This window comes from Salmo salar, chromosome 11, assembly GCF_965601325.2.
Source record: "Salmo salar chromosome 11, fSalSal1, whole genome shotgun sequence".
In the NCBI taxonomy this organism is placed as follows: Eukaryota; Metazoa; Chordata; class Actinopteri; order Salmoniformes; family Salmonidae; genus Salmo; species Salmo salar.
In genome coordinates, this window is record NC_138301.1 from 46,698,541 (window position 1) to 46,765,000 (window position 66,460).

At 41.7% G+C, this 66,460-nt stretch overlaps 1 protein-coding gene across 1 annotated transcript; it reads right to left on the minus strand.

Moving 5' to 3' along the window:
- Nucleotides 1–28,242: 28,242 nt before the first annotated feature.
- On the minus strand, nucleotides 28,243–58,634 carry LOC106594640 (long-chain fatty acid transport protein 2). Its single transcript, XM_045689646.2, has 10 exons — nucleotides 58,020–58,634; nucleotides 57,509–57,718; nucleotides 56,497–56,655; nucleotides 47,160–47,284; nucleotides 32,711–32,905; nucleotides 32,128–32,218; nucleotides 31,706–31,901; nucleotides 31,306–31,403; nucleotides 29,709–29,839; nucleotides 28,243–28,831 (listed from the first exon to the last, which is right to left on the minus strand). The coding sequence occupies exons 1-10, from the start codon at nucleotides 58,492–58,494 to the stop codon at nucleotides 28,655–28,657; spliced, it is 1,857 nt and encodes a 618-aa protein (XP_045545602.1). The 5' UTR covers nucleotides 58,495–58,634; the 3' UTR covers nucleotides 28,243–28,654.
- Between the last annotated feature and the right edge of the window lie 7,826 nt (nucleotides 58,635–66,460).

Sequence of the window (66,460 nt, forward strand, 5' to 3'; positions counted from 1 at the left end):
CTTCCACCTGTAGGGGTCAATACTACTCAACTAAATATAATATGTTCTCTCCCTTCTACCTGTAGGAGTCAATACAACTCAACTAAATATAATATAATATGTTCTCTCCCTTCTACCTGTAGGAGTCAATACCACTGAACTAAATATAATATGTTCTCTCCCTTCTACCTGTAGGGGTAAATACAACTCAACTAATTATAATATAATATGTTGTCTCCCTTCTACCTGTAGGGTTCAATACAACTCAACTAAATATAATATGTTCTCTACCTTCCACCTGTAGAGGTCAATACAACTCAACTAAACATTATATTTTCTCTCCCTTCCACCTGTAGGGGTCAATACAACTCAACTAAATATAATATGTTCTCTCCCTTCCACCTGTAGGAGTCATTACAACTCAGCTAATATAATATAATATGTTCTCTCCCTTCCACCTGTAGGGGTCAATACAACTTAACTCAATATAATATGATCTCTCCATTCCACCTGTAGGGGTCAATACAACTCAACTAAATATAATATGTTCTCTCCCTTCTACCTGTAGGGGTCAATACAACTCCACTAAATATAATGTTCTCTCCCTTCCACCTGTAGGGGTCAATACAACTCAACTAAATATAATATGTTCTCTCCCTTGTACCTGTAGGGGTCAATACAACTCAACTAAATATAATGATCTCTCCCTTCCACATTTAGGGGTCAATACAATTCAACTAAATATAATATAATATGTTCTCTCCGTTCCACCTGTAGGGGTCAACACAAATCAACTCAATATAATATGTTCTCCCTTCTACCTGTAGGGGTCAATACAACTCAACTAAATATAATATAATATGTTCTCTCCCCTCCACCTGTCGGGGTCAATACAACTCAACTAAATATAATATAATATGTTCTCTCCCCTCCACCTGTCGGGGTCAATACAACTCAACTAAATATAATATGTTCTCTCCCTTCTACCTGTAGGGGTCAACACAACTCAACTACTATAATATAATATGTTCTCTCCCTTCTACCTGCAGGGGTCAATACAACTCAACTCAATATAATATGTTCTCTCCCTTCCACCTGTAGGGGTCAATACAACTCAACTAAATATAATATGTTCTCTCCCTTCTACCTGTAGGGGTCAATACAACTTCACTAAATATAATATGTTCTCTCCCTTGTAACTGTAGGGGTCAATACAACTCAACTAAAGATAATATAAAATGTTCTCTCCCTTCTACCTGTAGGGTCAATACAACTCAACAAATATAATATAATATGTTCTCTCCCTTCCACCTGTAGGGGTCAATACAACTCAACTAATATAATATGATATTTTCTCGCCCTTCCAACTGTAGGGGTCAATACAACTCAAGTAAATATAATATGTTCTCTCCCTTCTACCTGTAGGGGTCAATACAACTCAAGTAAATATAATATGTTCTCTCCCTTCTACCTGTAGGGGTCAATACAACTCAACTAAATATAATATATGTTCTCTCCCTTCCACCTGTAGAGGTCAATACAACTCAACTAAATATAATATAAAATGTTCTCTCCCTTCTACCTGTAGAGTCAATACAACTCAACAAATATAATATAATATGTTCTCTCCCTTCCACCTGTAGGAGTCAATACAACTCAAACTAATATATTATAATATGTTCTCTCCCTTCCACCTGTATGGGTCAATACAACTCAACTAATATAATATGATATTTTCTCGCCCTTCCAACTGTAGGGGTCAATACAACTCAAGTAAATATAATATGTTCTCTCACTTCTACCTGTAGGGGTCAATACAACTCAACTAAATATAATGTGTTCTCTCCCTTCTACCTGTAGGGATCAATACAACTCCACTAAATATAATGTTCTCTCCCTTCCACCTGTAGGGGTCAATACAACTCAACTAAATATAATATGTTCTCTCCCTTCTACCTGTAGAGGTCAATACAACTCAACTAAATATAATATGTTCTCTCCCTTCTACCTGTAGGGGTCAATACAACAAAACTAAATATAATATAATATGTTCTCTCCCTTCCACCTGTAGAGGTCAATACAACTAAATATAATATAATATGTTCTCTCCCTTCCACCTGTAGGGGTCAATACAACTCAGCTAAATATAATATAATATGTTCTCTCCCTTCCACCTGTAGGGGTCAATACTACTCAACTAAATATAATATGTTCTCTCCCTTCTACCTGTAGGAGTCAATACAACTCAACTAAATATAATATAATATGTTCTCTCCCTTCTACCTGTAGGAGTCAATACCACTGAACTAAATATAATATGTTCTCTCCCTTCTACCTGTAGGGGTAAATACAACTCAACTAATTATAATATAATATGTTGTCTCCCTTCTACCTGTAGGGTTCAATACAACTCAACTAAATATAATATGTTCTCTACCTTCCACCTGTAGAGGTCAATACAACTCAACTAAACATTATATTTTCTCTCCCTTCCACCTGTAGGGGTCAATACAACTCAACTAAATATAATATGTTCTCTCCCTTCCACCTGTAGGAGTCAATACAACTCAGCTAATATAATATAATATGTTCTCTCCCTTCCACCTGTAGGGGTCAATACAACTTAACTCAATATAATATGATCTCTCCATTCCACCTGTAGGGGTCAATACAACTCAACTAAATATAATATGTTCTCTCCCTTCTACCTGTAGGGGTCAATACAACTCCACTAAATATAATGTTCTCTCCCTTCCACCTGTAGGGGTCAATACAACTCAACTAATATAATATGATATTTTCTCGCCCTTCCAACTGTAGGGGTCAATACAACTCAAGTAAATATAATATGTTCTCTCCCTTCTACCTGTAGGGGTCAATACAACTCAAGTAAATATAATATGTTCTCTCCCTTCTACCTGTAGGGGTCAATACAACTCAACTAAATATAATATATGTTCTCTCCCTTCCACCTGTAGAGGTCAATACAACTCAACTAAATATAATATAAAATGTTCTCTCCCTTCTACCTGTAGAGTCAATACAACTCAACAAATATAATATAATATGTTCTCTCCCTTCCACCTGTAGGAGTCAATACAACTCAAACTAATATATTATAATATGTTCTCTCCCTTCCACCTGTATGGGTCAATACAACTCAACTAATATAATATGATATTTTCTCGCCCTTCCAACTGTAGGGGTCAATACAACTCAAGTAAATATAATATGTTCTCTCACTTCTACCTGTAGGGGTCAATACAACTCAACTAAATATAATGTGTTCTCTCCCTTCTACCTGTAGGGATCAATACAACTCCACTAAATATAATGTTCTCTCCCTTCCACCTGTAGGGGTCAATACAACTCAACTAAATATAATATGTTCTCTCCCTTCTACCTGTAGAGGTCAATACAACTCAACTAAATATAATATGTTCTCTCCCTTCTACCTGTAGGGGTCAATACAACTTCACTAAATATAATATGTTCTCTCCCTTGTACCTGTAGGGGTCAATACAACTCAACTAAATATAATATAAAATGTTCTCTCCCTTCTACCTGTAGGGGTCAACACAACTCAACTAAATATAATATGTTCTCTCCCTTCCACCTGTAGAGGTCAATACAACTAAATATAATATAATATGTTCTCTCCCTTCCACCTGTAGGGGTCAATACAACTCAGCTAAATATAATATAATATGTTCTCTCCCTTCCACCTGTAGGGGTCAATACTACTCAACTAAATATAATATGTTCTCTCCCTTCCACCTGTAGAGGTCAATACAACTAAATATAATATAATATGTTCTCTCCCTTCCACCTGTAGGAGTCAATACAACTCAACTAAATATAATATAATATGTTCTCTCCCTTCTACCTGTAGGAGTCAATACCAATGAACTAAATATAATATGTTTTCTCCCTTCTACCTGTAGGGGTAAATACAACTCAACTAATTATAATATAATATGTTGTCTCCCTTCTACCTGTAGGGGTCACTACAACTCAACTCAATATAATATGTTCTCTCCCTTCCACCTGTAGAGGTCAATACAACTCAACTAAATATAATATGTTCTCTACCTTCCCCCTGTAGGGGTCAATACAACTCAACTAAACATAATATTTTCTCTCCCTTCCACCTGTAGGGGTCAATACAACTCAACTAAATATAATATAATATGTTCTCTCCCTTCCACCTGTAGGAGTCAATACAACTCAGCTAATATAATATAATATGTTCTCTCCCTTCCACCTGTAGGGGTCAATACAACTCAACTCAATATAATATGATCTCTCCATTCCACCTGTAGGGGTCAATACAACTCAACCAATATAATGTGATATTTTCTCGCCCTTCCAACTGTAGGGGTCAATACAACTCAACTAATTATAATATGTTCTCTCCCTTCTACCTGTAGGGGTCAATACAACTCCACTAAATATAATGTTCTCTCCCTTCCACCTGTAGGGGTCAATACAACTCAACTAAATATAATATGTTCTCTCCCTTGTACCTGTAGGGGTCAATACAACTCAACTAAATATAATGATCTCTCCCTTCCACGTTTAGGGGTCAATACAATTCAACTAAATATAATATAATATGTTCTCTCCGTTCCACCTGTAGGGGTCAACACAACTCAACTCAATATAATATGTTCTCCCTTCTACCTGTAGGGGTCAATACAACTCAACTAAATATAATATAATATGTTCTCTCCCCTCCACCTGTCGGGGTCAATACAACTCAACTAAATATAATATAATATGTTCTCTCCCCTCCACCTGTCGGGGTCAATACAACTCAACTAAATATAATATGTTCTCTCCCTTCTACCTGTAGGGGTCAACACAACTCAACTACTATAATATAATATGTTCTCTCCCTTCTACCTGCAGGGGTCAATACAACTCAACTCAATATAATATGTTCTCTCCCTTCCACCTGTAGGGGTCAATACAACTCAACTAAATATAATATGTTCTCTCCCTTCTACCTGTAGGGGTCAATACAACTTCACTAAATATAATATGTTCTCTCCCTTGTACCTGTAGGGGTCAATACAACTCAACTAAATATAATATAAAATGTTCTCTCCCTTCTACCTGTAGGGTCAATACAACTCAACAAATATAATATAATATGTTCTCTCCCTTCCACCTGTAGGAGTCAATACAACTCAAACTAATATATTATAATATGTTCTCTCCCTTCCACCTGTAGGGGTCAATACAACTCAACTAATATAATATGATATTTTCTCGCCCTTCCAACTGTAGGGGTCAATACAACTCAAGTAAATATAATATGTTCTCTCCCTTCTACCTGTAGGGGTCAATACAACTCAAGTAAATATAATATGTTCTCTCCCTTCTACCTGTAAGGGTCAATACAACTCAACTAAATATAATATATGTTCTCTCCCCTCCACCTGTAGAGGTCAATACAACTCAACTAAATATAATATAAAATGTTCTCTCCCTTCTACCTGTAGGGTCATAACAACTCAACAAATATAATATAATATGTTCTCTCCCTTCCACCTGTAGGAGTCAATACAACTCAAACTAATATATTATAATATGTTCTCTCCCTTCCACCTGTAGGGGTCAATACAACTCAACTAATATAATATGATATTTTCTCGCCCTTCCAACTGTAGGGGTCAATACAACTCAAGTAAATATAATATGTTCTCTCCCTTCTACCTGTAGGGGTCAGTACAACTCAACTAAATATAATGTGTTCTCTCCCTTCTACCTGTAGGGGTCAATACAACTTCACTAAATATAATATGTTCTCTCCCTTGTACCTGTATGGGTCAATACAACTCAACTAAATATAATATAAAATGTTCTCTCCCTTCTACCTGTAGGGGTCAACACAACTCAACTAAATATAATATGTTCTCTCCCTTCCACCTGTAGAGGTCAATACAACTAAATATAATATATTATGTTCTCTCCCTTCCACCTGTAGGGGTCAATACAACTCAGCTAAATATAATATAATATGTTCTCTCCCTTCCACCTGTAGGGGTCAATACTACTCAACTAAATATAATATGTTCTCTCCCTTCTACCTGTAGGAGTCAATACAACTCAACTAAATATAATATAATATGTTCTCTCCCTTCTACCTGTAGGAGTCAATACCAATGAACTAAATATAATATGTTTTCTCCCTTCTACCTGTAGGGGTAAATACAACTCAACTAATTATAATATAATATGTTGTCTCCCTTCTACCTGTAGGGGTCACTACAACTCAACATAATATGTTCTCTCCCTTCCACCTGTAGAGGTCAATACAACTCAACTAAATATAATATGTTCTCTACCTTCCACCTGTAGGGGTCAATACAACTCAACTAAACATAATATTTTCTCTAACTTCCACCTGTATGGGTCAATACAACTCAACTAAATATAATATAATATAATATGTTCTCTCCCTTCCACCTGTAGGAGTCAATACAACTCAGCTAATATAATATAATATGTTCTCTCCCTTCCACCTGTAGGGGTCAATACAACTCAACTCAATATAATATGATCTCTCCATTCCACCTGTAGGGGTCAATACAACTCAACCAATATAATGTGATATTTTCTCGCCCTTCCAACTGTAGGGGTCAATACAACTCAACTAAATATAATATGTTCTCTCCCTTCTACCTGTAGGGGTCAATACAACTCCACTAAATATAATGTTCTCTCCCTTCCACCTGTAGGGGTCAATACAACTCAACTAAATATAATATCTTCTCTCCCTTGTACCTGTAGTGGTCAATACAACTCAACTAAATATAATGATCTCTCCCTTCCACGTTTAGGGGTCAATACAATTCAACTAAATATAATATGATATGTTCTCTCCGTTCCACCTGTAGGGGTCAACACAACTCAACTCAATATAATATGTTCTCCCTTCTACCTGTAGGGGTCAATACAACTCAACTAAATATAATATAATATGTTCTCTCCCCTCCACCTGTCGGGGTCAATACAACTCAACTAAATATAATATAATATGTTCTCTCCCCTCCACCTGTCGGGGTCAATACAACTCAACTAAATATAATATGTTCTCTCCCTTCTACCTGTAGGGGTCAACACAACTCAACTACTATAATATAATATGTTCTCTCCCTTCTACCTGCAGGGGTCAATACAACTCAACTCAATATAATATGTTCTCTCCCTTCCACCTGTAGGGGTCAATACAACTCAACTAAATATAATATGTTCTCTCCCTTCTACCTGTAGGGGTCAATACAACTTCACTAAATATAATATGTTCTCTCCCTTGTACCTGTAGGGGTCAATACAACTCAACTAAATATAATATAAAATGTTCTCTCCCTTCTACCTGTAGGGGTCAACACAACTCAACTAAATATAATATGTTCTCTCCCTTCTACCTGTAGGGGTCAATACAACTCAACTAAATATAATATAATATGTTCTCTCCCTTCTACCTGTAGGGGTCAATAAAACTCAATTAAATATAATATGTTCTCTCCCTTCCACCTGTAGGGGTCAATACAACTCAACTAAATATAATATAATATGTTCTCTCCCTTCCACCTGTAGGGGTCAATACAACTCAACTAAATATAATGTTCTCTCCCTTCCACCTGTAAGGGTCAATACAACTCAACTAAATATAATATAATATGTTCTCTCCCTTCTACCTGTAGGGGTCAATACAACTCAACTAAATATAATATAATATATTCTCTCCCTTCTACCTGTAGGGGTCAACACAACTCAACTACTATAATATAATATGTTCTCTCCCTTCTACCTGTAGGGGTCAACACAACACAACTCAACTAATATAATATAATATGTTCTCTCCCTTCTACTTGTAGGGGTCAGTACAACTCAACTCAATATAATATGTTCTCTCCCTTCTACCTGTAGGGGTTAATACAAGTCAACTAAATATAATATAATCTCTCCCTTCCACCTGTAGGGGTAAACACAACTCAACTAAATATAATATAATATGTTCTCTCCCTTCTACCTGTAGGGGTCAACACAACTCAACTACTATAATATAATATGTTCTCTCCCTTCTACCTGTAGGGGTCAACACAACTCAACTCAATATAATATGTTCTCTCCCTTCTACCTGTAGGGGTTAATACAACTCAACTACTATAATATAATATGTTCTCTCCCTTCTACCTGTAGGGGTCAATACAACTCAACTAAATATAATATGTTCTCTCCCTTCTACCTGTAGGGGTCAACACAACTCAACTAATTATAATATAATATGTTGTCTCCCTTCTACCTGTAGGGGTCACTACAACTCAACTCAATATAATATGTTCTCTCCCTTCCACCTGTAGAGGTCAATACAACTCAATTAAATATAATATGTTCTCTACCTTCCACCTGTAGGGGTCAATACAACTCAACTAAATATTATGTTCTCTCCCTTCCACCTGTAGGGGTCAATACAACTCAACTAAATATAATATGTTCTCTCCCTTGTACCTGTAGGGGTCAATACAACTCAACTAAATATAATGATCTCTCCCTTCCACGTTTAGGGGTCAATACAATTCAACTAAATATAATATAATATGTTCTCTCCGTTCCACCTGTAGGGATCAACACAACTCAACTCAATATAATATGTTCTCCCTTCTACCTGTAGGGGTCAATACAACTCAACTAAATATAATATAATATGTTCTCTCCCCTCCACCTGTCGGGGTCAATACAACTCAACTAAATATAATATAATATGTTCTCTCCCCTCCACCTGTCGGGGTCAATACAACTCAACTAAATATATGTTCTCTCCCTTCTACCTGTAGGGGTCAACACAACTCAACTACTATAATATAATATGTTCTCTCCCTTCTACCTGCAGGGGTCAATACAACTCAACTCAATATAATATGTTCTCTCCCTTCCACCTGTAAGGGTCAATACAACTCAACTAAATATAATATGTTCTCTCCCTTCTACCTGTAGGGGTCAATACAACTTCACTAAATATAATATGTTCTCTCCCTTGTACCTGTAGGGGTCAACACAACTCAACTACTATAATATAATATGTTCTCTCCCTTCTACCTGCAGGGGTCAATACAACTCAACTAAATATATGTTCTCTCCCTTCTACCTGTAGGGGTCAACACAACTCAACTACTATAATATAATATGTTCTCTCCCTTCTACCTGCAGCGGTCAATACAACTCAACTCAATATAATATGTTCTCTCCCTTCCACCTGTAAGGGTCAATACAACTCAACTAAATATAATATAAAATGTTCTCTCCCTTCTACCTGTAGGGTCAATACAACTCAACAAATATAATATAATATGTTCTCTCCCTTCCACCTGTAGGAGTCAATACAACTCAAACTAAAATATTATAATATGTTCTCTCCCTTCCACCTGTAGGGGTCAATACAACTCAACTAATATAATATGATATTTTCTCGCCCTTCCAACTGTAGGGGTCAATACAACTCAAGTAAATATAACATGTTCTCTCCCTTCTACCTGTAAGGGTCAATACAACTCAACTAAATATAATGTGTTCTCTCCCTTCTACCTGTAGGGATCAATACAACTCCACTAAATATAATGTTCTCTCCCTTCCACCTGTAGGGGTCAATACAACTCAACTAAATATAATATGTTCTCTCCCTTCTACCTGTAGAGGTCAATACAACTCAACTAAATATAATATGTTCTCTCCCTTCTACCTGTAGGGGTCAATACAACTTCACTACATATAATATGTTCTCTCCCTTGTACCTGTAGGGGTCAATACAACTCAACTAAATATAATATAAAATGTTCTCTCCCTTCCACCTGTAGGGGTCAACACAACTCAACTAAATATAATATGTTCTCTCCCTTCCACCTGTAGAGGTCAATACAAATAAATATAATATAATATGTTCTCTCCCTTCCACCTGTAGGGATCAATACAACTCAGCTAAATATAATATAATATGTTCTCTCCCTTCCACCTGTAGGGGTCAATACTACTCAACTAAATATAATATGTTCTCTCCCTTCTACCTGTAGGAGTCAATACAACTCAACTAAATATAATATAATATGTTCTCTCCCTTCTACCTGTAGGAGTCAATACCAATGAACTAAATATAATATGTTTTCTCCCTTCTACCTGTAGGGGTAAATACAACTCAACTAATTATAATATAATATGTTGTCTCCCTTCTACCTGTAGGGGTCACTACAACTCAACTCAATATAATATGTTCTCTCCCTTCCACCTGTAGAGGTCAATACAACTCAACTAAATATAATATGTTCTCTATCTTCCACCTGTAGGGGTCAATACAACTCAACTAAACATAATATTTTCTCTCCCTTCCACCTGTAGGGGTCAATACAACTCAACTAAATATAATATAATATGTTCTCTCCCTTCCACCTGTAGGAGTCAATACAACTCAGCTAATATAATATAATATGTTCTCTCCCTTCCACCTGTAGGGGTCAATACAACTCAACTAAATATAATATGTTCTCTACCTTCCACCTGTAGGGGTCAATACAACTCAACTAAACATAATATTTTCTCTCCCTTCCACCTGTAGGGGTCAATACAACTCAACTAAATATAATATAATATGTTCTCTCCCTTCCACCTGTAGGAGTCAATACAACTCAGCTAATATAATATAATATGTTCTCTCCCTTCCACCTGTAGGGGTCAATACAACTCAACTAAATATAATATGTTCTCTCCCTTCTACCTGTAGGGGTCAATACAACTCCACTAAATATAATGTTCTCTCCCTTCCACCTGTAGGGGTCAATACAACTCCACTAAATATAATGATCTCTCCCTTCCATGTTTAGGGGTCAATACAATTCAACTAAATATAATATAATATGTTCTCTCCGTTCCACCTGTAGGGGTCAACACAACTCAACTCAATATAATATGTTCTCCCTTCTACCTGTAGGGGTCAATACAACTCAACTAAATATAATATAATATGTTCTCTCCCCTCCACCTGTCGGGGTCAATACAACTCAACTAAATATAATATAATATGTTCTCTCCCCTCCACCTGTCGGGGTCAATACAACTCAACTAAATATAATATGTTCTCTCCCTTCTACCTGTAGGGGTCAACACAACTCAACTACTATAATATAATATGTTCTCTCCCTTCTACCTGCAGGGGTCAATACAACTCAACTCAATATAATATGTTCTCTCCCTTCCACCTGTAGGGGTCAATACAACTCAACTAAATATAATATGTTCTCTCCCTTCTACCTGTAGGGGTCAATACAACTTCACTAAATATAATATGTTCTCTCCCTTGTACCTGTAGGGGTCAATACAACTCAACTAAATATAATATAAAATGTTCTCTCCCTTCTACCTGTAGGGGTCAACACAACTCAACTAAATATAATATGTTCTCTCCCTTCTACCTGTAGGGGTCAATACAACTCAACTAAATATAATATAATATGTTCTCTCCCTTCTACCTGTAGGGGTCAATAAAACTCAATTAAATATAATATGTTCTCTCCCTTCCACCTGTAGGGGTCAATACAACTCAACTAAATATAATATAATATGTTCTCTCCCTTCCACCTGTAGGGGTCAATACAACTCAACTAAATATAATATGTTCTCTCCCTTCCACCTGTAAGGGTCAATACAACTCAACTAAATATAATATAATATGTTCTCTCCCTTCTACCTGTAGGGGTCAATACAACTCAACTAAATATAATATAATATATTCTCTCCCTTCTACCTGTAGGGGTCAACACAACTCAACTACTATGATATAATATGTTCTCTCCCTTCTACCTGTAGGGGTCAACACAACACAACTCAACTAATATAATATAATATGTTCTCTCCCTTCTACCTGTAGGGGTCAGTACAACTCAACTCAATATAATATGTTCTCTCCCTTCTACCTGTAGGGGTTAATACAAGTCAACTAAATATAATATAATCTCTCCCTTCCACCTGTAGGGGTCAACACAACTCAACTAAATATAATATAATATGTTCTCTCCCTTCTACCTGTAGGGGTCAACACAACTCAACTACTATAATATAATATGTTCTCTCCCTTCTACCTGTAGGGGTCAACACAACTCAACTCAATATAATATGTTCTCTCCCTTCTACCTGTAGGGGTTAATACAACTCAACTACTATAATATAATATGTTCTCTCCCTTCTACCTGTAGGGGTCAACACAACTCAACTCAATATAATATGTTCTCTCCCTTCTACCTGTAGGGGTTAATACAACTCAACTACTATAATATAATATGTTCTCTCCCTTCTACCTGTAGGGGTCAATACAACTCAATTAAATATAATATGTTCTCTACCTTCCACCTGTAGGGGTCAATACAACTCAACTAAATATTATGTTCTCTCCCTTCCACCTGTAGGGGTCAATACAACTCAACTAAATATAATATGTTCTCTCCCTTGTACCTGTAGGGGTCAATACAACTCAACTAAATATAATGATCTCTCCCTTCCACGTTTAGGGGTCAATACAATTCAACTAAATATAATATAATATGTTCTCTCCGTTCCACCTGTAGGGGTCAACACAACTCAACTCAATATAATATGTTCTCCCTTCTACCTGTAGGTGTCAATACAACTCAACTAAATATAATATAATATGTTCTCTCCCCTCCACCTGTCGGGGTCAATACAACTCAACTAAATATAATATAATATGTTCTCTCCCCTCCACCTGTCGGGGTCAATACAACTCAACTAAATATAATATGTTCTCTCCCTTCTACCTGTAGGGGTCAACACAACTCAACTACTATAATATAATATGTTCTCTCCCTTCTACCTGCAGGGGTCAATACAACTCAACTCAATATAATATGTTCTCTCCCTTCCACCTGTAGGGGTCAATACAACTCAACTAAATATAATATGTTCTCTCCCTTCTACCTGTAGGGGTCAATACAACTTCACTAAATATAATATGTTCTCTCCCTTGTACCTGTAGGGGTCAATACAACTCAACTAAATATAATATAAAATGTTCTCTCCCTTCTACCTGTAGGGTCAATACAACTCAACAAATATAATATAATATGTTCTCTCCCTTCCACCTGTAGGAGTCAATACAACTCAAACTAATATATTATAATATGTTCTCTCCCTTCCACCTGTAGGGGTCAATACAACTCAACTAATATAATATGATATTTTCTCGCCCTTCCAACTGTAGGGGTCAATACAACTCAAGTAAATATAATATGTTCTCTCCCTTCTACCTGTAGGGGTCAATACAACTCAACTAAATATAATGTGTTCTCTCCCTTCTACCTGTAGGGATCAATACAACTCCACTAAATATAATGTTCTCTCCCTTCCACCTGTAGGGGTCAATACAACTCAACTAAATATAATATGTTCTCTCCCTTCTACCTGTAGAGGTCAATACAACTCAACTAAATATAATATGTTCTCTCCCTTCTACCTGTAGGGGTCAATACAACTTCACTACATATAATATGTTCTCTCCCTTGTACCTGTAGGGGTCAATACAACTCAACTAAATATAATATAAAATGTTCTCTCCCTTCTACCTGTAGGGTCAATACAACTCAACAAATATAATATAATATGTTCTCTCCCTTCCACCTGTAGGAGTCAATACAACTCAAACTAATATATTATAATATGTTCTCTCCCTTCCACCTGTAGGGGTCAATACAACTCAACTAATATAATATGATATTTTCCCCGCCCTTCCAACTGTAGGGGTCAATACAACTCAAGTAAATATAATATGTTCTCTCCCTTCTACCTGTAGGGGTCAGTACAACTCAACTAAATATAATGTGTTCTCTCCCTTCTACCTGTAGGGGTCAATACAACTTCACTAAATATAATATGTTCTCTCCCTTGTACCTGTAGGGGTCAATACAACTCAACTAAATATAATATAAAATGTTCTCTCCCTTCTACCTGTAGGGGTCAACACAACTCAACTAAATATAATATGTTCTCTCCCTTCCACCTGTAGAGGTCAATACAACTAAATATAATATATTATGTTCTCTCCCTTCCACCTGTAGGGGTCAATACAACTCAGCTAAATATAATATAATATGTTCTCTCCCTTCCACCTGTAGGGGTCAATACTACTCAACTAAATATAATATGTTCTCTCCCTTCTACCTGTAGGAGTCAATACAACTCAACTAAATATAATATAATATGTTCTCTCCCTTCTACCTGTAGGAGTCAATACCAATGAACTGAATATAATATGTTTTCTCCCTTCTACCTGTAGGGGTAAATACAACTCAACTAATTATAATATAATATGTTCTCTCCCTTCTACCTGTAGGGGTCAATACAACTTCACTAAATATAATATGTTCTCTCCCTTGTACCTGTAGGGGTCAATACAAATCAACTAAATATAATATAAAATGTTCTCTCCCTTCTACCTGTAGGGGTCAACACAACTCAACTAAATATAATATGTTCTCTCCCTTCTACCTGTAGGGGTCAATACAACTCAACTAAATATAATATAATATGTTCTCTCCCTTATTCCTGTAGGGGTCAATAAAACTCAATTAAATATAATATGTTCTCTCCCTTCTACCTGTAGGAGTCAATACCAATGAACTGAATATAATATGTTTTCTCCCTTCTACCTGTAGGGGTAAATACAACTCAACTAATTATAATATAATATGTTCTCTCCCTTCTACCTGTAGGGGTCAATACAACTTCACTAAATATAATATGTTCTCTCCCTTGTACCTGTAGGGGTCAATACAACTCAACTAAATATAATATAAAATGTTCTCTCCCTTCTACCTGTAGGGGTCAACACAACTCAACTAAATATAATATGTTCTCTCCCTTCTACCTGTAGGGGTCAATACAACTCAACTAAATATAATATAATATGTTCTCTCCCTTATTCCTGTAGGGGTCAATAAAACTCAATTAAATATAATATGTTCTCTCCCTTCCACCTGTAGGGGTCAATACAACTCAACTAAATATAATATAATATGTTCTCTCCCTTCCACCTGTAGGGGTCAATACAACTCAACTAAATATAATATGTTCTCTCCCTTCCACCTGTAGGGGTAAATACAACTCAACTAATTATAATATAATATGTTGTCTCCCTTCTACCTGTAGGGGTCACTACAACTCAACATAATATGTTCTCTCCCTTCCACCTGTAGATGTCAATACAACTCAACTAAATATAATATGTTCTCTACCTTCCACCTGTAGGGGTCAATACAACTCAACTAAACATAATATTTTCTCTCCCTTCCACCTGTAGGGGTCAATACAACTCAACTAAACATAATATTTTCTCTCCCTTCCACCTGTAGGGGTCAATACAACTCAACTAAATATAATATAATATGTTCTCTCCCTTCCACCTGTAGGAGTCAATACAACTCAGCTAATATAATATAATATGTTCTCTCCCTTCCACCTGTAGGGGTCAATACAACTCAACTCAATATAATATGATCTCTCCATTCCACCTGTAGGGGTCAATACAACTCAACCAATATAATGTGATATTTTCTCGCCCTTCCAACTGTAGGGGTCAATACAACTCAACTAAATATAATATGTTCTCTCCCTTCTACCTGTAGGGGTCAATACAACTCCACTAAATATAATGTTCTCTCCCTTCCACCTGTAGGGGTCAATACAACTCAACTAAATATAATATCTTCTCTCCCTTGTACCTGTAGGGGTCAATACAACTCAACTAAATATGATGATCTCTCCCTTCCACGTTTAGGGGTCAATACAATTCAACTAAATATAATATAATATGTTCTCTCCGTTCCACCTGTAGGGGTCAACACAACTCAACTCAATATAATATGTTCTCCCTTCTACCTGTAGGGGTCAATACAACTCAACTAAATATAATATAATATGTTCTCTCCCCTCCACCTGTCGGGGTCAATACAACTCAACTAAATATAATATAATATGTTCTCTCCCCTCCACCTGTCGGGGTCAATACAACTCAACTAAATATAATATGTTCTCTCCCTTCTACCTGTAGGGGTCAACACAACTCAACTACTATAATATAATATGTTCTCTCCCTTCTACCTGCAGGGGTCAATACAACTCAACTCAATATAATATGTTCTCTCCCTTCCACCTGTAGGGGTCAATACAACTCAACTAAATATAATATGTTCTCTCCCTTCTACCTGTAGGGGTCAATACAACTTCACTAAATATAATATGTTCTCTCCCTTGTACCTGTAGGGGTCAATACAACTCAACTAAATATAATATAAAATGTTCTCTCCCTTCTACCTGTAGGGGTCAACACAACTGAACTAAATATAATATGTTCTCTCCCTTCTACCTGTAGGGGTCAATACAACTCAACTAAATATAATATAATATGTTCTCTCCCTTCTACCTGTAGGGGTCAATAAAACTCAATTAAATATAATATGTTCTCTCCCTTCCACCTGTAGGGGTCAATACAACTCAACTAAATATAATATAATATGTTCTCTCCCTTCCACCTGTAGGGGTCAATACAACTCAACTAAATATAATATGTTCTCTCCCTTCCACCTGTAAGGGTCAATACAACTCAACTAAATATAATATAATATGTTCTCTCCCTTCTACCTGTAGGGGTCAATACAACTCAACAAAATATAATATAATATATTCTCTCCCTTCTACCTGTAGGGGTCAACACAACTCAACTACTATAATATAATATGTTCTCTCCCTTCTACCTGTAGGGGTCAACACAACACAACTCAACTAATATAATATAATATGTTCTCTCCCTTCTACTTGTAGGGGTCAGTACAACTCAACTCAATATAATATGTTCTCTCCCTTCTACCTGTAGGGGTTAATACAAGTCAACTAAATATAATATAATCTCTCCCTTCCACCTGTAGGGGTCAACACAACTCAACTAAATATAATATAATATGTTCTCTCCCTTCTACCTGTAGGGGTCAACACAACTCAACTACTATAATATAATATGTTCTCTCCCTTCTACCTGTAGGGGTCAACACAACTCAACTCAATATAATATGTTCTCTCCCTTCTACCTGTAGGGGTTAATACAACTCAACTACTATAATATAATATGTTCTCTCCCTTCTACCTGTAGGGGTCAATACAACTCAACTAAATATAATATGTTCTCTCCCTTCTACCTGTAGGGGTCAACACAACTCAACTAATTATAATATAATATGTTGTCTCCCTTCTACCTGTAGGGGTCACTACAACTCAACTCAATATAATATGTTCTCTCCCTTCCACCTGTAGAGGTCAATACAACTCAATTAAATATAATATGTTCTCTACCTTCCACCTGTAGGGGTCAATACAACTCAACTAAATATAATATGTTCTCTCCCTTCTACCTGTAGGAGTCAATACAACTCAACTAAATATAATATAATATGTTCTCTCCCTTCTACCTGTAGGAGTCAATACCAATGAACTGAATATAATATGTTTTCTCCCTTCCAACTGTAGGGGTCAATACAACTCAACTAAATATAATATGTTCTCTCCCTTCTACCTGTAGGGGTCAATACAACTCCACTAAATATAATGTTCTCTCCCTTCCACCTGTAGGGGTCAATACAACTCAACTAAATATAATATCTTCTCTCCCTTGTACCTGTAGGGGTCAATACAACTCAACTAAATATGATGATCTCTCCCTTCCACGTTTAGGGGTCAATACAATTCAACTAAATATAATATAATATGTTCTCTCCGTTCCACCTGTAGGGGTCAACACAACTCAACTCAATATAATATGTTCTCCCTTCTACCTGTAGGGGTCAATACAACTCAACTAAATATAATATAATATGTTCTCTCCCCTCCACCTGTCGGGGTCAATACAACTCAACTAAATATAATATAATATGTTCTCTCCCCTCCACCTGTCGGGGTCAATACAACTCAACTAAATATAATATGTTCTCTCCCTTCTACCTGTAGGGGTCAACACAACTCAACTACTATAATATAATATGTTCTCTCCCTTCTACCTGCAGGGGTCAATACAACTCAACTCAATATAATATGTTCTCTCCCTTCCACCTGTAGGGGTCAATACAACTCAACTAAATATAATATGTTCTCTCCCTTCTACCTGTAGGGGTCAATACAACTTCACTAAATATAATATGTTCTCTCCCTTGTACCTGTAGGGGTCAATACAACTCAACTAAATATAATATAAAATGTTCTCTCCCTTCTACCTGTAGGGGTCAACACAACTGAACTAAATATAATATGTTCTCTCCCTTCTACCTGTAGGGGTCAATACAACTCAACTAAATATAATATAATATGTTCTCTCCCTTCTACCTGTAGGGGTCAATAAAACTCAATTAAATATAATATGTTCTCTCCCTTCCACCTGTAGGGGTCAATACAACTCAACTAAATATAATATAATATGTTCTCTCCCTTCCACCTGTAGGGGTCAATACAACTCAACTAAATATAATATGTTCTCTCCCTTCCACCTGTAAGGGTCAATACAACTCAACTAAATATAATATAATATGTTCTCTCCCTTCTACCTGTAGGGGTCAATACAACTCAACAAAATATAATATAATATATTCTCTCCCTTCTACCTGTAGGGGTCAACACAACTCAACTACTATAATATAATATGTTCTCTCCCTTCTACCTGTAGGGGTCAACACAACACAACTCAACTAATATAATATAATATGTTCTCTCCCTTCTACTTGTAGGGGTCAGTACAACTCAACTCAATATAATATGTTCTCTCCCTTCTACCTGTAGGGGTTAATACAAGTCAACTAAATATAATATAATCTCTCCCTTCCACCTGTAGGGGTCAACACAACTCAACTAAATATAATATAATATGTTCTCTCCCTTCTACCTGTAGGGGTCAACACAACTCAACTACTATAATATAATATGTTCTCTCCCTTCTACCTGTAGGGGTCAACACAACTCAACTCAATATAATATGTTCTCTCCCTTCTACCTGTAGGGGTTAATACAACTCAACTACTATAATATAATATGTTCTCTCCCTTCTACCTGTAGGGGTCAATACAACTCAACTAAATATAATATGTTCTCTCCCTTCTACCTGTAGGGGTCAACACAACTCAACTAATTATAATATAATATGTTGTCTCCCTTCTACCTGTAGGGGTCACTACAACTCAACTCAATATAATATGTTCTCTCCCTTCCACCTGTAGAGGTCAATACAACTCAATTAAATATAATATGTTCTCTACCTTCCACCTGTAGGGGTCAATACAACTCAACTAAATATAATATGTTCTCTCCCTTGTACCTGTAGGGGTCAATACAACTCAACTAAATATAATGATCTCTCCCTTCCACGTTTAGGGGTCAATACAATTCAACTAAATATAATATAATATGTTCTCTCCGTTCCACCTGTAGGGATCAACACAACTCAACTCAATATAATATGTTCTCCCTTCTACCTGTAGGGGTCAATACAACTCAACTAAATATAATATAATATGTTCTCTCCCCTCCACCTGTCGGGGTCAATACAACTCAACTAAATATAATATAATATGTTCTCTCCCCTCCACCTGTCGGGGTCAATACAACTCAACTAAATATAATATGTTCTCTCCCTTCTACCTGTAGGGGTCAACACAACTCAACTACTATAATGTAATATGTTCTCTCCCTTCTACCTGCAGGGGTCAATACAACTCAACTCAATATAATATGTTCTCTCCCTTCCACCTGTAAGGGTCAATACAACTCAACTAAATATAATACGTTCTCTCCCTTCTACCTGTAGGGGTCAATACAACTTCACTAAATATAATATGTTCTCTCCCTTGTACCTGTAGGGGTCAATACAACTCAACTAAATATAATATAAAATGTTCTCTCACTTCTACCTGTAGGGTCAATACAACTCAACAAATATAATATAATATGTTCTCTCTCTTCCACCTATAAGAGTCAATACAACTCAAACTAATATATTATAATATGTTCTCTCCCTTCCACCAATAGGGGTCAATACAACTCAACTAATATAATATGATATTTTCTCGCCCTTCCAACTGTAGGGGTCAATAAAACTCAAGTAAATATAATATGTTCTCTCCCTTCTACCTGTAGGGGTCAATACAACTCAACTAAATATAATGTGTTCTCTCCCTTCTACCTGTAGGGATCAATACAACTCCACTAAATATAATGTTCTCTCCCTTCCACCTGTAGGGGTCAATACAACTCAACTAAATATAATATAAAATGTTCTCTCCCTTCTACCTGTAGGGGTCAACACAACTCAACTAAATATAATATGTTCTCTCCCTTCCACCTGTAGAGGTCAATACAAATAAATATAATATAATATGTTCTCTCCCTTCCACCTGTAGGGGTCAATACAACTCAGCTAAATATAATATAATATGTTCTCTCCCTTCCACCTGTAGGGGTCAATACTACTCAACTAAATATAATATGTTCTCTCCCTTCTACCTGTAGGAGTCAATACAACTCAACTAAATATAATATAATATGTTCTCTCCCTTCTACCTGTAGGAGTCAATACCAATGAACTAAATATAATATGTTTTCTCCCTTCTACCTGTAGGGGTAAATACAACTCAACTAATTATAATATAATATGTTGTCTCCCTTCTACCTGTAGGGGTCACTACAACTCAACTCAATATAATATGTTCTCTCCCTTCCACCTGTAGAGGTCAATACAACTCAACTAAATATAATATGTTCTCTATCTTCCACCTGTAGGGGTCAATACAACTCAACTAAACATAATATTTTCTCTCCCTTCCACCTGTAGGGGTCAATACAACTCAACTAAATATAATATAATATGTTCTCTCCCTTCCACCTGTAGGAGTCAATACAACTCAGCTAATATAATATAATATAATATGTTCTCTCCCTTCCACCTGTAGGGGTCAATACAACTCAACTAAATATAATATGTTCTCTACCTTCCACCTGTAGGGGTCAATACAACTCAACTAAACATAATATTTTCTCTCCCTTCCACCTGTAGGGGTCAATACAACTCAACTAAATATAATATAATATGTTCTCTCCCTTCCACCTGTAGGAGTCAATACAACTCAGCTAATATAATATAATATGTTCTCTCCCTTCCACCTGTAGGGGTCAATACAACTCAACTAAATATAATATGTTCTCTCCCTTCTACCTGTAGGGGTAAATACAACTCCACTAAATATAATGTTCTCTCCCTTCCACCTGTAGGGGTCAATACAACTCCACTAAATATAATGATCTCTCCCTTCCATGTTTAGGGGTCAATACAATTCAACTAAATATAATATAATATGTTCTCTCCGTTCCACCTGTAGGGGTCAACACAACTCAACTCAATATAATATGTTCTCCCTTCTACCTGTAGGGGTCAATACAACTCAACTAAATATAATATAATATGTTCTCTCCCCTCCACCTGTCGGGGTCAATACAACTCAACTAAATATAATATAATATGTTCTCTCCCCTCCACCTGTCGGGGTCAATACAACTCAACTAAATATAATATGTTCTCTCCCTTCTACCTGTAGGGGTCAACATAACTCAACTACTATAATATAATATGTTCTCTCCCTTCTACCTGCAGGGGTCAATACAACTCAACTCAATATAATATGTTCTCTCCCTTCCACCTGTAGGGGTCAATACAACTCAACTAAATATAATATGTTCTCTCCCTTCTACCTGTAGGGGTCAATACAACTTCACTAAATATAATATGTTCTCTCCCTTGTACCTGTAGGGGTCAATACAACTCAACTAAATATAATATGTTCTCTCCCTTCTACCTGTAGGGGTCAATACAACTCAACTAAATATAATATAATATGTTCTCTCCCTTCTACCTGTAGGGGTCAATAAAACTCAATTAAATATAATATTTTCTCTCCCTTCCACCTGTAGGGGTCAATACAACTCAACTAAATATAATATAATATGTTCTCTCCCTTCCACCTGTAGGGGTCAATACAACTCAACTAAATATAATATGTTCTCTCCCTTCCACCTGTAAGGGTCAATACAACTCAACTAAATATAATATAATTTGTTCTCTCCCTTCTACCTGTAGGGGTCAATACAACTCAACTAAATATAATATAATATATTCTCTCCCTTCTACCTGTAGGGGTCAACACAACTCAACTACTATAATATAATATGTTCTCTCCCTTCTACCTGTAGGGGTCAACACAACACAACTCAACTAATATAATATAATATGTTCTCTCCCTTCTACCTGTAGGGGTCAGTACAACTCAACTCAATATAATATGTTCTCTCCCTTCTACCTGTAGGGGTTAATACAAGTCAACTAAATATAATATAATCTCTCCCTTCCACCTGTAGGGGTCAACACAACTCAACTAAATATAATATAATATGTTCTCTCCCTTCTACCTGTAGGGGTCAACACAACTCAACTACTATAATATAATATGTTCTCTCCCTTCTACCTGTAGGGGTCAACACAACTCAACTCAATATAATATGTTCTCTCCCTTCTACCTGTAGGGGTTAATACAACTCAACTACTATAATATAATATGTTCTCTCCCTTCTACCTGTAGGGGTCAATACAACTCAACTAAATATAATATGTTCTCTCCCTTCTACCTGCAGGGGTCAACACAACTCAACTAATTATAATATAATATGTTGTCTCCCTTCTACCTGTAGGGGTCACTACAACTCAACTCAATATAATATGTTCTCTCCCTTCCACCTGTAGAGGTCAATACAACTCAATTAAATATAATATGTTCTCTACCTTCCACCTGTAGGGGTCAATACAACTCAACTAAATATTATGTTCTCTCCCTTCCACCTGTAGGGGTCAATACAACTCAACTAAATATAATATGTTCTCTCCCTTGTACCTGTAGGGGTCAATACAACTCAACTAAATATAATGATCTCTCCCTTCCACGTTTAGGGGTCAATACAATTCAACTAAATATAATATAATATGTTCTCTCCGTTCCACCTGTAGGGGTCAACACAACTCAACTCAATATAATATGTTCTCCCTTCTACCTGTAGGGGTCAATACAACTCAACTAAATATAATATAATATGTTCTCTCCCCTCCACCTGTCGGGGTCAATACAACTCAACTAAATATAATATAATATGTTCTCTCCCCTCCACCTGTCGGGGTCAATACAACTCAACTAAATATAATATGTTCTCTCCCTTCTACCTGTAGGGGTCAACACAACTCAACTACTATAATATAATATGTTCTCTCCCTTCTACCTGCAGGGGTCAATACAACTCAACTCAATATAATATGTTCTCTCCCTTCCACCTGTAGGGGTCAATACAACTCAACTAAATATAATATGTTCTCTCCCTTCTACCTGTAGGGGTCAATACAACTTCACTAAATATAATATGTTCTCTCCCTTGTACCTGTAGGGGTCAATACAACTCAACTAAATATAATATAAAATGTTCTCTCCCTTCTACCTGTAGGGTCAATACAACTCAACAAATATAATATAATATGTTCTCTCCCTTCCACCTGTAGGAGTCAATACAACTCAAACGAATATATTATAATATGTTCTCTCCCTTCCACCTGTAGGGGTCAATACAACTCAACTAATATAATATGATATTTTCTCGCCCTTCCAACTGTAGGGGTCAATACAACTCAAGTAAATATAATATGTTCTCTCCCTTCTACCTGTAGGGGTCAATACAACTAAACTAAATATAATGTGTTCTCTCCCTTCTACCTGTAGGGATCAATACAACTCCACTAAATATAATGTTCTCTCCCTTCCACCTGTAGGGGTCAATACAACTCAACTAAATATAATATGTTCTCTCCCTTCTACCTGTAGAGGTCAATACAACTCAACTAAATATAATATGTTCTCTCCCTTCTACCTGTAGGGGTCAATACAACTTCACTACATATAATATCTTCTCTCCCTTGTACCTGTAGGGGTCAATACAACTCAACTAAATATAATATAAAATGTTCTCTCCCTTCTACCTGTAGGGGTCAACACAACTCAACTAAATATAATATGTTCTCTCCCTTCCACCTGTAGAGGTCAATACAACTAAATATAATATAATATGTTCTCTCCCTTCCACCTGTAGGGGTCAATACAACTCAGCTAAATATAATATAATCTCTCCCTTCCACCTGTAGGGGTCAATACTACTCAACTAAATATAATATGTTCTCTCCCTTCTACCTGTAGGAGTCAATACAACTCAACTAAATATAATATAATATGTTCTCTCCCTTCTACCTGTAGGAGTCAATACCAATGAACTAAATATAATATGTTTTCTCCCTTCTACCTGTAGGGGTAAATACAACTCAACTAATTATAATATAATATGTTGTCTCCCTTCTACCTGTAGGGGTCACTACAACTCAACTCAATATAATATGTTCTCTCCCTTCCACCTGTAGAGGTCAATACAACTCAACTAAATATAATATGTTCTCTCCCTTCTACCTGTAGGAGTCAATACAACTCAACTAAATATAATATAATATGTTCTCTCCCTTCTACCTGTAGGAGTCAATACCAATGAACTAAATATAATATGTTTTCTCCCTTCTACCTGTAGGGGTAAATACAACTCAACTAATTATAATATAATATGTTGTCTCCCTTCTACCTGTAGGGGTCACTACAACTCAACTCAATATAATATGTTCTCTCCCTTCCACCTGTAGAGGTCAATACAACTCAACTAAATATAATATGTTCTCTATCTTCCACCTGTAGGGGTCAATACAACTCAACTAAACATAATATTTTCTCTCCCTTCCACCTGTAGGGGTCAATACAACTCAACTAAATATAATATAATATGTTCTCTCCCTTCCACCTGTAGGAGTCAATACAACTCAGCTAATATAATATAATATGTTCTCTCCCTTCCACCTGTAGGGGTCAATACAACTCAACTAAACATAATATTTTCTCTCCCTTCCACCTGTAGGGGTCAATACAACTCAACTAAATATAATATAATATGTTCTCTCCCTTCCACCTGTAGGAGTCAATACAACTCAGCTAATATAATATAATATGTTCTCTCCCTTCCACCTGTAGGGGTCAATACAACTCAACTAAATATAATATGTTCTCTCCCTTCTACCTGTAGGGGTCAATACAACTCCACTAAATATAATGTTCTCTCCCTTCCACCTGTAGGAGTCAATACAACTCCACTAAATATAATGATCTCTCCCTTCCATGTTTAGGGGTCAATACAATTCAACTAAATATAATATAATATGTTCTCTCCGTTCCACCTGTAGGGATCAACACAACTCAACTCAATATAATATGTTCTCCCTTCTACCTGTAGGGGTCAATACAACTCAACTAAATATAATATATGTTCTCTCCCCTCCACCTGTCGGGGTCAATACAACTCAACTAAATATAATATAATATGTTCTCTCCCCTCCACCTGTCGGGGTCAATACAACTCAACTAAATATAATATGTTCTCTCCCTTCTACCTGTAGGGGTCAACACAACTCAACTACTATAATATAATATGTTCTCTCCCTTCTACCTGCAGGGGTCAATACAACTCAACTCAATATAATATGTTCTCTCCCTTCCACCTGTAAGGGTCAATACAACTCAACTAAATATAATATGTTCTCTCCCTTCTACCTGTAGGGGTCAATACAACTTCACTAAATATAATATGTTCTCTCCCTTGTACCTGTAGGGGTCAATACAACTCAACTAAATATAATATAAAATGTTCTCTCCCTTCTACCTGTAGGGGTCAACACAACTCAACTAAATATAATATGTTCTCTCCCTTCTACCTGCAGGGGTCAATACAACTCAACTCAATATAATATGTTCTCTCCCTTCCACCTGTAAGGGTCAATACAACTCAACTAAATATAATATGTTCTCTCCCTTCTACCTGTAGGGGTCAATACAACTTCACTAAATATAATATGTTCTCTCCCTTGTACCTGTAGGGGTCAATACAACTCAACTAAATATAATATAAAATGTTCTCTCCCTTCTACCTGTAGGGGTCAACACAACTCAACTAAATATAATATGTTCTCTCCCTTCTACCTGTAGGGGTCAATACAACTCAACTAAATATAATATAATATGTTCTCTCCCTTCTACCTGTAGGGGTCAATAAAACTCAATTAAATATAATATGTTCTCTCCCTTCCACCTGTAGGGGTCAATACAACTCAACTAAATATAATATAATATGTTCTCTCCCTTCCACCTGTAGGGGTCAATACAACTCAACTAAATATAATATGTTCTCTCCCTTCCACCTGTAAGGGTCAATACAACTCAACTAAATATAATATAATATGTTCTCTCCCTTCTACCTGTAGGGGTCAATACAACTCAACTAAATATAATATAATATATTCTCTCCCTTCTACCTGTAGGGGTCAACACAACTCAACTACTATAATATAATATGTTCTCTCCCTTCTACCTGTAGGGGTCAACACAACACAACTCAACTAATATAATATAATATGTTCTCTCCCTTCTACCTGTAGGGGTCAATACAACTCAACTAAATATAATATAATATGTTCTCTCCCTTCTACCTGTAGGGGTCAATAAAACTCAATTAAATATAATATGTTCTCTCCCTTCCACCTGTAGGGGTCAATACAACTCAACTAAATATAATATAATATGTTCTCTCCCTTCCACCTGTAGGGGTCAATACAACTCAACTAAATATAATATGTTCTCTCCCTTCCACCTGTAAGGGTCAATACAACTCAACTAAATATAATATAATATGTTCTCTCCCTTCTACCTGTAGGGGTCAATACAACTCAACTAAATATAATATAATATATTCTCTCCCTTCTACCTGTAGGGGTCAACACAACTCAACTACTATAATATAATATGTTCTCTCCCTTCTACCTGTAGGGGTCAACACAACACAACTCAACTAATATAATATAATATGTTCTCTCCCTTCTACCTGTAGGGGTCAGTACAACACAACTCAATATAATATGTTCTCTCCCTTCTACCTGTAGGGGTTAATACAAGTCAACTACATATAATATAATCTCTCCCTTCCACCTGTAGGGGTCAACACAACTCAACTAAATATCAAGGGATATTGATATCAAGGGACGTTCACATCCGACCTCCGCCTGAAGCTAAAAGCGAAGGAACACTGTGGAAACTAAAAAAGTGTGTGTATGGACTGGCAGATGCATCACTGCTGGTACAACAAAGTCATGGCAACAATGCTGAATACAGGTGGAAAAATGTCACAAGTGGATCCTGCAGTCTTCTATTGGCTTGATCAAGACCGCAATGTGACTGAAGTACTTGCCTGTCATGTTGATGACTTTATCTGGGGTGGCACACAGACCTTTGCTACAACTGTGATTCCAAACCTCAAAGCTGTTTACCAGGTTGACCACAAAGGAACAGCGACCCAGCGACTGTCTGACTAAAAAAGGAGCATCCGGTCTTGTGCTCCTACAGGCTCTCAGTAATGGAAAGTGGCAGCTTGAGTAATAAAAAATAACAACTGTCACACAACCCATTTGTAATGGGGAACTTGAATAATATTTGGACATTTAATTATGTTGTTGATGTTTTATTTGTCTTTAAAGAAAAGGGGGAGATTGTTAAGTTCATGTTTTAAGTATCCCTATATTTCTGTTATTACGGGGCTATCACTCAGTCAAGAGTGCGCCTGCGCAGAGAGTCTTGTCGTTGATGGACCTAGCCGAGAGTGGAATGGCTACCTTGTAGTGTGTTCATACGGTATAGTAAACTTTGTTAAACTGGAACCTTGTCATTGTGTCATTTCGAGTTAACAGTTATTACTGACTAAAACAGGCTGGACAGGAAATGCAGTGTTCTGGCAGTAATGAGAGTAGTTACTGTGCTTCAGAAATGATTATGATAGTTTTTTTTGGTGAAGAGTTTTTATAGAAAATGTTTTACCACACTGACGGATACTCCTCTCCTCTGTTTAAACAACAAAACAAAAACTATTACAGTCGTTGGGACGAAGAGTGGCACTGTTTCCACAAAGGTTCACTAATATAAACACAAAAATATAAACACAACATGCAACAATTTCAATGATTTTATTGAGTTACAATTCTTATGAGGAAATCAGTCAATTGAAATAAATTCATTAGGCCCTTATCTATGGATTTCACATGACTGCGCAGGGGTGCAGCCATGGGTGGGCATAGGAGGGCATAGGCCCACCCACTTGGGAGCCAGGCCCAGCCAATCAGAATTAGTTTTTCCCCACAAAAGGGCTTTATTACAGACAGAAATACTCCCAAGTTTCATTAGCTGTCTGGGTGGCTGGTCTCAGACGATCCCGCAGGTGAAGAATTAGGGCTGGCGTGGACTAAAACAGGGAGGGACTAAGTAATGCTCATTTTTGTTTTCCGTTGCAAAACATTTTTGAAACGTTTTCCATTGCATGCCCTAATGAATAGGACCCAGGAGTAGTATCACCACAGATCTGTTCATAGCTTGATGATGCCTGCCACTATGGAGCTGAAGATCTGGCCAGTCATTGGTGTGTAACTCTGCTTTCTCTCCTGTAGGATGTACAGAGGGTCTGTGATGCTGGCCGGGTCGAAACCTTCCTCCACTAACCTCACCTTCATCTGCTTGAAGGTCCCCGTCACCTCCACCGCATTCTGGATGGGGGTGGAGAGACACAGACAGAGAGACAGAGAGACAGAGAGACAGAGAGACAGAGAGACAGAGAGACAGAGAGACAGAGAGACAGAAAGAAAGAAAGAAAGAAAGAAAGAAAGAAAGAAAGAAAGAAGAAAGAAAAGGCGTAGGGAGACGTAAACACACACAGACCTTTAGCTCAGTGGACTATTCACTATTCATCTCCAGGGAGAGATCTGTCAGGGAGAATAGAACATTACAAAAACAATGAATTTAGCATTATAGATTTGTTTTATTTTTACATTTAAGATTTATTTAACGAGGCAAGTCAGTTAAGAACAAATCATTTTTTACAAAGAGGGCCTACCCCCGGCCAAACCCGGACGACACTGGGCCAATTGTGCGTCGCCCTATGGGACTCCCAATCACAGCCGGATGTGATACAGCCTGGGTAGTATAGATTTTGATGTTTAGGTTGAACAAAAGAACACAGCATTGAACATGGCTAAATGCCTAGAATTGCAGGAAATTAGCTTTAAAACAGCTAAAACTTCTTTCAGCTCCATTGAGACGTGTATAATTGTAGGAAATTTGCTTCAAAATGCAAATATTTCTCTACATCACCATGATGGGGGCCTCTAAAATGCAGCCACACCAACGGGCTGATCGCGCTCCCTGCCACGTCCACCACTTAAGTCCATTTTTGATCCACATAACCCCTGATATCATAACCACAAAAAGAGTCCACGAACTCCGATATGCTCCCACATAGCGTTTTTCAACCCGTAGGTTGAAATAAAAGCAAAACATTTTTGATTCTACTTTAAAATAAATAATAACATGAATTGTCTAGAATTAATGATGTAATATAAGGAAGGAAGACTTTTGAATAGTTACCTGGATGCGTATGAAGCGGGGCCGTGCATACGCCGGTAGGTAGCTGGCTACATGGCTGAATGTTTTGTTGCCATCAAACTGTTCTCCCCCCTTCACCGTGACGGCAGCCATTCCTATCCTCCCCTCGTTGCCTTGGAGACAGAACACAACAATCCCTCATTCCAACAACTAAACAACCAGAACGCATCATACTGTGACACGGAATCCAAACCGGCTGCGCATGCGCCGTCGTGCGCTGTCGTGCATAAATTCATTTTGTCCCCCTACACCAAACGCGATCACGACACGCAGGTTAAAATATCAAAACAAACTCTGAACCAATGACATTAATTTGGGGACAGGTCGAAAAACATGTATGGAAATTTAGCTAGTTTGCCTGCAATTGCTAGCTAATTTGTCTTATTTAGCTAGCTTGCTGTTGCTAGCGAATTTGTCCTGGGATATGAACATTGACTTGTTATTTCACCTGAAATGCACAAGGTCCTCTACTCCGACAATTAATCCACACATAAAACGGTCAACTGAATCGTTCATAGTCATCTCTCCTCCTTCCAGGATTTTTCATCTTTGAACTTATATGGTGATTGGCATCTAAACTTTCATAGTATTACCACAACATCCGGCAACACAGTTCGTCTTTCAATCACCCACGTGGGTATAACCAATGAGGAGATGGGTACCTGCTTCTATAAACCAATGAGGAGATGGGAGAGGCAAGACTTGCAGCGCGATCTGCGTCACCAATAGAAAGGACTTCTATTTTAGCCCAATAGAAAGGAGTTCTATTTTAGCCCTTGGCAACGCAGACGCTCGTTGGCGCGCGGAGCAGTGTGGGTGCAATAATTGAATAACATGGATTTCAAAATGTATTTTGTGACGCTGGTTACTTTGTGTGTTGAATGTGAAAAAGACGTTTGCAATGGGAAGCAATAGTTGCACATTTCAATTGGGAAATGCTTATAGTGATGGTTGTGTTTTTGTATTCTTATGATTGGGACCTATTGGTTCAATATGTCAGAGTGAATGGACTGCTTACCCTGTAAAACCCTCTGCAGTCTAAGCCCTGTCTAATGGATTTGGGGGGGGGTTCTACTAAGCTATATGGAATTGTTTTAAGAAGGTCATACCAAGGATAATTTCAATATTTGATTTTGAATTTTAAGACCCCTTGAAGTATAAAAAAAAAAAGATCGAAAAAACTGATTTGATGAAAAAGTGAATTTGTCCTTACTGCTATTAGGCCATACAAACAAATTGATTAACAAGTTTGTTCTGAAGTGCTTGTCCTATTGGTCTGACAAACATCGCTCTAGCTCAGTCACCTTTCACTGCAGATGCAGAAGTGCGACATCGGTGGAAGTGGTGGATTGAGACGCCAATGCAAGATATCTCTAGTTTAAACTGACAGATTATTATGGGGATTTTTGTACTATGTTAATTTGATTTTAAGGTTAGGGTTCCCTGCTACTTGGATTAAGGTTAGGGTTAGATTTACCTGGTACTTGGATTAAGGTTAGGGTTAGATTTACCTGGTACTTGGATTAAGGTTAGGGTTAGATTTACCTGGTACTTGGATTAAGGTTAGGGTTAGATTTACCTGGGACTTGAACACCGTAGACATTTGCCTCTTGGACAAAGTCTATCAGGGTGAGGATGTCAGCTACTTCAGTTGTGGCCACATTCTCTCCCTTCCACCTGTAGGGGTTAATACAACTCAGCTAAATATAAAATAATATGTTCTCTCCCTTCTACCTGTAGGGGTCAATACAACTCAACTAATTATTATATAATATGTTCTATACCTTCTACCTGTAGGGGTCAATACAACTCAACTAAATATAATGTTCTCTCCCTTCTACCTGTAGGGGTCAATACAACTCAACTAAATATAATATGTTCTCTCCCTTCTACCTGTAGGGGTCAATACAACTCCACTAAATATAATATAATATGGTTCCATATATTTGTAATGCCATACTGTAGGTCAGGATATGTACCTGAATGTATCTCCGACTCGATCCTGAAAGTAAATAAAGTTGTCCTGGCCTATCTTCAGCAGGTCTCCACTGTTAAAGTACAGATCTCCTTTCTGAAACACGTCTCTCAGTCTCTTCTTCTCTGTCTGCTGGCTGTTAGCGTATCCAACAAAAGGAGCGATGTCTGTGATCTTGGACACCAACAGTCCTGTCTCACCTTCAGGAAGACAAACACACACACACACACACACCATAATGTATACCCACACCAACATTCCCATCTCTTCCTTAGGGAAAGGGTCAAACACCCACACATGAATAGCATAATGTACATTGAGATATGTGTGATTTTCAGGTCATTATTGTACCCCAGAATGTGTCCACAATGACCTCCCTGGTTATATAAAGGCCAACACTAACACACCTATGAAACAGCATCTCACCTTTAGGAGCTTCTACACACAGTCCGGTAGAGTCTCTGATTGGTTCATCTCTCTCTGTGTCGTATTTAATCAGAGCATAAGGAAACAGCTTCTATAAGAGAGACAGGAGAGACACCTCTATCACATCACTGTGATAAAGACATGGAATTTCAGTTGATGTTCGGACCACAACCCTGATAAAATGTCCAATGTAAGAAGTACTACCTTTACCAATTAATACAAATAAAAGTATCTAGCTATCTTAAGATAAATGTACTAACTGTGAGTCTGGATAAGAGAGTCTTCTAAATGATTCAAATGTCATGTAAATGTAGAGGGAAGCATGATATCTCAGTAGAGTTGGAGTCAATTCCATTTCAATTCAGTAACTGAAATTAAATGGAATTGTCCCCAACCCTGGTTCTTTAGGAGTCAGATCTTCAGGCCCCTTAGTCATAAAGTGTCTCAGAGTAGGAGTACTGATCTAGGATCCAGTTTAGCCTTTTAGATCATAATGAATAAGGTTTCGTGAACAGGGATCATCACTCAGAGGCATTATGAATCCGGGCCCAGGACACAGGGCTGATCAGGAGTCAGTCCTTACCCGGTGTAGGTAGTTGACTCGTCCGATAGCTCCTATCTTCCCAATGTAGTTGATCAATCCCACATTGCCCTCAGTTGAAGCATAAAACTCCCTCACGTAGATGTTCCCAAAGCGGTTCAGGAATTCCCTCCATATCTCTGCTCTCACACCGTTACCAATGGCCAGCCTGACGTTGTGCTCTCTGTCGTTGTCTCTCTGCAACGTTGGGAGAAAAACACAAACATTCATATTTTACATGTTTTTATTTTTTGTATGTCAATCATGTTATTGTGAAGCCAAAGCTTCCTTTTCCAAGATGGCGTAGCAGTTCAGACGTCTTTTGTCCTCCTCTTGTCGTGTCCCGTGTGTATGTATGTATGTATGTATGTATGTATGTATGTATGTATGTATGTATGTATGTATGTATGTATGTATGTATGTATATACACATATACACACACACTGCTAAAAAAAAATAAAGGGAACACTTAAACAACACAATGTAACTCCAAGTCAATCACACTTCTGTGAAATCAAACTGTCCACTTAGGACACAACACTGATTGACAATACATTTCACATGCTGTTGTGCAAATGGAATAGACAACAGGTGGAAATTATAGGCAATAAGCAAGACACCCACAATAAAGGAGTGGTTCAGCAGGTGGTACCACAGACCACTTCTCAGTTCCTATGCTTCCTGGCTGATGTTTTGGTCACTTTTGAATGCTGGCGGTGCTTTCACTCTAGTGGTAGCATGAGACGGAGTCTACAACCCACACAAGTGGCTCAGGTAGTGCAGCTCATCCAGGATGGCACATCAATGCGAGCTGTGGCAAGAAGGTTTGCTGTGTCTGTTAGCGTAGTGTCCAGAGCATGGAGGTGCTACCAGGAGACAGGCCAGTACATCAGGAGACGTGGAGGAGGCCGTAGGAGGGCAACAACCCAGCAGCAGGACCGCTACCTCTGCCTTTGTGCAAGGAGGAGCAGGAGGAGCACTGCCAGAGCCCTGCAAAATGACCTCCAGCAGGCCACAAATGTGCATGTGTCTGCTCAAACGGTCAGAAACAGACTCCATGAGGGTGGTATGAGGGCCCGACGTCCACAGGTGGGGGTTGTGCTTACAGCCCAACACCGTGCAGGACGTTTGGCATTTGCCAGAGAACACCAAGATTGGCAAATTCGCCACTGGCGCCCTGTGCTCTTCACAGATGAAAGCAGGTTCACACTGAGCACGTGGCAGACGTGAGAGTCTGGAGACGCCGTGGAGAACGTTCTGCTGCCTGCAACATCCTCCAGCATGACCGGTTTGGCGGTGGGTCAGTCATGGTGTGGGGTGGCAGTTCTTTGGGGGGCCGCACAGCCCTCCATGTGCTCGCCAGAGGTAGCCTGACTGCCATTAGGTACCGAGATGAGATCCTCAGACCCCTTGTGAGACCATATGCTGGTGCGGTTGGCCCTGGGTTCCTCCTAATGCAAGACAATGCTAGACCTCATGTGGTTGGAGTGTGTCAGCAGTTCCTGCAAGAGGAAGGCATTGATGCTATGGACTGGCCCGCCCGTTCCCCAGACCTGAATCCAATTGAGCACATCTGGGACATCATGTCTCGCTCCATCCACCAACGCCACGTTGCACCACAGACTGTCCAGGAGTTGGCAGATGCTTTAGTTCAGGTCTGGGAGGAGAACCCTCAGGAGACCATCCGCCACCTCATCAGGAGCATGCCCAGGTGTTGTAGGGAGGTCATACAGGCACGTGGAGGCCACACACACTACTGAGCCTCATTTTGACTTGTTTTAAGGACATTACATCAAAGTTGGATCAGCCTGTAGTGTGGTTTTCCACTTTCATTTTGAGTGTGACTCCAAATCCAGACCTCCATGGGTTGATAAATTGGATTTCCATTCATTATTTTTGTGTGATTTTGTTGTCAGCACATTCAACTATGTAAAGAAAAAAGTATTTCATGAGATTATTTCTTTCATTCAGATCTAGGATGTGTTGTTTAAGTGTTCCCTTTATTTTTTTGAGCAGTGTATATTTTTTTTTTCTTCGCATATCTTTTTACATATTTTTTTTGCTAAAAACTCAACCTCAAAACACTCTCCTGCAACCCGCCTCACCAATTTAAAAAAAAAGTATTATTTACCTCATATCTGAAATCCACAACAGAAGCTAGCCAGAGGTTAGCCAGTTCACTGGCTAACGTTGGAGTTCAGCTAGCCACGGTTAGCGGTCCTCAGCTATCCACTAGCTCGAAAAGCTATTGCCAGTTTTTGTACAGCGCGACTCAGACCAGAGCATATCGGACCTATTCTCTCTCCATATCCCCGGTTTTCTCCCGCAGGCTCTGGACATTTACACCTGGATCTTGCAGCTAGCTAGCTGCTACCTGAGTGACTATTGGCAACGTCGGTCCCGGAGATAACAAATTATTCCGAAGCTAGCCAGCTGAAGAGTTCCATCAGCCTCCCCTGGGCTACAATCACCTATCCGGACCCGTTTTACTGCCGATGCGGAGCCCCATCGGGCCTTCTCGACTGGACCACTGACGTTATCTGCCCGAGGGAGTTATCCAACTGGCCCCTCCGTCGCGACGTAACCTGATTGCCCATCTGCGGCCCGCTAATCGTTAGCTGTCTTATCGGCTGCTATCTGAATAGGTCTATCGGACAATTTTCTTGGGCCACTATAACTAACTATTTTGCCAATTGGACTGGTCCCCCCTACCACACGGAACCCCACTAATCTACAGACGGAAACGCTAAAAACAGACCTCCCTCCATCTTCTACCAGCTTGCTACCTATGGCTCGGCTAGTTATCTAATTCTCACTGGACCCTTTGATCACTCGGCTAAGCATGCCTCTCCTTAATGTCAATATGCCTTGTCCATTGCTGTTCTGGTTAGTGTTTATTGGCTTATTTCACTGTAGAGCCTCTAGCCCTGCTCATTATACCTTATCCAACCTCTCAGTTCCTCCACCCACACATGCTATGACATCTTCTGGTTTCAATGATGTTTCTAGAGACAATATCTTTCTCATCATCACTAAATGCCTAGGTTTACCTCCACTATATTCACATCCTACCATACCTTTGTCTGTACATTATACCATGAAGCTATTTTATCGACCCCAGAAACCTGCTCATTTTTCTCTCTATTCCGGACGTCACAGATGACCAATTCTTATAGCTTTTAGCCGTACCCTTATCCTCATCCTTCTCTGTTCCTCTGGTGATGTAGAGGTGAATCCAGGCCCTGCAGTGCCTAGCTCCACTCCTACTCCCCAGGCGCTCTCTTTTGATGACTTCTGTAACCGTAATAGCCTTGGTTTCATGCATGTTAACATTAGAAGCCTCCTCCCTAAGTTTGTTTTATTCACTGCTTTAGCACACTCTGCCAACCCGGATGTCCTAGCCATGTCTGAATCCTGGCTTAGGAAGTCCGCCAAAAACTCTGAAATCGTCATCCCTAACTACACGTTTTCAGACAAGATAGAACGGCCAAAGGGGGCGGTGTTGCAATCTACTGCAGAGATAGCCTGTAGAGTTCTGTCCTACTATCCAGGTCTCTACCCAAACAATTTGAACTTCTACTTTTAAAAATCCATCTCTCTAAAAACAAGTCTCTCACCGTTGCCGCCTGCGATAGACCACCGTCGGCCCCCAGCTGTGCTCTGGACACCATATGTGAACTGATTGCCCCCCCATCTATCTTCAGAGCTTGTGCTACTAGGTGACCTAAACTGGGACATGCTTAACACCCCAGCCATCCTACAATCCAAGCTTGATGCCCTCAATCTCACACAAATTATTAATGAACCCACCAGGTACCACCCCAAATCCGTAAACACTGGCACCCTCATAGATATCATCCTAACCAACTTGCCCTCTAAATACACCTCTGCTGTTTTCAACCAAGATCTCAGCGATCACTGCCTCATTGCCTGCATCCGTAATGGGTCAGCGGTCAAACAACCTCCACTCATCACTGTCAAACGCTCCCTGAAACATTTCAGCAAGCAAGCCTTTCTAATCGACCTGGCCCTGGTATCCTGGAAGGATATTGACCTCATCCCGTCAGTAGAGGATGCCTGGTTATTTTTTTTAAATGCCTTCCTCACCATCTTAAATAAGCATGCCCCATTCAAGAAATTTAGAACCAGAAACAGATATAGCCCTTGGTTCTCCCCAGAACTGACTGCCCTTAACCAACACAAAAACATCCTGTGGCGTTCTGCATTAGCATCGAACAGCCCCCGTGATATGCAACTTTTCAGGAAAGTTAGAAACCAATATACACAGGCAGTTAGAAAAGCCAAGGCTAGCTTTTTCAAGCAGAAATTAGCTTCCTGCAACTCAAACTCAAAAAGTTCTGGGACATTGTAAAGTCCATGGAGAATAAGAACACCTCCTCCCAACTGCCCACTGCACTGAGGAAAGGAACCTCTGTCACCACCGATAAACCCACTATAATTGAAAATTTCAATAAGCATTTTTCTACGGCTGGCCATGCTTTCCACCTGGCTACCCCTACTGCAGTCAACAGCACTGCACCCCCCACAGCTACTCGCCCAAGCCTTCCCCATTTCTCCTTCTCCCAAATCCATTCAGCTGATGTTCTGTAAGAGCTGCAAAATCTGGACCCCTACAAATCAGCCGGGTTAGACAATCTGGACCCTTTCTTTCTAACATTATCTGCCGAAATTATTGCAACCCCTATTACTAGCCTGTTCAACCTCTCTTTCGTGTCGTCTGAGATTCCCATAGATTGGAAAGCAGCTGCAGTCATCCCCCTCTTCAAAGGAGGGGACACTCTTGACCCAAATTGCTACAGACCTATATCCATCCTACCCTGCCTTTCTAAGGTCTTCGAAAGCCAAGTCAACAAACAAATTACCGACCATTTTGAATCCCACCGCACCTTCTCCGCTATGCAATCTGGTTTCAGAGCTGGTCATGGGTGCACCTCAGCCACGCTCAAGGTCCTAAACGATATCGTAACCGCCATCGATAAGAAACAATACAGTGCTGCCGTATTCATTGACCTGGCCAAAGCTTTCGACTCTGTCAATCACCCTATCCTCATCGGCAGACTCAATAGCCTTGGTTTCTCAAATGATTGCATTGCCTGGTTCACCAACTACTTCTCTGATAGAGTTCAGTGTGTCAAATCGGAGGGCCTGTTGTCCGGACCTCTGGCAGTCTCTATGGGGGTACCACAGGGTTCAATTCTTGGGCCAACTCTCTTTTCTGTATACATCAATGATGTCATGTCGCTCTTGCTGCTGGTGAGTCTCTGATCCACCTCTACGCAGACGACACCATTCTGTATACTTCTGGCCCTTCTTTGGACACTGTGTTAACAACCCTCCAGACGAGCTTCAATGCCATACATCTCTCCTTCCGTGGCCTCCAACTGCTCCTAAATACAAGTAAAACTAAATGCATACTCTTCAACCGATCGCTGCCTGCACCTGCCCGCCTGTCCAGCATCACTACTCTGTACGGTTCTGACTTAGAATATGTGGACAACTACAAATACCTTGGTGTCTGGTTAGACTGTAAACTCTCCTTCCAGACTCACATCAAACATCTCCAATCCAAAGTTAAATCTAGAATTGGCTTCCTATTTCGCAACAAAGCATCCTTCACTCATGCTGCCAAACATACCCTCGTAAAACTTACCATCCTACCGATCCTCGACTTTGGCGATGTCATTTACAAAATGGCCTCCAATACCCTACTCAAAAAACTGGATCCAGCCTATCACAGTGCCATCCGTTTTGTCAACAAAGCCCCATGTACTACCCACCACTACGACCTGTACGCTCTCATTGGCTGGCCTTCGCTTCATAATCTTCGCCAAACCCACTGGCTCCAGGTCATCTCCAAGACCCTGCTAGGTAAAGTCCCCCCTTATCTCCGCTCACTGGTCACCATAGCAGCACCCACTTGTAGCACGCGCTCCAGCAGGTATATCTCTCTGGTCACCCCCAAAGCCAATTCCTCCTTTGGCCGCCTCTCCTTCCAGTTCTCTGCTGCCAATGACTGGAACGAACTACAAAAATCTCTGAAACTGGAAACACTAGCTTAAGCACCAGCTGTCAGAGCAGCTCACAGATCACTGCACCTGTACATAGCCCATCTATAATTTAGCCCAAACAACTACCTCTTCCCCTACTGTATTTATTTATTTTGCTCCTTTGCACCCCATTATTTCTATTTCGCACCATCTTCTACTACAAATCTACCATTCCAGTGTTTTACTTGCTATATTGTATGTACAGTGGGGGAAAAAAGTATTTGATCCCCTGCTGATTTTGTACATTTGCCCACTTACAAAGAAATGATCAGTCTATAATTTTAATGGTAGGTTTATTTGAACAGTGAGAGACAGAATAACAACAAAAAAATCCAGAAAAATGCATGTCAAAAATGTTAAAAGGATTTGCATTTTAATGAGGGAAATAAGTATTTGACCCCTCTGCAAAACATGACTTAGTACTTGGTGGCAAAACCCTTGTTGGCAATCACAGAGATCAGACGTTTCTTGTAGTTGGCCACCAGGTTTGCACACATCTCAGGAGGGATTTTGTCCCACTCCTCTTTGCAGATCTTCTCCAAGTCATTAAGGTTTCGAGGCTGACGTTTGGCAACTCGAACCTTCCGCTCCCTCCACAGATTTTCTATGGGATTAAGGTCTGGAGACTGGCTAGGCCACTCCAGGACCTTAATGTGCTTCTTCTTGAGCCACTCCTTTGTTGCCTTGCCGTGTGTTTGGGTCATTGTCATGCTGGAATGCCCATCCACGACCCATTTTCAATACCCTGGCTGAGGGAAGGAGGTTCTCACCCAAGATTTGACAGTTCATGGCCCCGTCAAATGATGCGGTGAAGTTGTCCTGTCCCCTTAGCAGAAAAACACCCCCAAAGCATAATGTTTCCACCTCCATGTTTGACGGTGGAGATGGTGTTGTTGGGGTCATCGGCAGCATTCCTCCTCATCCAAACACGGCGAGTTGAATTGATGCCAAAGAGCTCCATTTTGGTCTTATCTGACCACAACACTTTCACCAGTTGTCCTCTGAATCATTCAGATGTTCATTGGCAAACTTCAGACGGGCATGTATAGGTATTCTTGAGCAGGGGGACCGTGCGGGCGCTGCAGGATTTAAGTCCTTCACGGTGTAGTGTGTTACCAATTGTTTTCTTGGTGACTATGGTCCCAGCTGCCTTGAGATCATTGACAAGATCCTCCCGTGTAGTTCTGGGCTGATTCCTCACCGTTCTCATGATCTTTGCAACTCCACGAGGTGAGATCTTGCATGGAGCCCCAGGCCGAGGGATATTGACAGTTCTTTTGTGTTTTTTCTATTTGCGAATAATTGCACCAAATGTTGTCACCTTCTCACCAAGCTGCTTGGCGATGGTCTTGTAGCCCATTCCAGCCTTGTGTGGGTCTACAATCTAGTCCCTGATATCCTTGGAGAGCTCTTTGGTCTTGGCCATGGTAGAGAGTTTGGAATCTGATTGATTGATTACTTCTGTGGACAGGTGTCTTTCTTACAGGTAACAAGCTGCGGTTAGGAGCACTCCCTTTAAGAGTGTGCTCCTAATCTCAGCTCGTTACCTGTATAAAAGACACCTGGGAGGCAGAAATCTTTCTGATTGAGAGGGGGTCAAATACTTATTTCCCTCATTAAAATGCAAATCAATTTATAACATTTTTGACATGCGTTTTTCTGGATATTTTTGTTGTTATTCTGTCTCTCACTGTTCAAATAAACATACCATTAAAATTACAGACTGATCCTTTCTTTATCAGTGGGCAAACGTACAAAATCAGCAGGGGATCAAATACTTTTTCCCCCCCACTGTACTTTGCCACCATGGCCTTTTTTGCCTTTACCTCCCTTATCTCACCTCATTTGCTCACATTGTATATAGACTTATTTTTCCACTGTATCATTGACTGTATGTTTGTTTTACTCCATGTGTAACTCTGTGTTGTTGTATGTTGTCGAACTGCTTTGCTTAATCTTGGCCAGGTCGCAATTTTAAATGAGAACTTGTTCTCAACTTGCCTTAAATAAAGGTGAAATAAATAAAATAAAAAGACAAATGTATACATTGGGTGAACAATAATGATTTTCTAATTAAAATGGTCCCAGAAAACAATGGGTTGGGCCAGAGCCAGAACACAAGTGGTTAACTTCTTTGGGCTAGGGGGCAGTATTTTGACGTCTGGATGAAAAGCGTGCCCAAAGTAAACTAACTGCCTGCTACTCAGGCCCAGAAGCTAGGATATGCATATAATTAGTAGATTTGGATCGAAAACACTCTGAAGTTTCTAAAACTGTTAGAAAAATGTCTGTGACTATAACAGAACTGATTTGGCAGGCGAAGCCCGAGCACAATTCGAGGTCATTGTGTTTTCCAATTATTTTCTATGGGAAGCCCTATTTATGAGGTACCTGGTTGTAGTTCCTATGGCTTCCACTAGAGTCTTTAGAAATTGTTCGATGTTTTTCTTTTGAGAAATTAAGAAGTATGGCTGTTCTTTGTAAGTGTCACTCCAGGTGGACTCTACTGTTTCGGTGCGCGTGAACTGGAACGCGCTTCACATTGTTTTTATCCGGTATTGGAAACAGTTTATTCCGTCTTCAATTTTATCGATTATTTACATTTCAGGATACCTGAGATTGGATTAGAAACGTTGTTTGAAATGTTTGGACCAAGTTTACAGGTAACTTATTAGATACTTTGTAGTCATGTTGGGCGAGTTGGAACCGGTGTATTTCTGAATCAAACGCGCCAAATAAATGGACATTTTGGGGATATAAAGAAGGAATTTATCGAACAAAACGACCATTCATTGTGTCAATGAGACATTTGGGATTGCAAAAAGAAGGAGATCTTCAAAGGTAAGGCATTTATTATATGGCTATTTCTGAGTTTTGTGTCACACCAGCCTGGTTGAAAAATTATTTGAATGTGTTTGAATATTGATATTCCTGTAGTTTGAATTTGGCGCGCTGCCATTTCACTGGATGTTGTCAAATCGATCCCGCTAAAGGGATTGGCACGTGCCTGTTTTCTGTGTCCGTTTTCCTTGCCTGACGCTGTTTTCCTCTCCGCTACAGTTCTGCCCGCACTGACTCTGGTCCCTGTCGCCAGTCCCACGTCTCGTCATCCTGCTACTCTGTCCTGGATTCCCCACTCTGCTACTCCCTTGGATTCCCCTCCGGACTTGCTTACCCTGTCCCAACCCCTCTCGCTCCAGTCTCAGCCTCCTCACCTGGTTTCCTGCAACCCGCCCGAGCTTCCCCTGACCTGCACTCCATCTTCCCCGTGTTTCTATAAATACTTTGGTTACTTCATCCCAGTCTCCTTGTCTGAGTCTGCTCTTGGGTTCCCCTATTCCACTCCGTGTAACAATATCTAGGTACAGTACATTCAGTTCCAAAAGCCATTTGGAAAAAACTGAAAAGAAAACTAACATTGTAAGCTAACATTATATTAGGTTCTATAACATTCTAAACTAACATTCTAACCTAATGTTCTATAACATTCTAACCTAACGTTCTATAACATTCTAACCTAACGTTCTATAACATTCTAACCTAACATTCTATTACATTTTAACCTAACGTTCTATAACATTTTAACCTAACGTTCTATAACATTTTAACCTAACATTCTATAACATTTGAACCTAACATTCTATAACATTCTGACCTAACATTCTATAACATTCTGACCTAACATTCTATAACAATCTAACCTAACATTCTAACCTAACGTTCTATAACATTCTAACCAAACGTTCTATAACATTCTAACCAAACGTTCTATGACATTCTAACCTAACGTTCTATAACATTCTAACCTAACATTCTATAACATTCTAACCTAACGTTCTATAACATTCTGACCTAATGTTCTATAACATTCTAACCTAACATTCTAACCTAACATTCTAACCTAACATTCTATAACATTCTAACCTAACATTCTATAACATTCTAACCTAACGTTCTGTAACATTCTAGCCTAACGTTCTATAACATTCTAGCCTAACGTTCTATAACATTCTAACCTAATGTTCTATAACATTCTAACCTAACGTTCTATAACATTCTAACCTAACATTCTATAACATTCTAACCTAATGTTCTATAACATTCTAACCTAACGTTCTATAACATTCTGACCTAACGTTCTATAACATTCTGACCTAACATTCTAACCTAACATTATTTTGAACTATCCCAATAAAAGGTTTGAAAATATGACCCGCCATACGTGATTACATTCCCCTTCCCTGACCCAGAGATATGGTTTCCCAGCCTAAGCCTCAGCCCCCAGCCCCAGCCTCAGCCCCAGCCCCCAGCCTACCACTGACTGTCATTACACATGGTTGAGTTCCTAAGTAAAGGCCACTAGCTATTCTGAGAGGACCACCAGATCAGAACCACGAGGGTGCGTCCTAAATGGCAACCTATTCCCTTTATACTCTAGTCCACTACTGTTGCTCTGGTGAAACTATAGAGGGAATAAGTTGCCATTTGATATGTAGCTGTAGACCATTAGGCTGTGGGAGGGTCACATGGTGTGTCTGTACGTGGAGAGGGGTTCACTTACAATGGTGGGAACACAGAATGTTTACATTGCTATCCAGGCCACGCCTGTGAGGGCCCTGAAATATGACGGCCATAAAAAGTAAGGGGACGTGGATGACGTGCAAACCAATATTTAATTTCTGAATTGGTTACAATTAGTTTAGGGTTAAGGTTAGGGGTTGGGCTCGTTGGGGGGTCAACGGGATGCTAGTCAGAAAAGTCTTATAAAAGTCTCTCCACATGAATTCTGGGGAAAGGCTCCTTTCGGGAGATTTGGTGTTGAGAAGAAGACAGAACTGTCTGCATGTAGCCTAGTCCAGAACTGTCTGCATGTAGCCTAGTCCAGAACTGTCTGCATGTAGCCTAGTCCAGAACTGCCTGCATGTAGCCTAGTCCAGAACTGCCTGCATGTAGCCTCGTCCAGAACTGCCTGCATGTAGCCTAGTCCAGAACTGTCTGCATGTAGCCTAGTCCAGAACTGTCTGCATGTAGCCTAGTCCAGAACTGTCTGCATGTAGCCTAGTCCAGAACTGTCTGCATGTAGCCTAGTCCAGAACTGCCTGCATGTAGCCTAGTCCAGAACTGCCTGCATGTAGCCTAGTCCAGAACTGCCTGCATGTAGCCTAGTCCAGAACTGTCTGCATGTAGCCTAGTCCAGAACTGTCTGCATGTAGCCTAGTCCAGAACTGTCTGCATGTAGCCTAGTCCAGAACTGTCTGCATGTAGCCTAGTCCAGAACTGTCTGTATGTAGCCTAGTCCAGAACTGCCTGCATGTAGCCTAGTCCAGAACTGCCTGCATGTAGCCTAGTCCAGAACTGCCTGCATGTAGCCTAGTCCAGAACTGCCTGCATGTAGCCTAGTCCAGAACTGCCTGCATGTAGCCTAGTCCAGAACTGTCTGCATGTAGCCTCGTCCAGAATTGTCTGCATGTAGCCTAGTCCAGAACTGCCTGCATGTAGCCTAGTCCAGAACTGCCTGCATGTAGCCTAGTCCAGAAAATAAAAGGTGAGAGCATCTTCCATAAAATGGCATCTCCCAACTGCCTGCATACTTTTACCTCCAAAAAGAGGTAGATGAGAAACGTCTTCTACCATAATATCCAGATTGAAACCTAACCTATCAATGACATTTTCAACTCGATCAATTGTCTGGATTCAATCCAACTCAATTGAAAATATCACTTTAGAACTTTCCAGGTCAGTGACATTGATAACAGTAAGGTGACACTGGGAATCCTAATGATTCTATTTCTGACGCTACAGCTGTGGCCGGGTTGTAAAACAACCTCGCTGGAGAGATTTGGAAGTGGCTGAGAGGGTCTCGGTCTGATTGGACACACAGAGGGAGAAGTTCGCGCCACAAAGCCTGGGCATAAACCACACCTGGCTTCAAGTAGTATTTGGAATCTTTTGAATAGTTTAGATGTGCTTGATTGAACATGCCTGATGCAATGGAACCAATGGAACCAAGTCCAACAAGTCCAAACCCCACCCATCAACCTGTCAAGGAACGCTCAGTCAGAAAACACTGACTCAAAGTATTTGAACATTTCAAATAGTACTTGAACATGCAGAAAAAGCTCTCTGTGGCACCCTGCCTCTGGTGTAACCTAACCCATCTGTCTGAATACTGGGAAGAAGATCACTTGACTTGAACAATCTGGATTCCACTATTCTGTTAACACTAGTCTGTAACACTAGTCTGTAACACTAGTCTGTAACTGTAGTCTGTGACGCTAGTCTGTGACGCTAGTCTGTGACACTAGTCTGTGACACTAGTCTGTGACACTAGTCTGTGACACTAGTCTGTGACGCTAGTCTGTGACACTAGTCTGTGACACTAGTCTAATGCCAGTCTGTAACACTAGTCTGTGACACTAGTCTGTGACACTAGTCTGTAATGCCAGTCTGTAATGCCAGTCTGTAATGCCAGTCTGTGACACTAGTCTGTGACACTAGTCTGTAATGCCAGTCTGTGACACTAGTCTGTGACACTAGTCTGTGACACTAGTCTGTAATGCCAGTCTGTAACACTAGTCTGTGACACTAGTCTGTAATGCCAGTCTGTGACACTAGTCTGTGACACTAGTCTGTGACACTAGTCTGTGACACTAGTCTGTGACACTAGTCTGTAATGCCAGTCTGTAACACCAGTCTGTAATACCAGTCTGTAACACTAGTCTGTGACACTAGTCTAACACTAGTCTAACACTAGTCTGTAATGCCAGTCTGTAACACTAATCTGTGACACTAGTCTAACACTAGTCTGTAATGCCAGTCTGTAACACTAGTCTGTAAAACGAGTCTGTAACTGTAGTCTGTGACACTAGTCTAACATCTGGGTTCACCATAGCTCAGTGGGTTAGAGCATGGAAGATGCCGGAAACACCAGAGATGTGGGGTTTGATTCCAGCATGGCCCCTGCATGGAAAACACCAGAGATGTGGGGTTTGATTCCAGCATGGCCCCTGCATGGAAAACACCAGAGATGTGGGGTTTGATTCCAGCATGGCCCCCGCATGGAAAACACCAGAGATGTGAGAATTGATTCCAGCATGGCCCCTGCATGGAAAACACCAGAGATGTGAGAATTGATTCCAGCATGGCCCCTGCATGGAAAACACCAGAGATGTGAGAATTGATTCCAGCATGGCCCCTGCATGGAAAACACCAGAGATGTGGGGTTTGATTCCAGCATGGCCCCCGCATGGAAAACACCAGAGATGTGGGGTTTGATTCCAGCATGGCCCCCGCATGGAAAACACCAGAGATGTGGGGTTTGATTCCAGCATGGCCCCTGCATGGAAAACACCAGAGATGTGAGAATTGATTGCAGCATGGCCCCTGCATGGGTTCCTCATGGCCCCCGCATGATCCCTGCATGCTGCCAAGTGGCCTACTATCATGTTGTTATTATTAGTGTGTACTCTACAGCCCTGGGTCAAAAATATAATGTCAAATACTTTCAAATCCTTGTCTGAAACATGGCTGAAAACATGCCTGGTCAGTCATATACCCTATCCCAGAGAGAATATGTAAGCCTTTTCCGAGCCAGAAAGGGTCCATACCTCCTGCTTATGTGGCATGAAGCAGCTTGATGTACAAATAACCCCCATGAACAGGATGCTACGAACCATAGCAACTACTATGTCATTACTATGTCATAAACCCCCTGGACAGGATGCTACGAACCATAGCAACTACTATGTCATAAACCCCCTGGACAGGATGCTACGAACCATAGCAACTACTATGTCATTACTATGTCAAACCCCCTGGACAGGATGCTACGAACCATAGCAACTACTATGTCATTACTATGTCATAAACCCCCTGGACAGGATGCTACGAACCATAGCAACTACTATGTCATAAACCCCCTGGACAGGATGCTACAACCATAGCAACTACTATGTCATTACTATGTCAAACCCCCTGGACAGGATGCTACAAACCATAGCAACTACTATGTCATAAACCCCCTGGACAGGATGCTAGAAACCATAGCAACTACTATGTCATTACTATGTCAAACCCCCTGGACAGGATGCTACGAACCATAGCAACTACTATGTCATTACTATGTCATAAACCCCCTGGACAGGATGCTACGAACCATAGCAACTACTATGTCATAAACCCCCTGGACAGGATGCTACAACCATAGCAACTACTATGTCATTACTATGTCAAACCCCCTGGACAGGATGCTACAAACCATAGCAACTACTATGTCATAAACCCCCTGGACAGGATGCTAGAAACCATAGCAACCACTATGTAATAACAATGAATGACAAAATGAAGGTCACCTTGTATAAAGCTTGCAGCTGAGGTTGCTTACCTTGGGTGTGTTACAGAGGTAGCGTAACACCTCTCCTATGTACTGGACCACGGTAACGTTGTACTTCCTGCATTCATCCCAGAACTGAGAGGCCGAGAACTTCCTCCTCAGAATGATGGTGGAGCCTGGGATGGACAAATAGAAGAGATGAGGGAGGAACAATGAAAATATCAGTTTTAAGAACCTGCAGGTGATATCGCTTCATATCAACCAATGGCAGACCTGAAATGCTGACAAAACTGGTATGGTAAGTCAGCAGTGTGCATCATCATCATCATCATAAAAAACCCTAACACCCAGGCAGGAACAGGAATGAGCAGGGCAGTGCTCTTATAAATGACCTTGTAATGGCCCTGAGAGCAGAAAAGTTGCCACATATGCTGTGAACCTGTTGTGTTCACTTCAGTACTAAATGTCCCTTAAATATGCACCCGTCAGAGGAAATAGTGCCTTTTTTTTTGTGGACAAAAGAAAGTACTAAGCTGGTACTGCATGTGCATCATAATCAGCTTGGAGTTTTTCCTAACCACATGACCTGACCGGGACATTTCAAATAAAATGTTATTGGTCGCATGCACATCTTCAGCAGATGTTATTGCGGGTGTAGTGAAATGCTTGTGTTCCAAGCTCCAACAGTGCAGTAACATCTAACAATACACAACAATACAAACAAGTCTAAAAAGTAAAAGAATGGAATTAAGAAATATATCAATATTAGGACAAGCAACGCCGAAGTCCCGAGTATATATATATACAGTAAGTTTGTACACACCTACTCATTCAAGGGTTTTTCTTTATTTTTCACAATTTTCTACATTGTAGAATAATAGTGAAGACATCAAAACTATGAAATAACACATATTTAATCATGTACTAAACAAAAAAGTGTTAAACAAATCTATAGCCACCCTTTGCCTTGATGACAGTTTGCACACGCTTGGCATTCTCTCAACCAGCTTCATGAGGTAGTCACCTGGAATGCATTTCAATTAACAGGTGAGCCTTGTTAAAAGTTCATTTGTGGAATTTCTTTCCTTCTTAATGTGTTTGAGCCAATCAGTTGTGTTGTGGGGGGTGGTATACAGAAGATAGCCCTAATTGGTAAAAGACCAAGTCCATATTATGGCAAGAACAGCTCAAATAAGCAAAGAGAAACGACAGTTCATCATTACTTTAAGACATGAAGGTCAGTCAATGCGGAACATTTCTAGAACTTTGAAAGTTTCTTCAAGTGCAGTCGCAAAAACTATCAAGCGCTATGATCAAACTCACGAGGACCGCCATAGAAAAGGAAGACCCAGAGCTACCTCTGCTGCAGAGGATGAGTTCATTGGAGTTACCAGCCTCAGAAATTGCATCCCAAATAAATGATTCACAGAGTTCAAGTAACAGACACATCTCAACATCAACTTTTCAGAAGAGACTGTGTGAATCAAGTCTTCATTGTCAAATTGCTGCAAAGAAACCACTACTTAAGGACACCAATAATAAGAAGAGACTTTCTTGGGCCAAGAAACACGAGCAATGGACATTAGACAGATAGAAATCTGTCCTTTGGTCTGATGAGTCCAAATTTGAGATTTTTATTCTGCAGCGATACGCCATCCTATCTGGTTTCGCTTAGTGGGACTATCATTTGTTTTTCAACAGGACAATGACCCAACCCACCTCCAGGTTGTGTAAGGGCTATTTGACCAAGACGGAGAGTGATGCAGTACTGCATCAGATGACCTGGCCTCCACAATCACCTGACCTCAAACCAATTGAGATGGTTTGGGATGAGTTGGACCGCAGAGAGAAGGAAAAGCATCCAACAAGTGCTCAGTATACAGTATGTGGGAACTCCTTCAAGACTGTTGGAAAAGTATTCCAGGTGAAGCTGATTAAGAGAATGCCAAGAGCGTGAAAAGCTGTCATCAAGGCAAAGGATGATTACTTCGAAGAATCTCAAATATATCAAATATTTTGATTTGTTTAACACTTTGGTTACTACATGTTTCCATATGTGTTATTTCATAGTTTTGATGTCTTCACTATTATTATACAATGTAGAAAATAGTAAAAATAAAGAAAACCCCTTGAATGAGTAGGTGTTCTAAAACTTTTGACCGGCAGTGTATATACAATATGGACAGTATATGGATGGAATATGTAGTATTGCTGAAGAATAGTACATGTACAGCAATAGTTGAATAGGATGGCCTTAACTGGAATACAGTATAAGGGAAAGGAAAGGGGGATACCTAGTCAGTTGTTCAACTGAATGCATTCAACAGATATATACATATGAAGTGGGTAAAACAGTATGTAAACACAGTGCCCAGTGTTCCATTATTACAGTGCCCAGTGTTCCATTATTACAGTGCCCAGTGTTCCATGACTGTGTACATAGGGAAGCAGCCTCTAAGGTGCGTGGTAGAGTAACCGGATGATAGCCAGCTAGTGACAGTGACTAAAGCTCAGTGTAGGGTACTGGGTACGAGACAGATAGTGGTGACTATTTAACAGTCTGATGGTCTTGAGATAGAAGCTGTTTTTCAGTCTGTCGAGCTCAGCTTTGACGCTCCTGTACTGACCTGGCCTTCTGGATGGTAGTGAAGTGAACCGGCCGTGGCTCTGGGGGCCAAGACACATTTCTTCAGCCTCCTGAGGTTGGAGAGGTGTTGTTGCGCCTTCTTCACCACACTGTTTGTATGGGTGGACAAATTCAGATTGTCCGTGATGTGTAAAACGTGAAGCTTTTCACCTTCTCCTGTCGATGCTGTCTCATTTGACATTTTAGTCATTTAGCATCAAACATTAGTTCCCAGAACAATTACAATCAACCCCTGGGCAACCTCCAGGCCCCATTTATACATTAGACCATAACTAGAGCCTTGTTTAGAATCTGTCCTGGTCAGATTACGTGGTGAGGGGAAACTCTGGGCCCCAATCATAGTCTCTAACTAGAGCCTTGTTTAGAATCTGTCCTGGTCAGATTACGTGGTGAGGGGAAACTCTGGGCCCTAATCATAGTCTCTAACTAGAGCCTTGTTTAGAATCTGTCCTGGTCAGATTACGTGGTGAGGGAAAACTCTGGGCCCTAAACATAGTCTCTAACTACAGCCAGGAGCTTTTCCTGGTCGTGTTAAGTGGTGAGGGGGAAAACCTGGGCTGGCTTTAAACCAACCCTGACATTCCAGTTCTCTCAGGCAAGGTAAAAAAGAGGCTGTTTTGTTTTCGCTACAGGATTAAATATCCCTTCAATTAGTACCTCTGCTCTGCTCTGAGGTCAAACAGAGGAGTGAAATTAACTATAGCCCACTTGGAGAACTCAGGAAACCGGTCTCACTAAAAGAGTTGGCATCTCAGATGGCACCCTATTCCCTACATAGTGCATGGGTCTTGGTCAAAAGTAGTGCACTTATAAAGGGAAAAGGGTGCCAGTTGGGACGGAGGAGAAAAGGAAGAAGGGACAGACTAACCCATTTGCTGTTTAGTTTTTTCCGCCCAGTGGCTTTGGCTGTGTTCAGACTACCGGGTTTACGTTCACAAAGACCTCTTTCATCTGATTTCCCATTGGGGGGAGGAGGGGAGTAAATGGCTAAGTAAAGGCTTCAACTAAAAAGGCCAAGCCACATTATTCCCCCCCACCTATCTACTACCTCAATATTAACCCCTACCCACCTACTACCTCAATATTAACCCCTACCCACCTACTACCTCAATATTAACCCCTACCCACCTACTACCTCAATATTACCGCCTTCCCACCTACTACCTCAATATTAACCCCTACCCACCTACTACATTAATATTACCCCCCTACCCACCTACTACCTCAAAACTAACCCCCTGCCCACCTACTACCTCAAAACTAACCCCCCCCAACCCACCTACTACCTCAATATTAATCCCCAACCCACCTACTACCTCAATATTACCCCCTACCCACCTACTACCTCAATATTACCCCCTACCCACCTACTACCTCAATATTACCCCCTACCCACCTACTACCTCAATATTACCCCAACCCACCTACTACCTCAATATTACCCTCTACCCACCCACTACCTCAATATTAAACCCTACCCACCTACTACCTCAATATTAACCTCTCTAGGGTAGGTGGCACCAAATCGTCCCACCTACGCAACAGCCAGTGTAATCCCGTGGCGCGATATTCAAATACCTTAAAAATGCTATTACTTCAATTTCTCAAACATATAACTATTTTACACCATTTTAAAGACAAGACTCTCCTTTATCTAACCACACTGTCCGATTTCAAAAAGGCTTTACAACGAAAGCAAAACATTAGATTATGTCAGCAGAGTACCCAGCCAGAAATAATCAGACACCCATTTTTCAAGCTAGCATATAATGTCACATAAACCCAAACCACAGCTAAATGCAGCACTAACCTTTGATGATCTTCATCAGATGACAACCCTAGGACATTATGTTATACAATACATGCATGTTTTGTTCAATCAAGTTCATATTTATATCAAAAAACAGCTTTTTACATTAGCATGTGACGTTCAGAACTAGCATACCCCCCGCAAACTTCCGGGGAATTTACTAACAATTTACTAAATTACTCACGATAAACATTCACAAAAAGCATAACAATTATTTTAAGAATTATAGATACAGAACTCCTCTATGCACTCGATATGTCCGATTTTAAAATAGCTTTTTGGTGAAAGCACATTTTGCAATATTCTCAGTAGATAGCCCGGCATCACAGGGCTAGCTATTTAGACACCCAGCAAGTTTAGCACTCAGAAAAGTCACATTTACTATAAGAAAAATGTTATTACCTTTGCTGTCTTCGTCAGAATGCACTCCCAGGACTTCTACTTCGATAACAAATGTTGGTTTGGTACCAAATAATCCATCGTTATATCCAAACAGCGGCGTTTTGTTCGTGCGTTCTAGACACTATCCGAAATGGTAAATCAGGGTTACGAGCATGGCGCATTTCGTGACAAAAAATGTCTTAATATTCCATTACCGTACTTCGAAGCATGTCAACCGCTGTTTAAAATCAATTTTTATGCAATTTATCTCGTAAAAAAGCGATAATATTCCGACCGGGAATCTGCGTTTCGGTAAATAGAGGGAAAAAAAGAAAGACGGGGGGCGACCAGTGCATGCGCCTAAGCCCACTGTCCCCTGATCGGCCACTTGACAAAGGCGATAATGTGTTTCAGCCTGGGGCTGGAATGACGACATTCAGCTTTTTCCCGGGCTCTGAGAGCCTATGGGAGCCGTGGGAAGTGTCACGTTACCGCAGAGATCCTTTGTTTTGGAAAGAGATGTCAAAGAAAGCCAATAAATGGTCAGACAGGCCACTTCCTGTAAAGGAATCTCTCAGGTTTTTGCCTGCCATATGAGTTCTGTTATACTCACAGACACCATTCAAACAGTTTTAGAAACTTTAGGGTGTTTTCTATCCATATATAATAAGTATATGCATATTCTAGTTACTGGGTAGGAGTAGTAACCAGATTAAATCGGGTACGTTTTTTATCCGGCGGTGTAAATACTGCCCCCTAGCCCTAAGATAACCCTACCCAACTACTACCTCAAAACTAACCCCAACCCACCTACTACCTCAATATTAACCCCATACCCACTTACTACCTCAATATTAACCCCATACCCACTTACTACCTCAATATTAACCCCATACCCACTTACTACCTCAATATTAACCCCATAACCACATACTACCTCAATATTAACCCCTACCCACCTACTACCTCAATATTAACCCCTACCCACCTACTACCTCAATATTAACCCCTACCCACCTACTACCTCAATATTAACCCCTACCCACCTACTACCTCAATATTAACCCCATACCCACCTACTACCTCAATATTAACCCCATACCCACTTACTACCTCAATATTAACCCCATAACCACATACTACCTCAATATTAACCCCTACCCACCTACTATCTCAATATTAACCCCTACCCACCTACTACCTCAATATTAACCCCTACCCACCTACTACCTTAATATTAACCCCTACCCACCTACTACCTCAATATTAACCCCATACCCACCTACTACCTCAATATTAACCCCTATCCACCTACTACCTCAATATTAACCCCTATCCACCTACTACCTCAATTTTAACCCCACCCACCTACTACCTCGATATTCCCCCTACCCACCTACTACCTCAATATTACCCCTACCCACCTACTACCTCAATATTACCCCTACCCACCTACTACCTCAATATTAACCCCTACCCACCTACTACCTCAATATTACCCCATACCCACCTACTACCTCAATATTACCCCTAACCCACCAACTACCTCAATATTAACCCCATAAACATCTACTACCTCAATATTAACCCCTACCCACCTACTACCTCAATATTACCCCGTAACCACCTACTACCTCAATATTTAACCCATACCCACTTACTACCTCAATATTAACCCCATACCCACCTACTACCTCATACAATACAATATCACATGTGTATCAAGGATGGCCCACCACCCAGCCAACTTGACACAACTGTGGGAAGCATTGGAGTCAACATGTTTTCAACACCTTGTAGAGTCCATGCCCTGACAAATTGAGGCTGTTCTTAGGGCAAAAGGGGGGTGGGGTGGGGGGTGCAACTCAATATTAGGAAGGTGTTCTTAATGTTTGTGCACTCAGTGTAAACTCACCTGTTATGATGGATCCTTATAAACTCACCTGTTATGATGGATCCTTATAAACTCACCTGTCTCTATGGATCCTATATAAACTCACCTGTATCTATGGATCCTATATAAACTCACCTGTCTCTATGGATCCTATATAAACTCACCTGTCTCTATGGATCCTATATAAACTCACCTGTCTCTATGGATCCTATATAAACTCACCTGTCTCGATGGATCCTATATAAACTCACCTGTCTCGATGGATCCTATATAAACTCACCTGTCTCGATGGATCCTATATAAACTCACCTGTCTCGATGGATCCTATATAAACTCACCTGTCTCGATGGATCCTATATAAACTCACCTGTCTCGATGGATCCTATATAAACTCACCTGTCTCGATGGATCCTATATAAACTCACCTGTCTCGATGGATCCTATATAAACTCACCTCTCTCGATGGATCCTATATAAACTCACCTCTCTCGATGGATCCTATATAAACTCACCTGTCTCGATGGATCCTATATAAACTCACCTGTCTCGATGGATCCTATATAAACTCACCTGTCTCAATGGATCCTATATAAACTCACCTGTCTCGATGGATCCTATATAAACTCACCTGTCTCGATGGATCCTATATAAACACACCTGTCTCGATGGATCCTATATAAACTCACCTGTCTCGATGGATCCTATATAAACTCACCTCTCTCGATGGATCTTATATAAACTCACCTGTCTCTATGGATCCTATATAAACTCACCTGTCTCTATGGATCCTATATAAACTCACCTGTCTCTATGGATCCTATATAAACTCACCTGTTATGATGGATCCTTATAAACTCACCTGTCTCTATGGATCCTATATAAACTCACCTGTCTCTATGGATTCTATATAAACTCACCTGTCTCTATGGATCCTATATAAACTCACCTGTCTCTATGGATCCTATATAAACTCACCTGTCTCTATGGATCCTATATAAACTCACCTGTCTCGATGGATCCTATATAAACTCACCTGTCTCGATGGATCCTATATAAACTCACCTGTCTCGATGGATCCTATATAAACTCACCTCTCTCGATGGATCCTATATAAACTCACCTGTCTCGATGGATCCTATATAAACTCACCTGTCTCGATGGATCCTATATAAACTCACCTGTCTCGATGGATCCTATATAAACTCACCTGTCTCGATGGATCCTATATAAACTCACCTGTCTCGATGGATCCTATATAAACTCACCTGTCTCGATGGATCCTATATAAACACACCTGTCTCGATGGATCCTATATAAACTCACCTGTCTCGATGGATCCTATATAAACTCACCTCTCTCGATGGATCTTATATAAACTCACCTGTCTCTATGGATCCTATATAAACTCACCTGTCTCTATGGATCCTATATAAACTCACCTGTCTCTATGGATCCTATATAAACTCACCTGTTATGATGGATCCTTATAAACTCACCTGTCTCTATGGATCCTATATAAACTCACCTGTCTCTATGGATTCTATATAAACTCACCTGTCTCTATGGATCCTATATAAACTCACCTGTCTCTATGGATCCTATATAAACTCACCTGTCTCTATGGATCCTATATAAACTCACCTGTCTCGATGGATCCTATATAAACTCACCTGTCTCGATGGATCCTATATAAACTCACCTGTCTCGATGGATCCTATATAAACTCACCTGTCTCGATGGATCCTATATAAACTCACCTGTCTCGATGGATCCTATATAAACTCACCTGTCTCGATGGATCCTATATAAACTCACCTGTCTCTATGGATCCTATATAAACTCACCTGTCTCGATGGATCCTATATAAACACACCTGTCTCGATGGATCCTATATAAACTCACCTGTCTCGATGGATCCTATATAAACTCACCTCTCTCGATGGATCTTATATAAACTCACCTGTCTCTATGGATCCTATATAAACTCACCTGTCTCTATGGATCCTATATAAACTCACCTGTCTCTATGGATCCTATATAAACTCACCTGTCTCGATGGATCCTATATAAACTCACCTGTCTCGATGGATCCTATATAAACTCACCTGTCTCGATGGATCCTATACAAACTCACCTGTCTCTATGGATCCTATATAAACTCACCTGTCTCGATGGATCCTATATAAACACACCTGTCTCGATGGATCCTATATAAACTCACCTGTCTCGATGGATCCTATATAAACTGACCTCTCTCTATGGATCCTATACAAACTCACCTGTCTCTATGGATCCTATATAAACTCACCTGTCTCTATGGATCCTATATAAACTCACCTGTCTCGATGGATCCTATATAAACTCACCTGTCTCGATGGATCCTATATAAACTCACCTGTCTCGATGGATCCTATATAAACTCACCTGTCTCGATGGATCCTATACAAACTCACCTGTCTCTATGGATCCTATATAAACTCACCTGTCTCGATGGATCCTATATAAACACACCTGTCTCGATGGATCCTATATAAACTCACCTGTCTCGATGGATCCTATATAAACTCACCTCTCTCTATGGATCCTATACAAACTCACCTGTCTCTATGGATCCTATATAAACTCACCTGTCTCTATGGATCCTATATAAACTCACCTGTCTCGATGGATCCCATGAAGCCGATGAGGAAGCCGGCGGTGTGGTAGAGGGGCAGGTTGAGGTAGATGACATCACCTGGTGTTACACCGGTGGAGTCCAGCACGACCAGGACTGCCAGCAGCCGGTTCTGAGTAATCACTGCTGCTTTAGGCAGACCTACAGGAGTAACAGACAGAGGAGAGAGATGAGTTACAGAAGTAGAATGGGCCCTGGCAGAAGACAGGGGGGGATCATATACAGTGGCTGCTTCAGGCAGAAGACAGGGGGGGATCATATACAGTGGCTGCTTCAGGCAGAAGACAGGAAGGGGATCATATACAGTGGCTGCTTCAGGCAGAAGACAGGGGGTGGGATCATATACACTGGCTGCTTCAGGCAGAAGACAGGGGGTGGGATCATATACACTGGCTGCTTCAGGCAGAAGACAGGGGGGTCATATACAGTGGCTGCTTCAGGCAGAAAACAGGGGGGGATCATATACAGTGGCTGCTTCAGGCAGAAGACAGGGGGGGGATCATATACAGTGGAGGGGTACAGGTGTCCTCCCCCTCACCTGTACCCCTCCCTCTCCCTTCGTCCTCCCCCTCACCTGTACCCCTCCCTCTCCCTTCCCCTCCGTCCTCCCCCTCACCTGTACCACTCCCTCTCCCTTCGTCCTCCCCCTCACCTGTACCACTCCCTCTCCCTTCCCCTACTACCTCCCCCTCACCTGTACCACTCCCTCTCCCTTCCCCTACGTCCTCCCCCTCACCTGTACCGCTCCCTCTCCCTTCCCCTCCGTCCTCCCCCTCACCTGTACCCCTCCCTCTCCCTTCCCCTCCGTATCCCCTTCACCGTATCCCCTTCACCTGTACCCCTCCCTCTCCCTTCCCCTCCGTCCTCCCCCTCACCTGTACCCCTCCCTCTCCCTTCCCCTCCGTATCCCCCTCACCTGTACCCCTCCCTCTTCCCCTCTGTCCTCCCCCTCACCTGTACCCCTCCCTCTCCCTTCCCCTCCGTCCTCCCTCACCTGTGGTCCCAGAGGTGTAGATGTAGACAGCGGGGCTTTTGAAGGTGATGTCTGAGCGGAGGGCCTGAGGGAGAGGTGTGTCCGATGCTTCCTCCACCTGGTCAGAGAACCCCTCCACGCCAGGTGTGTCACACTGTTTTGTCATCAGGTAAACACACACACCCTGCTCCCTCAGGGATGGAAGCACTTCCTCCACCGCTTCCTGCAGCTCTGAGAAAACAACTCAACATTCAATATTTCATCAAAACTCGACTGCAGAGAATTAAAAAAAAAGCTTTTGCCCCCATGTGATTGAATGATCATGTGATTATCATTATCATTTGTGTTCCAATAGGCTATGACAAACGTTTGTCTTTTTCATTCCATCAGTGTGGATGTGCATGTCTCTGATAAACTAATAACAACACCTATTGTCATAATGTAGTAATCTCAACCAGACATGTCTGCCTATGAGGAATTAGCCTCGGGATGAGTTTCTCTGCCTACTGAACCAGTGGTACTGATCACTTACCTTCTGCTGCTATGAGCAGCTTGGCGCTGCAACAGTTGAAGCAGTGCAGCAGAGATCTAGATCTGATGTTATAGTTGAGAAGCGCTACGGGACATCCCAGTTTGGCCAGGGCCAGCCAGGTGAAGATGAAGGCAGGTTCGTTTCCCATAAAAAGAGCCACGGTATCCCCCGGTCGCAGCTTCGAGTGCCTCTGTAAAGCATTGGCTATTTTGTTGCTTCTTCTGTCCGTGTCCAGATACGAATAGGTTTTATTTTCAAACACGATGAACGGTCTGTCGGCATGCGCGACCGACTGCTCCAAAAATCGGTCCAAAACCAAAAATAACGGTTTTCTTCTCCTCCGTAAAACAAACTTCAGCAAAGTACGAACCAAGTTCGCGAGGTAGAATGCATCTTTCCAGAAGTAAGGGAAGAACATTTTAAGAACTAGCGGTGTAATTGCCAAACTGCCAAAAAGGATAGAAACCAAGTACATTGTTGAGCACAACGTCGAGCTCCTATGCTTCTTGGTGAATTGTAGATTCACAGCGTACAGTACTGCCTTTGCGGGCGAGTTTTTTTCTTCCAAATGTGGAATGCCTCAACTCGACCAAACATGTTTTTTTTTCAAGTGAGGGCGTGGCATTGAGCATTTAATAGTGCAGGAGGCCCACGTTTTTCATTCTTTCTTCTGAAATCCCATATTAAACACCCTCTTACAGCTCACAATACACACACAGAGCCGACTCTAGCGTTCTGGGGGCCCTCCACGAGATTTGGTTGACCCCCAACCTCGCAGGCATAACAATTTAGGGGTCCACCTCATGGCTGCGAAGATAACATTTGTGACCGACCGCTTTGAATCGGTCTTATGTAGCAACATTTTACATTGGATAAAAGCAGAGACACAGAGCTACAAAATTGTATATCATACAATGCATTCGATGAACAATGGCAAAGTAATTCTGCTTTGAACGTTGATAAAACTGTAACCTCACTTTTGAGAAAATGGCCTTTGAATGTTTTGGTACCTACTGGAGAGCTCTTCTTTGTCTACACCCATTCAGTATCGCTCACACCCTCTTAAGCTTTAGCTCCACCAATCTCTTTAAGGGTTGATCCGAGCGTTCTGTCCTAACAACAGCAGTCAAGCACACAAGCTAACTGGCTAACAGTTGTCGCAGTATTAAAATGGATGCTTGCAAAATGCATGTAGCTTACCAACCAGGTTCAATGTTAGCTAGCTAACATTAGGCTATAACAAGCAATAATAAGATACACGATTCCATATCTGTTATTTTATAGTTTTGATGTCTTCACTATTATTCTACAATGTAGAAAATAGTAAAAATAAAGAAAAACACTTGAATGAGTAGGTGTGTCCAAATTTTTGACTGGTACTGTATGTCATAATCAACCGATATCTGAGTGAGAGTGACTAACAGTGTCTGAATAGCTTGCCGTGATGGCTGAGCTATGTACTCAGAATATTGATAAATGTGCTTTCTCCGTAAAGCTATTTTAAAATCTGACAGCGGTTGCATCCAGGAGTAGTATATCTATAACTCTTTAAATAATTGTTATATATTTTGTCAACATTTATGATGAGTATTTTGTAAATTGATGTGCATATTCACCGGACGTTTTGGTGGGAATACATTTTCTGAACATCATGCGCCAATGTAAAATGCTGTTTTTGGATATAAATATGAACTTTATCGAACAAAACATACATGTATTGTGTAACATAATGTCATAGGAGTGTCATCTGATGAAGATCGTCAAAGGTTAGTGTTTCATTTAGCTGTGTTTTGGGTTTTATTGACACATGTCCTTGCTTGGAAAATGGCTGTGTGATTATTTTTGTCTATGTACTCTCCTAACATAATGTAATGTTTTGCTTTCGCTGTAAAGCCTTTTTGAAATCGGACAATGGGGTTACATGAAAGAGGCTTCCCTGTGGCTTTGTTGGTAGAGCATGGTGTTTGCACCGCCAGCATGGTGTGTGAAACGCCAGGGTTGTGGGTTCGATTCCCACGGGGGGCCAGTACAAAAAAAATAAAGAATGCATGAAATTAAATGTATGCATTCACTACTGTAAGTTGCTCTGGATAAGAGCATCTGCTAAATGACTCAAATGTAATCTAAAACGAGAAGTGTATCTTTAAAATGGTGTGAAATAGTAGTTTGTTTGAGAAAGTTGATTTATGACATTTTGTTGTTTTTGAATTTGCTGCCCTGATATTTCACTGGCTGTGTCCCGCAGGTGGGACGCTAGCGTCCCACGTAGCCCATAGAAGTTAAGAAGGCCATAGGAAACAGTGAAAGAAGTTCCTACCTTCCTCCCCCTGCTCTCCCCTCTCCTCTAGCTCTTCCCTCTCCTCCAGCTCCCTCCTCTAGCTCTCCCCTCTCTTCTAGCTCTCCCCTCTCCTCTCTAGCTCTCCTCTCTCTCCTCTAGCTCTCCCCTCTCTCCTCTAGCTCTCCCCTCTCTCCTCTATCTCTCCCATCTCTCCTCCAGCTCTCCCCTCTCTCCTCCAGCTCTCCCGCTCTCCTCCAGCTCTCCCCTCTCTCCTCCAGCTCTCCCACTCTCCTCCAGCTCTCCCCTCTCTCCTCCAGCTCTTCCCTCTCTCCTCCAGCTCTCCCCGCTCTCCTCCAGCTCTCCCCTCTCTTCTAGCTCTCCCCTCCCCTCCAGCTCTCCCCTCTCTTCTAGTGCTCCCCTCTCTTCTAGCTCTCCCCTCTCTTCTAGCTCTCCTCTAGCTCTCCCCTCTCTTTTAGCTCTCCCCTCTCTCCCCGCTCTCCTCCAGCTCTCCCCTATCTTCTAGCTCTCCCCTCTCCTCCAGCTCTCCCCTCTCTTCTAGCTCTCCCCTCTCCCCCAGCTCTCTCTTCTAGCTCTCCTCTAGCTCTCCCTGCTCTCCTCCAACTCTCCCCTCTCTTCTAGCTCTCCCCTCTCCCCCAGCTCTCTCTTCTAGCTCTCCTCTAGCTCTCCCTGCTCTCCTCCAACTCTCCCCTCTCTTCTAGCTCTCCCCTCTCCTTCAGCTCTCCCCCCTCTTCTAGCTCTCCCCTATCCTCCAGCTCTCTCTTCTAGCTCTCCTCTAGCTCTCCCCTCTCTCACGCTCTCCTCCAGCTCTCCCCCTCTTCCAGCTCTCCCCTCTCTTCTAGCTCTCCCCTATCCCCCAGCTCTCTCTTCTAGCTCTCCTCTAGCTCTCCCCTCTCTTCTAGCTCTCCCCTCTGTCCCGCTCTCCTCCAGCTCTCCCCTCTCTTCTAGCTCTTCCCTCTCTTCTAGCTCTCCCCTCTCTTCTAGCTCTCCCTGCTCTCCTCCAGCTCTCCCCTCTATTCTAGCTACTTCACCTCTCCTCCAGCTCTCCCCTCTCTTCTAGCTCTTCCCTCTCTTCTAGCTCTCCCCTATCCTCCAGCTCTCTCTTCTAGCTCTCCTCTAGCTCTCCCCTCTCTTCTAGCTCTCCCCTCTCCTCCAGCTCTCCCCTCTCCTCCAGCTATCCCCTCTCTTCTAGCTCTCCCCTCTCTTCTAGCTCTCCCTGCACTCCTCCAGCTCTCCCCTCTCTTCTAGCTCTCTCCTCTCCTCCAGCTCTCCCCTCTATTCTAGCTACTTCACCTCTCCTCCAGCTCTCCCCTCTCTTCTATCTCTCCCCTCTCCTCCAGCTCTCCCCTCTCTTCTAGCTCTCCCCTCTCCTCCAGCTCTCTTTTCTAGCTCTCCTCTAGCTCTCCCCTCTCCTCCAGCTCTCCCCTCTCTTCTAGCTCTCCCCTCTCTTCTAGCTCACCCCTCTCTTCTAGCTCTCCCTGCTCTCCTCCAGCTCTCCCCTCTATTCTAGCTACTTCACCTCTCCTCCAGCTCTCCCCTCTCTTCTAGCTCTCCCCTCTCCTCCAGCTCTCCCCTCTCTTCTAGCTCTCCCCTCTCTTCTAGCTCTCCCCTCTCCTCCAGCTCTCCCCTCTTTTCTAGCTCTCCTCTCTCTCCTCCAGCTCTTCCCTCTCTCCTCCAGCTCTCCCCTCTCCTCTAGTTTTCCCCTCTCCACATTTAGTTGAATTTAAGCAACAGTCTCTAGTCTTTTGTATGAGCAGGTCTAAAAATATCTGCTTCACTTTCCTGCTCATATCAGGTGAGGCAGCAGCGATCAGCCAGCTTCATCCCCTACCAGCCCTCACTCACCTGCTTCTCTCAGTAAACCCCTACCAGCCCTCACTCACCTGCTTCTCTCAGCAAACCCCTACCAGCCCTCACTCACCTGCTTCTCTCAGTAAACCCCTACCAGCCCTCACTCACCTGCTTCTCTCAGCAAACCCCTACCAGCCCTCACTCACCTGCTTCTCTCAGCATCCCCTACCAGCCCTCACTCACCTGCTTCTCTCAACATCCCCTACCTACGTCTCAATTGAGTTGAGGTGGGGTGATTGGGGAGTCCAGGTCATGTGATACAGCACTGCATCACTCTCCTTCTTGGTCAAATAGCCATGCAGTAGTCTGCCTCTACATGCACTGCTTGGATACCTATCAATACAATCTTGCACTTTGACAGGCAAGTAACCAATGCATTCAATGTGGTTGACCTATCTATGTTATCGTAATACATAATTATATAGGGTCCTCCTAGAGCCAAGTTTCATAATTTCATAACTTCCAACTTGTAGTCCATTGGCCTCTATAGCCTCTCATTTCCCTGAATGGAAATCTGCCCAGCTCTGGAAATGTGAGTGTTCAAGCTCCAGCTCTGCCCTGGACCCTATGCACAAGGAGCTTGGCGCTAGTAGTGAGCAGTGGCATGGGAATGATGTGCTTCTCAGATCAGGTTTAAAGCACCATATCATGGCCAGTACAGTACTACGTAGGGTACTTCAAGGAGTGATACTCTACACCTGTAGTACCCTCCATTTTGTTCAACTGTAATGCGTGGGGAAGGGGGGGTTGTCTGTGGATTTGGGCTGTGTCTCAAATGGCACTGTATTCCCTATACTGTATAATGCGCAACTTCTGAACAGGGCCTTTGGGCGCTAGTCAAAGCAGTACGCTATATAGGGAATAGGGCTCTAGGCAAAGTAGTGCACTATATAGGGAATAGGGCTCTAGTCAAAGCAGTACAATATATAGGGAATATGGCTCAAGGCAAAGTATTACACTATATAGGGAATAGGGCTCTAGTCAAAGTTGTACACTATATAGGGAATAGGGCTCAAGTCAAAGTAGTACACTATATAGGGAATATGGTGCCATTTGGGATGCAGTTTGGAAACACTGGACTCAAACCAGAAACATAGCCCAGGGCAATGAGGAGATGCCCATATAAGCAGCTGCGCCAAACAGGCTCAAACCTCTTGGCAGAAGCTGTAGTGGGTTTTACAGGGCAGGGATGTTATACTTTATAGACTCTTGGAAGATTAGCAACCTTTGAAGGCTAAAAGACATCCAAACAAACAAACTAGTAAATTCCCTCAGTGTGTCTGCTCTCTGATGGGAGCAGTAGTGGTGGACAGTACCTGGATGTCAGACTGTCAGCGATAATGTATATGATAGGGAGAGAGCTGGGGACTGTCAGTGATAATGTATATGATAGGGAGAGAGCTGTTGACTGTCCATGTCACGGTCGTCGTAAGGAGTGGACCAAAATGCAGCGGGTATATTGATCATCTTCTTTACTTTATTAACGAGAAGACACTTAAACAAAACCAACGATGAAAACAGTCCAATAAGGTGCACAGACTATACTGGAAACAACCACCCACAAACACAAGTGAAAACAAACCCAACTAAATATGGCCTCCAATTAGAGACAACAACAACCAGCTGCCTCTAATTGGAGGTCATTGACAAAACTAACATAGAAATAGAAAAGCTAGATAAACACATAGAAATAGATAACATAGAACATAAACCAAAAACCCCGAAACACACAAAACAAACACCCCCTGCCATGCCCTGACCAAACTACAATAACAAATAACCCCTTTTACTGGTCAGGATGTGACAGTACCCCCCCCCCAAAGGTGCAGACCCCGAATGCACCTCAAAACAAAAACCCCACAAAAAATAACCCCAAACATAAAGGGAGGGAAGGGAGGGTGGCCACCGTCAATGACGGCTCCCGTGCTACACCCCCCCCCCCCCCCATCCTCCAACTACGGAGGTGGTTCTGGCTCCGGCCTTAGTCCCCATTCTAACCTGCCCACCCCCGCTGAAGGCTCAGGGCTGTAGACCACTGCTGAAGGCTCTGGGCTGAGGTGCGTCGCTGGAGACCTCGGGCTGAGGTGCATCGCTGGAGACCTCGGGCTGAGGTGCGTCGCTGGAGACCTCGGGCTGAGGTGCGTCGCTGCAGACCTCGGGCTGAGGTGCGTCACTGGAGACCTTGGGCTGAGGAGCATCTCTGCAGGCTCCGAACTGTGGGCCGTCTCTGCAGGCTCCGGACTGTGGGCCGTCTCTGCAGGCTCCGGACTGTGGGCCGTCTCTGCAGGCTCCGGACTGTGGGCCATCTCTGCAGGCTCTGGACTGTGGGCCGTCTCTGCAGGCTCCAGACTGTGGGCTGTCTCTGCAGGCTCTGGACCGTGGGCCGTCTCTGCAGGCTCCGGACCGTGGGCCGTCTCTGCAGGCTCCGGACCCTGGGCCGTCTCTGCAGGCTCCGGACTGTAGGCCGTCTCTGCAGGCTCCAGACTGTAGGCAGTCTCTGCCGGTTCCGGACTGTAGGCCGTCTCTGTCGGTTCCGGACTGTAGGACATCGCCGGAAGCACTGGACGGGGAACTGTCGCCGGAAGCTCTGGACGGGGAACTGTCGCCGGAAGCTCTGGACAGGGAACTGTCGCCAGAAGCTCTGGACGGGGAAGTGTCGCCGGAAGCTCTGGACGGGGAACTGTCGCCGGAAGCTCTGGACAGGGACTGTTGCCGGAAGCTCTGGACAGGGAACTGTCGCCGGAAGCTCTGGACTGGAACTGCGCACTGAAGGCCTGATGCGTGGAGCTGGCTTTGGAGGCGCCAGACTATTGACACGCACCTCAGGGCTAGTGCGAGCAGCAGGAACAGGACATACTGGACTGGGCAGGCGCACTAGAGACCTGATGCATGGGGCTGGCTTTGGGGGCGCCAGACTAGTGACATGCACCTCAGGGCTAGTGCGAGGAGCAGGAACAGGACGTACTGGACTGGACAGGCGCACTAGAGGCCTGATGCGTGGGGCTGGCTTTGGAGGCGCCAGAACAGTAACACGCACCACAGGGCTAGTGCGAGGAGCAGGAACAGGATGTACTGGACTGGGCAGGCGCACTAGAGGCCTGATGCGTGGGGCTGGATTTGGAGGCGCCAGAACAGTAACACGCACCACAGGGCTAGTGCGAGGAGCAGGAACAGGACGTACTGGACTGGACAGGTGCACTAGAGGCCTGATGCGTCGGGCTGGCTTTGGAGGCGCCAGAACAGTAACCCGCACCACAGGGCTAGTGCGAGGAGCAGGAACAGGACGTACTGGACTGGGCAGGCGCACTAGAGGCCTGATGCGTCGGGCTGGCTTTGGAGGCGCCAGAACAGTAACACGCACCACAGGGCTAGTGCGAGGAGCAGGAACAGGATACACTGGATCTTGAAGACGCACTGGAGGTCTAGAGCGCACAGCCTGCACAACACGTCCTGGCTGAGTTGTCACTGTAGCCCTGCACGGGCGGAGTGCTGGCACAGGGCGAACTGGGCTGTGCTGAGGAATGATGGCTGCCGTGCGTAGAGCAGGCGCAGGGTAGCCTGGGCCTAGGAGACGCACTGGTGGACAGATGTGCTGAGCAGGCATACTCCTTCCTGGCTGGATGCCCACTCTAACATGGCACTTGTGGGGTGCTGGTATCGACAGCACCGGACTGTGCGTGCGGATGGGCGAGACCGTGCGCACTTCCGCATAGCACGGTGCTCTCCACGCCAAACGCTCCCCATAATAAGCACGGGGAGTTGGCTCAGGGCTCACCCCTGGCCCAGCCAAACTACCCGTGTGCCCCCCCCCAAAAAAGTTTTTGGGGCTGCCTCCTCACCTCCTGAAATGGAGGATATAATGCCTCATACCTCCGTCGCTCTGTCTTTGCTGCCTCCAATTCCTCCTTCGGTCGCTGGTACTCCCCAGCCTGCCTCCAGGGTCCCTTTCCATCTAATATTTCCTCCCAGTAGCTCACCTGCTGCTCCTTCCTCCGCTGCTTGCTCCTTCTTTGGTGGGTGGTTCTGTCACGGTCGTCGTAATGAGTGGACCAAAATGCAGCGGGTATATTGACCATCTTCTTATTTATTGAAGGAAAAAACACTTAAACAAAACAAACGACGAAAACAGTCCAGTAAGGTGCACAGACTATACCGGAAACAAACACCCACAAACACAAGTGAAAACAAACCCAACTAAATATGGCCTCCAATTAGAGACAACAACCAGCTGCCTCTAATTGGAGGTCATTGACAAAACTAACATAGAAATAGAAAAGCTAGATAAACACGTAGA

What these genes read in the sequence shown, in the direction of transcription:
- LOC106594640 (XM_045689646.2), bottom strand. Translation starts at nt 58,494, where the DNA reads ATGTACTTGGTTTCTATCCTTTTTGGCAGTTTGGCAATTACACCGCTA. An exon ending in ACCTCTGTAACACACCCAAG is followed by an intron (nt 32,906 to 47,159) that starts GTAAGCAACCTC and finishes CCAACGTTGCAG; the next exon opens with AGAGACAACGACAGAGAGCA. An exon ending in CCCGCTTCATACGCATCCAG is followed by an intron (nt 28,832 to 29,708) that starts GTAACTATTCAA and finishes ACCCCCATCCAG; the next exon opens with AATGCGGTGGAGGTGACGGG.